This window comes from Vidua macroura, chromosome 6 (assembly GCF_024509145.1).
Source record: "Vidua macroura isolate BioBank_ID:100142 chromosome 6, ASM2450914v1, whole genome shotgun sequence".
Lineage (NCBI taxonomy): Eukaryota > Metazoa > Chordata > Aves > Passeriformes > Viduidae > Vidua > Vidua macroura.
Window position 1 is genome coordinate 17,793,785 of NC_071576.1, and position 72,089 is coordinate 17,865,873.

The 72,089-nt window shown below is 39.0% G+C and overlaps 1 protein-coding gene across 1 annotated transcript; it reads left to right on the forward strand.

Moving 5' to 3' along the window:
• Positions 1-1,633: 1,633 nt before the first annotated feature.
• KCNK10 (potassium two pore domain channel subfamily K member 10) lies at positions 1,634-31,313 on the forward strand. The gene is made up of 7 exons (XM_053979746.1): positions 1,634-1,688; positions 2,669-2,997; positions 8,708-8,825; positions 11,819-11,979; positions 23,900-24,086; positions 27,178-27,320; positions 29,262-31,313. The coding sequence occupies exons 1-7, from the start codon at positions 1,634-1,636 to the stop codon at positions 29,871-29,873; spliced, it is 1,605 nt and encodes a 534-aa protein (XP_053835721.1). The 3' UTR covers positions 29,874-31,313.
• Positions 31,314-72,089: the final 40,776 nt, after the last annotated feature.

Genomic DNA, 72,089 nt, shown 5'->3' on the forward strand with positions numbered 1-72,089 from the left:
CCATTTCTGTTACACATCAGTTCCTTAATTAGCTGCTTTAGTATAGTCTTCCTGTGAATTTATTTATATAATATAAAATACTTTAGGATCAACACTTCTACATTCACTTAAGATAGCTATTACTAATAGAAGAAAATGAAAAACTAAGACAGTTCTCTTCTATTTAGAGATAAGCAAGCTGAGCACAGTAATCCACTAAGCTGTTTAAGTGACAAAATATTTATAAGAACGTTTTATGTTCTTTACTGTGAACTTCCCATTTTGTTCTTAAATTAGTACAACACATTTTCCTTAGAAGACAGAATCAAACAGGCCATGATTTTACTGTAAGGCTGTTACTAACACTTCGCCAGAAACATTATTTGAATAAGAAAAACCATTTTTACTAGCAGACAGGAAAAGAAAACTCACTAACGCTGATTTAATTATACCAGCTCTTGACTTCCATCTTCTTGACTTATTTGTGTCGTATCAAAAGCAGGCATTGCTTTCCACTGAGAGGCTCACCCAGTCTATACTGGATTATGCCAGGTGTGGTATGAAACAGGTGAATCACATGAATTCTGCTTTCTTCTTACCATGTGAGCCTTGGATCCTGATGCTGAGTACTCTGAAGAGTGAAAAATCAGCCCTCAGGCTCGCAGATTTTGTGTTGGTTTACAATATACACAGTAGTTATGGGCTCTAACTAACTCAAATTGTATGAATTTTTGGAATCTGTGGAAGCTATGTTACACTGAGTTACATCAGATGAGCCACTTCTGTGAGTACTCAAATTTAGTTCAGTAAGGAGATGTTGTGACTCAGGTTTAAGATACTTGCCTATAGAGAAAGGGAAGTTCTAACTGTTTCATACAACCTCAATATTTTATGTTTCTTCTGCATACTTTTCTGGTGTATCCTGCTGAAATTCACTGTATTTATTACAATAATACTTTCAGGAGACTTAGAGAATAAATATACTGACATCTCACAAAAAGTGTGACTTTTTTCTAACACTGTCACTCTTCTTCCTATTGTCACATAAAAGTTCTTAATAGTCACATGAAGTATATCTGGAGGTAAGAGAAAATATCCTTTTAAGTTTGATATCACCCCATCCTGGTTAATAAGTGTTGGGAATCATAAGGATCTTTTGATGTCAAACTGAACGGCTGTGCCACAGGCTGTTGCAAAACAAACAAAAAAGAAATCAACCACAATACCAGATATTTGTTATCTGGAATCTCTAAATCATATATAAAATGAAATATTAGCTGTAAGTGTAAAGCAGCTATAGATTTCTGTAGTTTATTGATTATCAAGTAAGCTGGAAGATCTGTCCTCCATGCAGTGCTTCAGAGTTTTATTGCTTGTGGGAAAACATGACTGTAGTAAATGCCTGAGTTCTGAAATTATTCAGCATCATAAAATGGTTTCTGTTGGGAAAGAGTCGTGGCCCACTTCAGAATCAAGGTATAATCATGTTGTATGTTTAAATTTTAGAGAATGGGGTTACAATGCCACTCTGATGGGATGTTGTAAATCTTTCTGCTTTAATTTCTAAGTGAAGCAGCACAGACACATTGTGAATAAGTTCAGAGCATGCGCCTAAAGTAGCTGTGTTTTAACTGTAATCTGATTTAGGTCTGATATGCAAAAAATTAATCTGGTTTCAAAGAAATTACAGGCCAGTGGCCTCTACCATGGTAAGATCACACAGGAATTTGGTTTAAAATGAATCCAGCATCTTCAAATCCTACATGTAGTACCATTATATCAGTGGATGCTGAAGAACATGGCTTCTTGCCACTGGTAACACTAGCAACAGAGAGCGGGGAAGTGTGATGTTGGAACACCTGAAGCATTTGGAGGTGACCCAGCTTTGATTTACATGACTTGGTAGCTTGACACAGTGGTCGGGCTATTAAGTCCAGCTGGATGTCAGGATTGTTAGCTCTGATGTACTGTAAAGGTCATGTGGGCTATACAGTGTAGCAGTCCCCAGGTGAGAGGTCCACAGTTGTGTGTGGCATGTAACTTTGACCTCAGACAACTCATATACTCTGGCTGACACGTGATTTATGCTAAACTTTGTGAGGCTTCCAGACTTTAAGGACATTTTCATGAGTGATGGTTTTGTGATCCAGGTAAATAGTATGGGCCAGTTTATGTTAGTGAGCCAAATAGCACTGTGGTTTGCAAAGCATTTTCTGTTTTTGTTAATACCAGATCAGGTAGTGATCAGTGTTCATTAGCAGTTCAATTTCTTAGCACTATTATACTGTTAGCATTATGATTTAAGGACGTAAATCATTGCCAGGGTCCTTCACCAAACACCACCATGTATAATTTATGTGCTAGCTGGTCAGAATTTTCATGTTCATTTTGCATAAGTGGTTTTCTGCATATTTCTGAACTTTCTGCACATGTAACTGGCCTGTCCAGTTCTAGAGGTAATGGGTGAAGTTCTAGAGGTAATGGGCAAAGCAAACCCTTTAGGTGTCCATTGAGTATGGATGGACAAAGAAGACCTGGAACTTTCCAGATGAGAAGAACCATATCTATGTGAAGAACATGATTTATGTAAAAGTCTTGAAAATGTTATTTAAGAATTTTTTTTAATGTAAATCAAGGTCATACCCTAAGAGATTTGATTTTGAATGAGGTTTTTTGCTTTGTGTTTCAGTGGCTGTTCCCTCACCAGTGCCAGCTTGTGAGCCTGAGCCCAAAACTAACGGGCACTACCCATCTCCACAATTCTCTGTTTCCTCCCGAGCCACTGTTGTTGCTGCCATGGAAGCCCCTTCTCAAGGCCGGCAGAAGGTCATGGATTGGAGAGCAGTGGTGGCCATCTTTATCGTGGTGGTAGTTTACCTGGTGGCGGGAGGACTTGTCTTCCGTGCTCTGGAGCAGCCCTTTGAAAGCAGGCAGAAGAACACAATCGCGTCAGAGAAGGCTGACTTTCTTCGGGAGCACGTTTGTGTCACCGAGCTAGAGCTGGAGACACTGATTCAGGTAGGCTGTGTGAAAAAGATGGTACTTCTTGGAAGTTAGGAGAAACAGCTCAGTGGTTTATTGACCAGCTGAGTTGGTGGGGAACGAAATTGTTCACAGAGGCCTTGGAATGGGCAGTGTGAAGAGCAGGCTCTTTCCCAGTCATTTTAAGGTCTGAGAAGCAGAAACTATGTTTCCAAAATATTGTAAATATAGAACCATAGAATGATAGAATAAGCTTGCGTTGGAAGGGACCCATCAGGATCATTAAGTCCATCTCCTGACCCCATGCAGGACATCCTGAGTCACACTATGTGCCTGAGAGCATTATCTAAATGCTTCTTGGACTCTGTCAGGCTTGGGGCTGTGACCACTTCTCTGGAGATGCTGTTCCAGTGCCCAGCCACCCTCTGGATGAAAAGCTTTCTCCTGATATCCAGCCTAGATCTCTCTCGACTCAGATTCAGGTAATTTCCTTGAGTCCTGTCACTGGACATAAGAATGAAGAGATTAGTACTTGTGTTTGCTAGAATAATAAAAGATGTGTGCAAAGAAAAGCAGAGCCTAGTATCTGGAAGAAGTTTTTGAGAGAGGTGACGGATGTGCAAGACTTATGCCCTCATCTCTACAAATTTTCAAGTGGTCTTAAGTTCTTAATTCTTTCTTCAAAATTAAACACAGCAACTAGGAGGGCATTATGTTAGTAAGAATTCATATTTTGGATAGGTACTGTGTTCTGAACCAGTTCTGAAGGTGAGAAAGGGAACATCCTGTAGAGATGTTTCATTTTGCTGCTGCTTACTTGGTTCATTAGTGTCATAAGCCAGCTTTTCTTTCCAGGCTGTTTCCATGTAAAAGAAAAAGAATTTTCATGGCTAGAAGAAAACTCTAGATAGAGCAGGCAAAAAAATAGAACTTTGAATTAACTATGGAGAAGACTTACAGGTTGCTGAAGACAAGAAAAGATTGTTTGAATTGTGAAGAAAAAAAGTGGTAAGTATCTGATTATTGAAGCTTCTACCTGTGCCTCTGGAGGTTATCTTGTCCCAGCTTCCCTTCTGCCCTATCTTTATTTTACCCAATTTCTCCTAAAAGGATAGGAAAAAAGGATTCAGATGTCTTGGGTCCTGTCCTTGTTGGTGCAGGCAGCCTGGTTTGTAACATCAATCCAGAGCTACTCCAGCTGTGTAGGATGAGCCTAAGATGCTTCACAAGTCTGCAGCTGTCCTGTAGCTATGCTGCTTCCAGAACTTAGCTGACATCTTTAGCAGGGACATAAACCTTTTGGACTTAGTTCCCTGTGCACATCCCTTGTTAAATACTGTAGGTCAACCCTCAGACACAGTGCATGCATGACTATCAAATCACTCTTAAGTGCAGGTAGATCACTCTTAGGCTGATTGATTCTTAAAGTCCTTTGTAGAAATATTTAAGGAATGGGCTTTAAAAGTTGTTACTTTTGATTAAACCAGAAAAAAAAAAATTGCTGGCCTTGATCCTTAGGAAATGCTGTTGTGGAAAAGTGAATAAATGTGAATTTATAATGAGGGTCCCTAATCACTGTATAAGGGGTGGTGAGAATAAGTAGAGAGGGAGTATATTAAAAAGTTATTAAAGAAATAGTTATTAAAAGCTGTTTGCTAATGAGAAGCATCCTAATAATCCTAATTGAGAAATATCAGAGCATGAAAGGCAATTGAAGCAACACTTTGTATGCTTGATAGGAATCTGCCTGGAAAAAGAATTGTAGAGGGAGATAATAATTATGGTGCTGGAATGATCTGTGAAGAGGAATTAATAGAGCTAGGCAAAAAAAAAAAAAAAAAAAAAAAAAAAAAAGAATTTTCCTTTCCTATCAAATTCCTATCCTTGAAAACACATAGGGTAGGTACATCTTTGACTGTCTGATCCCTTGAGAGGGATATTACACTGGTCCTTGAAAAAGATTTGTCTTCTTCATACTTGGGATCTTATTGGAGAAATTACAGAAACATGAACAAATGAACCAGATAAAAACCTTTCTCCATGGAGAAACCAGAAACAGTCTGTTTTGCTCCTCTCTCCTCATCAGCTGCACTGGCTTCCAGCTATCTTGTTGCTATGTAAGTGGAATTGATGAAGTGTACTTCAGACTGAGATGCAGTTTGGTTTCACTCTCTTTGGGAATACAGGATTCAATTGTCCCAGTATCACCACAAATGCTGGACTTCTGCTCTGGGATTTGCCTTTGGTCCCATGCAGACCATGTCACCAGACCATGTCTTTTTTCTTACAGGAGGACTGTACTGTGTTGATACCAAAGGGGCCGAGAGTAAAATACTCATCTACGCAATGATAGGGAACAAAACAGAAAGTTGTGATCAAAAAGACATGTTTTTAAAAACAAATAATATCAAGTACTTTTATTTACTTCTGTTTTGTCATTCTCTTCATCCCTACCTGCCTGTTTGCTTTAGCATACATCCGTTACTTGAACATCCAGAAAGACAATTTCAGCCCTTTGGGGTATTTCAGATTATTGCCTTCCCTGAAATGGGTGGCATTTCAAAAGAAAAAATTACCATAGGTTGGTAGTTATTCAGTAAAGAAGATTGCTCTTTCAATTAATAAACTATACTGAAAAAATACGGTGTAGTTGTATACTGTGTTTGTAGCTCCTCTGGAGAAGGAAAAAGAGATCAGGAAAGGAGCAAATGGGAAACAGTTTTGGGCACTTTCATGAACTGTTACTGTCAATGATACTTCAACTATAAAAATAGCTGAAACTACTAGTTTAAAACATCTTAAATATATGAGGCTTGTTAACATAGTGTTTAGCACCCTGGAAACTAGCTTTTTTATCCTACTTTGAGATGACCTGAGGATGAGGCTCTTCAGGTCTGCTGCAAAGCCTATCTGAAGTTTCAGATGGGAAACTTGCAAAATTTCATGGTCTGTGTGAACTGGGAGAGTCTTGCCAGTAATAGTTTTGTTTAAATTTTCTGTCAGTTTCCATCTAGCAGGATAGCTCTGTGTAGGTGGACTTGTGGTGGTAGTAGTAAGGCATCTTTTTCTCATGCATGAGCTGAAATTGGTTGTTTAAGTGCTGTTAGCTGCAGGCTGCTGGCTGCTTTTGTTTTGGTGCTCTCTTTTTGTCCTCCATCGCTGTATGCACAATACTATGTATTAAAAGACAGCATTGGAATAGTTGGATATTTATAAATGAATGATGTCAGTGAAGCTTTAAAGAAAAAATGAATTTTTTCTGGATGAGAAGGGAGCCTGAGAATCTCAAAGCTGTCTAAGGCAACAGGATACTCCTTCACTTCAGGGGTTAGTGCTTGGCCCTGAAAGACTTGCTAAACTGTGTAATCTCAAGTGTGATTTAAGTGTAATTAGCTTGCTGACATTTACACACTTAAGGGGAGGGCAGACAGCATTCCTTGGCAGAAGTAACCAGGGTAGCTGACAGTGTGTCATGGACTATTTAAACGGGCAACCTGTCTGTTATGCTGATTTATGCTGTTCTGCATAAACCAGCAAATGATCTCTGCTTTCACACCACCTGCAGTATGCCAGCAACTGGTACAGAAGCCCTTCCAAAGGGTTTGGTCTGAAACACATCCTTTCTCTGTATCCCTATTTCTTGAGGTATAGATATGTGCTGAGGAGCCCTGGCTTTCTGCCCACATGAAATGAAACCAGTCCAGCCTGGAGCTTGCTCATGCTATAGTTTCACTATCAGCTTAGCCTGGCAGGTAGTAGCTCTACTTTTAAAAAAGGCTGTCCCATACTGATCTCTTTAGATGTAGCTGTCTCTGTTCTTGCCCATATGCCTCTCCTCCCACTCCTTTCCCTTTTGTGAGACAATGTGATGAATAACTAAAAGCTGGGAAGCAGATTAGCTGAAATTTGCCCAGTCTAAAAAAGCAGTAGAGGAACATTGATGTCCATGAAGTCAGTTGGAAATATAAGCAAAAAAATGAGTGAGAAAAATGGAAGTGGAAGAAAGAATGAGGTAAATAAACCATTGGTGGAAAGAGATTAATGTGGAGGAAAGTGCATCATGAAGGCTAGGGAGAGAAGCGGTGTTAAATGGATGTGTTTAAAAGTCAGTGCTAAACCCATAAGAGAATGTGAGGTTTTAGAGAAGATCAAGAGAGAAGATCATAGACATGATCAGGTAAGACGAGGGGCAATGGTAAAATGGAATGGCTAACCTTGCTTTGCACATAGACTGTATAGGAAAAGGTGAAATAGAAAACCACCATGACAATTCATAGATCATAAATCACAGGGAAAAGAGAATGCAAGAAATTAAAGAAAGAAAGAATTAAAGAAATGCAGTAAGAAAAATCAAACCTGTGTTGATAGGTGAGAATTCCATGTTGAACAAAGCCAAAGAGGATGCAAGAGGTAGCACTTTGCTTCACTTGTTGATCCCAGCAATAAGATCACTGAAACTACCAAGGCTAAAGATTGGTGGCAATATTTAGGAGGAGGAGCAAATAACAGAAAGAGAAGGAGAAGGTCTGGCACTAGTGTCAGGAGCTGATGACAGCAACATGAAGCGAGGTTGGAGCAGAATGGGAGAAAAGCAAAGAGCTGGAAATGTTAGGAAGTAGAAAAAGAGAAGTTTGGTTCCTCTGCAGTGGTTTTATGGAAATCAGACTCAATTGGGAACATTTGAAAGGGAGAAAGGCAGTCATTTCTGCTGCTGTTCAAGAGTAAGGTCTGAATTTCTCTATGATGAAGAATAGCTTGTATGAGATCTTAAAGCAACTTGAAAATACATGACCAAGGGCATCTCAAAAGTCAGCTTAGAGCAATTCAGGTGAGTATACTGGATGCTGATGAGAGATTTATTTCTGTGCTTTGTAGGCTGATGTATTCAGCTCTGTCTTCCTTTGGAGTGTGAGGCTACAAGGAAAAGTGAATGTGTATGTCCCCATGATCCAATACTGTGCATTTTTAGAAATTCCTAACAAACATTCAGGAGGCTGACATGTCTGCCTGGCTTGATTCAGTATTATGTGGGACACAGGACAGTGACCAGGAAGAAGTATAGCTACCTCAGCTTCTATCCAGAATATACTTCATTCAAGCACTGTCTGGAAGTCTTTGTATCATGCTGTATTTGTGGACATGAGATCATGTGTAGTGTGGCAACTGGGAAGTTTGACCTGATCACAAAGTTTATTTATGATGTGTCCATAGATATCTTATTTGTTAATTTCAAACAGGATATATATATATATATATATATATATATATATGCCCTATTTTTTCTTTTGTTAGCATAAAATATAAATTACTTAAACAATTACTGATTGTCTTGGAATTTAAATCCTTGGCTGACTAGCTTCAGTTGATTTCACAAACATTATTTGTATTTACCACCCTTCTAGCTGCTTCTGTCATGAGCTGTTCCCAATGAGGAATTTTTTCTTTGGTAGTAGTCACTACAAGAGTGATAATTATGGGTGAATTTGTGGTGTTGGTTCTTTACTTCTCAATTGCTTTGTATCTTTTGTCATTTGTTTATGCATTGTTTCTTTCTTCCAACTTAATGGATATTCATTTCAGTCGTATATTCAATTTATGTGTACTATATTATGAGCATATATTAAAAAACTTAAACTGAAGCTGTTTCCATGAATTTCCCTTTGGAGCCTATACCAACTAGCATAGGATACAGCAAGGCATGCATAATGCTGATTCTTTGCATTTTTTTTTTTTTTTTTTTTTGCAGCATGCTGTTGATGCTGATAACGTAGGCGTCAGTCCTGTTGGAAACTCCTCTAACAACAGCAGTCATTGGGACCTTGGAGGTGCCTTTTTCTTTGCTGGAACAGTCATCACTACTATAGGTATGTTTACTGTTTATTTTTTAAAAAGACTCAGTCACACTGAGACATAGATAATGAAATAAATTTGAGGAAGGTAGGCAACAAAGAAATAAAGTAGCTGAAGTGTATTTCTCTGTTAGAAGAAGACGTGACTCCAGCATGTGTTAAGGGCACTGAGTCTTTGGGTAAGTGTCAGAAGCTGTCTACTTAATTAGACAGAATTATATCTACATAATTAGGGTAGAATAGCAATGCTGAGCTGAAAACAGGTAACACTCCTGCAGGCTTTATTACCCTGTTCTTGATGAAGATTGAAGCAATCTACAAGCAATTGCTTGAGAAGAAGCATTTTTTCTCATACCCTCCTCCTTTCCATAACTGGAAATGTATTCTTATAACTATTACACCCTTTTTAAAATTCTTAATTGCTTTCATGCTAACAGTTGGAAGGAATTACACAAAGGATACATTGTGTAAAAAAACCCCTTTTTTTTTTCTTTCTAGAATTCATGACCTTGATTATTACACATTTCTCTGTATTAAATGAAGAGTATACTGAACAGCTCAATCACTTTTCTTGAACCACTAATTTTAATAAGATAATTATTCAGGCCCTTATCATCTCTCTCCCCATGCCTTGTGTCCAATATATTTAGTATTTGATCTCTGAATGTTGGCCTTAGATATGCTAAGGGTTTTAATCTCTCCTCTATAAGATAGTTCCTCTATTGAAGAATATTCAACAAGCTTGGATTTCAGAAGATGGTCTGAAGGAAAAAGAAAATAAACAAACAGCATTGTTGATACAGTTAATCTGCAGAAAATTATACAGTAGTTTTATAATTTTAAGCTTGATTTCCATGCTATCATAATAATCAGATCAAGAGATCTAATTATTTGGAAATCACTGGCAAATTGTTGATTTTTATTTTCATTTTCTATGAGTATTATTCTGCTTTAAATATTGTGCAAAGTGCTTCTCCACATTACAGCTGTGCTGCATGCACTTGATAATCACATAACCCTTCCATAAAGTGTGAGAATCTGACTAAATTCTGTAGGCTTTTTATGCAGGTAATACAATAACAACAACAAAAAAAATCTTGTGGCAGTTAAAGACTTGCTGTGGTGATCATCTCTAACAGTAGAGTCTGTGCCATTGGCTCTGCCTTTTCTTTGCTGTCAGAGGGAGGGGGAAAGAGTGAAATGTATAGAGTGTGCAATCTGTGTTCCTCTATATTAAGCTACATTACCATGTATTTTTGATGGTAGCATAAAACCAGAGGGTGGCAAGAAAGAAAACATTTCTGATTCATACGTAAGAAAAGCCCCCACCCCCCCCTTAATATTTGTTTACTCAATAGACCCAAGTGACAAGCTTTTAAATTACTCATTAAATAAGTGCCACTATGTAGGCATAGTTCATGCAGGCATATTCATTGACATCTGCTATTTAAATAACTTTTTGAAAAGACTGTGTATTTTTGCCCATATTTGTTGTAAATTCTCCATGAATGAGATTTTTATAGGCTGCATAAAGTCTGTACAGTGTGTCAGGGCATGAAAATGGTTTTAGTTTATCCACCAGAGGCCTGTTAGGGTTCCTCTCATGCAGAAACTCAGGAGATTAGCTGGTCAACCTCAGTCCAGTGGCCCATGAAGCCTGGACTTTCTTGGAATTTTAGGAGACGTCTGGGATGATGGATGCAGCTGTGAAAAGGACAGTAGGTTATGGGACATGCATTATTGTGTGTCAGCATAGTTCTTTCATCGATGATCCCATGACAGAGAGATATATCCGGTGCCAGTGATGCCAACCCAACAGGAATAGGGCCTGACACTTTCGTAGATTTCCTCCTCTCTGGATGCTTTATTCATGCCTTAAGTTTTAGCTTTCATATTTTCCGAGTTCTGTACTGCATTAGTATGTAACTCTGAACTTCATATAAAGTGCTAGCAAGTTCTCACAGTTCAGTTAGACAAAACAATCCTTTTCCAGCCCAAGAACCAAGGATACCATTGCAACTTCAGGTCCAAAAGGTATAAACAATGGGAAATTGAAGAGAGCAGTCTGGGAGGATGGGACTTCATAACCTGAAGCAGTAACTGGACAATTAACCCCAATATCTAAATGGACCCAAACTTATAAAAGTGTGAAAACTCATGACTCATCATCCATCTTGGGTGTAGCCTCAGCTGGGCTCTTGTACTGCCCAAAGTGTGTCCTTTGAAGGCCTTTTAATAAATACCTACTTTATTCCTTTAACACTGTCTAGCCTCTGTTCGAGGTAGCCTCTCAAGGCATCATTATTGCATCAGTGATTTGTGATCATGTGGTAATTTTTAATATTTAAGTAATTCTGTATAGTTAAAATCTCTATGACATTTCAATTAAAATAGCTGATCTTAAATAAAAAGGTGTAAATATTACTGTCACAATTCTTGGGGTTTTTTCTCTTTAACATTTTAACAGAAATACCATGTCTACTGGAGTCATAATGCTTTACTGAAAAAAGAGTTCAAGGGTAAATTTGCATGGTGTGGGTACAGTTTGGAGGCTGCAGTGTAACTAGTCAGTATGATTAAGGGGTTGAGAAAAGTATGAGCTAACCACTGAAAATGAGCCTTGTCCACTGAAAATGAACCTTGTCAGATGAATCACACTCCTATCAGGAAACCATTGGCACAGACCAAGAGGAGCAAAGGCATGCAGGTGCCAGGCCAGCAGGGAGGGATTTTTGTGCCATGGCATCAGCTAGATCAATTAAGCAAACAGCAATTTTAGATAGACAGAATCTACAGAAAATATGAGTAACTGAGGCTTCAAGAAAAATGGAATAACAGAGGGTGGCTTACCCAAGAAATGACATCATGCCATTGAAAGTCTATAAATAGGAATTATAGGTGGAACAAAGGAATGCCTGCAGGAAGAGCAATTTTTAAAAACTGATTAGTTTGTTTTCTAAAAAGCTGTGTATAAGTTCTGAGAGACTGACAATTGTTTGTCTCCTCAGGGTATGGGAAGATTGCCCCAAGCACTGTTGGTGGCAAGGTTTTCTGCATCTTGTATGCCCTATTTGGGATTCCACTGTTTGGCTTCCTGCTGGCTGGGATTGGAGACCAACTTGGAACCATCTTTGGGAAGAGTATTGCAAGGGTGGAAAAAGTTTTCAGAGTAAGTTCACTGACAGTTTTTTGCTTGTGTTGTATAGCCTGCTTTTAATTTTGTTGCTATTACCTGTGGCATTTTTAACATGTTGGACACCATGAAACATTTACATGTTGAGATGATAGTTAATGTCTGTAAGGATCTCTGTAGTGAGTGGAGAGAAACAGACTTCTCTAGATGATGATGCAGGGGTTATAGGTTAGACTTTGAATTTCCTTATTGAGGGTATTTCTGGGGAATATGTCTCCTATGTTAGTTTCCTTACAAGGAATTGTAAAACAGTCTTCAAAACACCTCAAGTTGCTTTAGATATGTACATCTATTCACTGAAAATGGAGAGAAGGTAATGGTTCCCCGAAGGAATAGGGATGTGGAGTAGGTCCTGACTGTGTTACTGATACAGCCTGAAAGAAAAGCAGAAAAGCAGGAAAGCAGGGTTGCTCTTGTGAATGTGAACCTGGGAAAAGACATGGTTGAGTGATACGCCTTCAGTGCAGGGTGACAGATGTGTTGGTGTAGATCTGCAGCTCTACTACAAAAACTGCTGTAATGCCACTGGCTGAAAGCATGATCATTCTCTGCCCTGCCTACTAGGAAGACATCCTACCCTACATTTTTGTGTAGACCTCCTCATGTGTAATTTCCCTTTATGTTGCCAGTACCCTCTGTTTTTGAGTCTGAATTGCTGTAAGCAGTTCTTTCGCAAGCAGTGCCACAGACCTGGCAAATGCTGTTTTGCTAACTTGCTAATGGTTCACTTCAGGGATTCTCTCTTTGAGGCAGAAGTTCTAGAGGTGACCTGTGTGATACTTCCCTTGGAAGTGGCATAACTGAAGGTAAGTCTTTCCAGGGATGGAGTGGATGAGAAGCTGCCCAAGCCGGTTAGTTTAATAGACATCTATTTCTAAAACATTCCCACAGATTCAAAATTGGTTGTAACTGTTTTTGGAAGGAAGTAATTAAGTATTAGACTTGAATGAGCACTTTCCATTTTGATTAAATGACTTTTAGGTGTCCCAGACCAGACATAAATACTATATCAGAATAAATGTAGAAAAGTGACTAGTGATTATGTGTGAGTAAGCATGTACCTGCCTGTCTGGAGAGCACTTCAAAGGCTTATATTTTCATTTAATGAAAACAAACTTATTGAAAAGTGTCTCAGTTCAATTTGGTGAAAACATGACTAAGATCCCTAATTTATTTTTTGTCTACCTTTTTATTACACCTTCTTCACTTCAGTGGAATCTCTGAACATTCCAGACTGCTTCTGCTCAAGAAAAATTACAATCTTGAAGTCATGATATGGATTGAGAGTCAGAAAATTTTTGATTAATTGTCAGCTGAGTGTTGTATTTCTGAGTGACATGGGCAAGACCATTAAACTGCTGGTAGAATAGTTTATGATTAAAATAATCAGAGAATCACAGAGTAACCGGGGCTGGAAGGGATGTCTTGAGATCATCTAGTCCAGCCTTCCTGCTAAAGCATAATACATACCTGAAGTATTTTAAGATTCACAGATGAATGCTGATACTAATGTTTCATACAGAATATAGCCATTTGGCACATAATGTGAGTTCTTTTGGTATTCAAAGTATTCCTTCATTTTCTTGAGTCAATGTTGTTGCTTATTGCTTATAGCCATCCAAAGTATTTGTTTTCCTCCTTGGTATTTTGTGAGCTTCCAAAGGAATTTAGAGATTGTGGTCCTCTTGTTTAGCCAAGATGTGTGTTTATTCCTTTTATTTTGATTGTCAGAAATCCATTACATTCCATTACATCTATTATTTTGTGATTTGGTGAACAGGGTTATATATAATTTCCTTCGTTATTCTTACTAATGAGTTTCAGTTATTTGAAATATTTCTGATAGAGTTTAGAATTTACAAGCATCTTAGTAAATAGTCTTAATACCAGTGGTTTCACTTTAGGTGACTATTTAACATTTGGCATATGCAGAATATAATAATCATTGTAATTTTGCTAACTGTGTAATTTATTATCACATTATATTTACAATGTTAGGCTTCATAAATGTTTGTACCTAATCAGATGAAGCCTCGAGTAACAGTTCTTGATTTAATGCTGAGCACTGAGCAAATTTTAATTCAATGTGTAACTTTTGTTTCTTATTCTGTAACCATCTCTGTAATGAACTGAAATTCAGCATGTTTGTGGGTGTAAAACAACCTGTTACCACCTGTAAAGAGAGGACATAAAAATTAGGAGAGTAGTTACCAAGAAACTAAAAGGAACAAACATAGGCTAAAAAGACACTGAAAAACATAATAAAATGGGTGGTGTGCCTGACAAATCTTCTGGAGGTAGCTGAGAAGTCACTGGGTGCATCAGTGCTCTAGAGAGAGTACAAACTAGCTACCTGTATTATTTGTCCTCACAGGCAATTTGGGACAGTCCAGCATCTTGTGGAAAGAAAGGGAAGAAACTTAGCACATGTATAATGCATCAAATTTCCATGTTCATATGCCTCAGCACTCTGCTTCTGTATGTATCCAGTTGCCTCTGTTTATGCCCTTCACTCTTAGGAATGTTGCAGGGCTGGTGTCAGGGCAAGCCAGAGTTCTGGAAATCCTTGCAACTTTGTCATTGCCTGTACAGGTCAAAGGGACTTGAGGGCAACTTGATCTTGCACTGTGGCTAGGATCATTTTGGAAGCTAGGCAAGATGTGATATGCACACATCGGCATGTGGGAAGGAGAGGAAGAATTTTCTGTTGTCACTGCAGTCCTTTCACCCAAAGCATTTCCCTAACAGGTTTCTTGCTCCATCTGTGAGCATGGAGCCCATGCTACACTAGGGACAACTTGCCTCTGGCATTCCTCAGCATATCTGGAAAGATGAAAGGAGGATTCCTCCCAGAGGACTTGTGCTAGTGCACTTCTGCTGCCTCTGACATGACCTAAGCAGAGTCCCACCAACCCTACCTTAATTAACACCACAAATTAGACCCTAGGAATCCCACATTTAGCTACTGCAGTAATTAGCCCATGCATTCTGTGGGAATTTTAAGAACAATTTGAACTACATAAAGTGAGAAAGAGATCTGCTCTTATCACGTACACACTACCCAACAGTATTGACAGAATATTTCAGCAGAGGAGCTGGGCACATGCCACCACTCATCTTCTAATCCAAAATGTTACCATTATTTCAATGTGTAACTCGCCAGGAAAACAGCTACTCATTTATGAGTAGGTAGGGCTGGAGGTATTTCATTGCAAAACAATGCTTTGTAAAAAATAGAAATACTCATGTGCCATTTTAGGAAGCGGAGGCACTGGCAGGATAATGCTATCCCAAACACCATGCATTGAATAGTTTATGCCATCTGTCCTATTGGAATGATTATATTTGGTACAAGTAAATAAGCATCAACCAGGTCAGAGATGTAAACTAAAGCTTCCCCCACAAAAGCCCTGTCTTCTCAGCTCCTGGTTATTCCTGTATGTTCCATGTTCAATAGTCTAGGGCAGAACCTGGGTCCCAATCTGTTTTTACATGCATACAAGTATGATTCCCCAGAAAATGAATATGTACAAGGCCAGACACAACAGAAATGAAACATGCATTTTAAGGTGACATAATGCCATAAAAGTAGTATTTTTATCTTTCACAGGTTATTCATAAGTTCCCTCATGTATGTATGTTTCTATAATAAACAGTAGAACAAAGCCCCATTCTCTTGGCATGCTCTGTACAAATAGTGTCTGCAAGCATCTAAAGATAGAAGGCACTCCATAGGCAGAGTACACTGTTACAGAACACAGCAGCTGCCATTATCATGAGTTAAATATAGGCTAATTCAGACAGTCTTTTTTCAAACCTTGAACGAGTGTTTAGATTCTCACCAGAAGTAGATGGGTTTAGCATTACCTGGATGATCTTCCCTTATCTTGCAGTTTAGTACAGATGCAGGAATTCAGCCTGGGCACAATGAGTTTCTGAGAGCACTCCAGGATTTTCTGGCTTTTGAGGTGAGGCCACTGTGAGCAGTTCCTGAGATTGGTTGCTGCTTTCACTCTGGTTTCCAGCAGGACACAGAGGACAGGTCTGGCAGCACAGCTGGTAGACTGTGAATTGCAATACTGGGATGTCAGCAAGCAGCCAGAGACATGAGTGGTGGCAAGGCTGCACCACTGAAAATACACTGCTTTGTGCAGAAAGGCAATGCCTCTGTAGGCAACTTGTGCTTCACTGAGCCAGGGACCCGTTGGAACAGACACATCTGCTACTTGACTTTCAGGTTTTCAGCTCAGGGAACATGTTTTGCTCTAGTTTTCAGAGACATGCTATGAAAGTGATCTACAATTAATATTTTTCTGAAAGATAACAGTACACATCACCACACCTTGGAACTGTCCTAGGAAAAGTAGTTTTTAATTGGCAGATGGGGTGGGGCTGGCAAAGCAGTAAGGGTAGTCCCATTGAGCTGGTGGAAAGATTTCTTTTAGCACCTGTCAAAGCTCTACCTTTCCTAAACTTTATTGTTTAGGAAAGGTATTCTAAACTGTATTCTTTCTGAATACATCTGATCAACTCTAGCTACTCTTTCACTTAAAGATTCAAGTTCTCTTTAAAGATTTTTGGCTTCTTTGATCTCTTACTGCAAAAGTGACAGGAATTGTTTGTACAAATTCCTTCCCTGAAAGTGAATGGAAAACAGAATCTGGGAAAGAAACTTAATATAAGACAGTAACTGTGTATAGGAGGAGCACTTAAAAATGCAGTCTTTTTTCATAGTCTCCCCTCTGTTCATGGATTTGCTCTATTCAAGACAATCTCTTTTATTTTGTTTAATCACATTGCATTACTAGGCAGCATCAGTGTGTTATTACATCAGCTACTAAAAACCCACTGAGCATATTAATACTTTATATTTTCTTTTTTTTTTTAATATAGTGTTATTCACTGCAATTTTCTGTAAAGAAAAAGGTAAAATTAAAAAAAAATTATATTCACATAAGTTCCACAGAGTAACTGTCTGATGCAGTGATCTATCTGCCATCTGCTGGCATCCTGTCTCTGAACAGAGCTGTCAGGACAGGGTGTGAAATTCAACCTACTGTTGCACATTCACAGTATTATTCCAAAATTATACAAGGTTTATGACATGCAAGTTCAGGGTTCAGATCTCAGCCCAACAATTGGCTGAGTCATTTCCACCAAAAAAAAAAAAAAAAAAAAAAAAAAAAGAAGCAAAGAAATATAAAAAATCAGTGATTAGAAAGGTGATTTACAAACCCAGAACAAATGCATGTTAACAATCTCGGCTCATGATCTGTCCTTTTGCCTGTTATACCTTAAAGGTCCTTCTAAGAGTCACATTTCCCTGAGCAGGGTTAAAATAGGGGTGCTTGTAGGCTTGATGGTGAGGGTTGTGACTTCATTACAGGTGGTGACTCCTCATCAACCAGAGCCAAATTTGTCTCTGAATCCTGTTTTAGGTTAAACCACTGTCTTGAATCTGCTGGGTTTATTCTTTGGATCGTTTATCCCCTCCATTATACCTGAGCTGCAGAAAAGTACCTTTTTCTGCACAGACCTAAGATAGTAAGCTAGTACTAAAAATCAATTAGAAAATCTATGGATCCCAGATTTTGACATTTTAGGCCCTCTAATTGGGTATTTAATTTAGTTAGTGAAGCTTACAGCTATTCCACTTGAAGTAAAGCATCTTAAGTGTAGCAGACATTTTGCTAATTTTGTTCTTATCCTCTGGTCTTTGATGGTTAGTATGTTATACCAGGAATGGCAAGATCAGATCCATTCAGGTACAGGGAAGCTATGTGGAACAATCTTTATTAACCCATTTTTGCACTCTCTGGGTGGAGGAGTATAGGTGTAACTCAGATGTCAGTTGAAGGAGGGAAGGGAGAAGAAACACATTACAAATTTGGCCTCTAAAATTGCTGAAGTCAATGCCATCAACCTCTGTTGTTCTGCTCCAGTGTTTGAAAAAAGCATATGTATACATGTATTGCTCTTATTCAATTTGGTTTTTTTGCTTCTTTTTTTTTTTCCCCTTGGGCTGGATAGAGCTCAGCATAACAGAGCTTTAGGATTGTAATTTTTATTTTTGTAATAAGCAACATGCAGAAATTAGTGGGTCCATATCACAAATCCCTCTATGTGCTTTCTAGTGAGAGGAAGATTGGAAAAGGGTATATCAAGCCTAGAAAATGTCTGAGACAGTGTTTCTGTATTTTCATGACACAGTGTTCATATTATGACTGCAGCAAGATCCATGCACAGAGATTTACAAAAATGACATTAGAGAAAGCTGCTGCTCTGTGAGAAGCTTGTTTCATATTCCATCTGGGTCTAGACAAACACCCCACAGAAATGTGGTTTTATGGGGAAAAATGATGTTAAAAATAAAATAAATCCTTCTTTACTCTGACCTGTGTCTGATAAGAGTTCAGGATTGTGCCTCCCAAGCTTAGTAATAAATGTGACTGCTTACAGCTTTTAATATCTGTCTCTCCTCTGCTGCTGACTACAGTTAAAAAGCAGAGGATGGATTCTGCACCTTCTTGTGCAGCCATAGCATCATTCTTTATAAAACATGAGAACTAAAATAACACTGAGGCACTGAAGTTAGAGCGTAGAGGAAGCCCATATCTAGTAGAATGGTTCAACCCCTTTTTCATAACCCATGGAGTGTCTGAAATGTCATCTATATTTTAATATATATTATAATTCTGATGCTTGTTTTCAAGGAGTGTTGTCTTCTTCACTGATGTGGTGAGCAGGTCCTGGCTGGCAGCAAACACTCACATAGCCGTTTGCTTACTCACCTACAATGATGGAGAGAACATGGGAAGAACAATAGAATGTTCTCTAAATAACCTCATGGGTCAAAATAAAGACAGCAAAATCACTTACCATGTACTCTTACAGGCAAAACAAACTTGACTGGTGAACTTTAAAGTAATTTATTGACAATTAGCATAAAAAATTAATTACTGAGTTGAGTGTTTGGAAACAAAATCCCCACAAACACTCAAAATGTGTTTCTTCCCCATTTTTCAAGCTCAACTTCACTCCAGACACCTCTCCTCCATCCATGTTGTTACTGTGGGTCACCCTCAGTCCCCCTGGTGCAGCTGCAAATGGCACAGGGGTTGAGTCAGAACACAGTGGTTTCTCTGCTGTTCTTAACTCTTTTCTTCTGTTCCTTTGCTGGTCCTCTATGGGCTGCAGACCCTGCAGTACTTGTGTTTCCACAGAGAAGCTTCCACTCACCTGACATTGTTATTCCCTTGTTCTTTCCTCTATTCCCTTGTCTTCTGCCTGTCCAGCATTCCTGCCCTTTCTTGAACACACTTTCCCATGGTGCCACCATGTCATCTCAGTGGCTCAGCAGTGCCCTGAGGTGGGTTTGTTAGAGCTGACAGGATCCAGCTGTGTCAGAGAACAGAGAAGAACAAAATATTGTTATATTTTTCTTAGGTGTTATGTCCAAGTCAGTGATATTTAAAATACATTTAGTTTCAGTCTCATTTTGAACGTGAAGGAGCTCAGACAAGTTACAATGAAATCCACAGTGACTGTTACAGGCAGCAAAGAGGTTGATGTGACCAAATCATGATGACCAAACCAGTGCTGTGCCAGTCTTTCCATACAGCCTGTTGAGAAGGGCATCACACCTTACTGAGTGTGCCAGGCTCTGGACCAGGACTGGCTTGCATTTGGCTGAGCTGAAAGACAAGCAGTGTGAACTATGACTGCCTGCACCATCCACACTAGCTTTGCAAACATATTTTGGTAAGGACATATCAAATGTTCATGAGCTGATATATGTGATATTCTGGTTTATGGCTTTGGTACAAAGACTGTCATTCCTAGTGTTAAAATATTTTGGTCTAGAGAAAGTGATTTAGAAGACAAGCTGTTTAATTAATGCATGGGCAGAGACAATCTGTTCTGAGAATAGTTGGCAGCATGGGGAAGGGCACAAAGTTAAGAGTAAGTGAAGGGAACAAACGAAATACTAAAGAAGTGTGTTTTGTTTGAAATGTGTTTTCTCTGCTCCAAAATACAGAGCCTTTTGGAGACATGAGGAGAATTTTCCATACAGGTATATTACATTATCTCTACAAATATGCCATTGGTCATCTAACAAAAAAAGGTAGCCAGCTTGCCTGGAGCCTTGGGGAGATTTGTCAGGAATTCAGAAAAGAAGTTTGGAAGATGGAAAAAACATCTGAGCTCACTGTGAAGCAGCAAGTGTTCCAGTGCTATTTTTGGTTTAGTAGTACTGTATACTGGGGGAGCTTTCTATGAAATGAGAGGTGACACTACAGAATCTTGGAACAAGCTTATGTGAAATATGCTGCTCATGGAAATATACATGTTCCATATATTAGCATTTAGTCTAGTCTGATAAATGACTGTAGCTTCTTTTGATCCCCTACTTAATGACTCCTGCTCCTCTTTCATAGAAATATATATCAACTGTGTAGTCTCAGTTTGCAAACTTAAAATCATTGTTAGATGCTTTTAGTGCCAACCATCAGGTCAGAAAAAATGTACCTCAGTTGATTCACCTGAAGAAAGCAGAAAACATAAAATAATCCACTACAGTGGCTTTGAGCTATTGGGCCAGAGAGAGAAAAAAGAAAGTAAATACCTCAAGGATTATTTTAACTCCTGAAATTATTAGGTAAGACCAAAACTACTAAAACCCTTGTATATATAATACAAAATTAGGAAAAAGCGAAGCTGCAGTTATTGATAGAAAAGATGGATAAGAACTAAATTCCACTGATGAGGGTATTTTCATTGCTCTGTCTGTCCTTATTCCTCTTGGCACTAGAGCAGATGGACAGTAGGTTATTTGAATTCATGTAAGCAAGTTAACATCAGTAATGTTGCCAGTTTAGCACCTAGCCACCTCAAGAATAAAATCAGCACTGTCAGTGGAAAATGAGAATGACCCTGATGGGTGCCCAGAAAACTCTCAGTTCTTAGATTCTTAGATTACTTTTTTGATGTTTTCCAGATTAGTTCTAGGTGGATTTAATTGGTCTCATTAGCCAGCACTAATTTATTTATATTTGAAGAATGTCTTACAAAGTATCTGCTTCGTCACTGTGGAAAGAACTTGTTGGTAAACAAACTTAAAAAAAAGAGTGGAAAACGTCTCTTTTAAAGGCTTTTTAATTTTACTTAAACAGCTATAGAATTAGCTACGTTTTCTGGAGGAAGAGGTTTGCTATTATTTCTTTTTGACACCCGTAGAAAATTCTGTATTCATGCCACAAAATGGGTTCAGATGATTTCGTAGCCTGACAGAAGTTGCTCAGCTATTTGACAATGTTTGTCTCCACGCTGAAAATACTGTTTAAAAAAGAAATTTGTATGAATTTATTCAGACTTCTCAACCTTTAGTGTAATATAATGTGATCATTTATTTATTTATTTATTTATTTATTATAATAATGACTTGGTGACTTGGTGTAACACTGCAGTGGATTACATTTTTGTAGTATGTCATTATTACAATGTACATATTCCATTAATAAGTACAATTATGCCTTAGCATTTTTTTCATCCGTAGCAGTTAGACCCTACTCTGAATTTCCTCTGAGTGGATGCCTAACTGTAAAAAGACCCTCCTTTTCATGTCAGTACTGCATTTCATGTGTTATTGTTCATTAAGTAATTCTTTTTCTGAGTCCTGCTTTTGTGCTCTTTTCAGCAGCTCTAAAAATGCTGTGCCTGATTCACTATTGCTTTCTGCCTTCATTTGTACCCTCAGCTGCTCTGCTTTTGTGTGAGTGACAAAGCTGCACAATAACCATGAGTCAGGCCTTTTACAGATCCTTTCATTAACATTGTTACCATTTTTACTTAAAAAAAACCCAAAAACCTTTGGCTGAGTTTATCGCTCATGGACAAGGGGATGTCCTGAATATTTGTTACTGATTTGAAGGGCATTCTTTTCGACCCTGTCTCTCTCATGAGACAATTCTGACACATACTGAAATGCATTTTAATTTTTTCTGTGTGGGGACTGGAGGAAGAATTACTGTATATAACTTTGATGCAGCTCCAAATTGCTTTTTGTTCAAGGATGCCCAAGAGGCACTTGTCTCCTAACTTCCATAAGGCAAGATTTCTGACATTTCATTTTTATATACAAGGAAACTGAAGCATTTAGTAGAAGTAAAGAAGTTGCCTTGGTCAAACTAAAAATTAAACATCAATTCGGTTAAATTCTTATTCTCATTGAAAAAAGGCAGGGGTGCCAATGTAGGACACTATGTAACATCCATGTGATCTGTTCTTTTCCTTTCACTACTCATTGAAAAAGTCTGAAATCCTGCCATTGTGAATGTGTGTCCATACCTCTTAAAGAAGATAGATTGTCCTTTGTTATTTTAGCAAAATACTCAGAATGGCTCTTTGGAAAAAGAGGCAATAAGGAATGAATTCAGATTTTGTGTTGAATTCAGATATTTTTGTGTTGCTTTTCCCCTTGGTACTTGGCAGTTTCTTCCATGTCTTATATTTGGCATTATATTACTAATCTTATTGAACTATTTCTATTCATCCAGACACAGAAAATAAACACACACGCAAATAAAATATTAAGTGTAGGGATCATCTTAAACAGTTTTAGAACTAAAAGAATCTGCAAAATATGACATATTTATGCTACCTGGTTCTGAATGCATCCCAGATCAGAGACCCTTAACGAGGGCCTGGCACTGCATCTCTAAAAGAAATGCTTCTGTTTTAGGGGAAGCACAGTATTGCTCACAAGCTGGTTATATATTAACCAGTTCAGGCAATATCCCTTCTATATATTACAAAGATAACTTCTGAGATCTTATTTCCTGTCTAAGGCAATTCCTTAATCTGAAATGAGATCTCATTCTTGGGTTGAGATGCTTGATTTGGAAAACTAATTTGGAAATATGACTTACAGTGACCTCCACATTGCTCTTCCAGGATAAACAGAGAATTTACACGGCCACTGAAATTAATCCACAGTAAGGTTTCTAGTCATATACAGGTTTCTCATGAAACTTTATTGGGTGCTGAGTTTATTCACAGCAGGGAAAATCTGAAATAAATCTGCCAGAATCAATTGTGTTAATCCAGTCTTTCATCAATATTAATAGAAACAAAATCTAAGTATATATTAAATAAATTGAGAGTTTATATGATTTGGGAGTGTAAAATATTACAGTTACACTGACTATATTTGAATTCAGTTTACAGAAGCCAGTAACACATACTCTTTGTTGAAGAGCTTTCCATTGCGGATTTACATAGGTAATTTTATCCCAGGCTGTTTGGTATTTGACATAAATCCTTTCTTTCTGGAGTAAACCAATAATACAGCTTTCTATTTTAGAAAAGGAGATTTAACCTTCATATTTGTGAATGAAAGCTGGAAATCCTGAGTCTAGAAAACCCAAAGCATGAGTTATTTCTACATAAAATTGCATCTTTTCAGTGAGGGAAAAGGGGTTTATTTCCATTTTAATCTTGGTCCTGTTTGTTGAATGCTTGGTGCCGTTGAGGCAATGTGGGTGTACACGTACTTGTATGGAGGTGTGAATGTGCACTTTTTCTTACACATTGAACCTGATATGGAGCATATTGATGCCTTCCTGAAGCTCAGGAATATTTTTCCAGGTGGTGGCTGTGGTAGATTAGTCACTTCCTAGTGCATAGAAAATGGGAATCATGATAAAGTGGGGCCACACATGGACACCTGGACAGGACTCTCACTAACAGGGAGAGAGGGTTGTATTCCATCCAACAAGCTCACAAAAGGTAGAAAGAGACATACCAGGTGACACCAGCATAATCAGTCGTCATTCACAAAGAATACAGTTCCAGAAATCCACTCAAACATTTTTTCCCTGTTATTTCTTTTTTCTAGAATAAACAAGTGAGTCAAACAAAGATCCGGGTGATCTCCACCATCGTTTTCATCCTGGCAGGCTGCATCGTCTTTGTCACCATTCCTGCATTTATCTTCAAGTACATCGAGGGATGGACAGCCTTGGAGTCCATTTACTTTGTAGTTGTCACTTTGACCACTGTTGGCTTCGGTGACTTTGTAGCAGGTGAGCAGCTTTGAGCCAAGATACTGTGCACAAGGGCCTTGGCTCTTAGAATTTGTTTTCTGGTATAGAGAGGAGGCTCTTCACAATGTGTTATATTCCAATTAAATTATGCCAGGTGTTTCTGTTGGGATTACTGTGCAGTATAACACCAGGCTGATTTGAGGTCCAGGCGCCTTGCCATTTGTAGATTGTGAGTCTTCAGCAATGTAGATAACAGGAGCCTGGAAAGTCCTGATTATCCTTTATCATGCAATGAATTATGCAAAAGTAAAATTACTTTCCCATTGAATTAAAGATCTGTATTAGTCCATTAGGGCTCAGTCTGAGGCTGACTGCAGAAGCAAGTAGCCCAAATGATGAATGAAGGACGCTTTTACAAAGGACAACTGGGCCATAGGTCTTTAGAATTCTCTGGTCAGATGCAGTTGTGGGCTGCTACTACAGGAGTTGCAGCATTTCAAAACCTGCATTCTGTTTGCTAACCTTGGCAGAAATTTTGACATTGCAGTTGCCCTGTTAAGGAAAACTCTTGTAGGAAAGAAGGACTAATGGGGTATGTATCTCAGTGCTTGGGGGAGACTCTCCAAGATTAATACAGTATGAGCAGGAACTATAAATATCTACCCATATACAATTTCCAAAGAGGGAATTGAGATAGTTGGCTGGAGAGATGAAAGAGACTTTTTATTTTTGACACAACTGCTCTGCTAACAAAAAGGTGGTCAAAATAAATGAATTTTTCCCCATCAGTGCATGACCTCTACTTCTCATTCCTGTTAGTGGTCCTAATTAAGGGTATTAAGTTGCCTGTGTTAAAAACACTGACATTGTGCTTCTTAGTCTCTATAAACAGAATGAGTTAAAAACATCAAATAAAACTACAAAATTTTCTTTGCTGAAGAACAGTAGACAAGTCTTTTTTGTAGAGAATACTCTAATCCTCCTTTTTATGACATACTGGCATAGAAGACATGAATTATTGAGAAAAAAAAAAGTCACTGAACAAAGAAAGACCCAGATATAAAAAAGAAAGTTTTAGGACCATTCAGTTACAGAAGTGATTGTGTGAGCTTTGTCCATTTTAACCACTTAGAGGAATTCACTGATATTCTTTGAGGTACCACAGTGTGAAATAAAAATAATTTACAATATTTTTCTTAATAATACAACATTTCAGTATTGTTTAATAATGTGATAATAAAAAAGCTCTGAATATTAAATTGTTCTACATGCACATGATTAGGAGAATATAATCCACAGCTGGGTGGCTACTAACAAGCAGGTTTTTTCAAAAATCATATGGAAGACTCTGAATAAGAAAACTTCAGAGGCATTTTCATGATAAGAGTTTAAGGCAGGTGATCACCAGGAGATTTGGGGTTTATTGCTGGTTTTGAGAGAGATTTTCTGCCCCTTTTATTTTCTGCCACACTAATCTCTCAGTATCTCTGTTCCTTCAACAGCAAATCAAAAATACTACATCTTAATGGTTAAAACAGCATCAGTGAAGCTATGCTGGTTTATTCCACCTAGAACAAATCCCAGTTCTTGGGAAACTGGGAGGTTTTTGTACTACAGTTGGAAATAAAATTGTGCATGGAGCCTGAAAAAACACAGTATCTGATAGGCTGAAAAAAGTGGTCTCATACTTTCTCAGTCACCTGATTACTGTGCAAGATAGATCCAGACAATCCATTTCCTAGTGAGCTTCCTCAGGGACATGTATGATCAGAAGAGGCTTCTTGTACCATAGCAACAGCAGTCCCTACCTCCCATTGTTTCAGACTCTTAAAGACTGGAAAAAAGGAGTGTGATTCAAGCAGTCTATGGGGAGAGATTAACATCAAAACCAGTGTCTGGGTCCCTGCCAAGTCTCAAATGTCTGACCTTCCATGGGGGTGTTCAAACACTGTAACTACACTCATACTGAATCTTGATAAAATTAAAGAGTCATAGAAATGTCTCAGATTGTGAAAGCAAAAGGGAAAATGCTGAACTGTGTCGTCTGGTGATTTTAACAGGGAAACACCCAAAATCTCTCTGCAGCTGTACAGAGGAATAGGTGTCTAGCTCTTTCTAACCAAGGCTGGAGTCCAGGAAATGTGCAGATCTCTGCCTGAGTCTTCTGGTAGGCTTGCTCTTCGGGCAGGGATTTGCACAGGCACCACCAAGGTGATGTTCACTTGCACTGAGGGATGGGGTGGTGCCCATGGGGCTCTGCAGACTCTTTCCTGCTCACTCCCACTCAGGGCTGTGCCTGCCTCTCACTGGCTCATTCTTGCAGTGCACTTCTTGAAACTGTGGTTGCTTTCTTTTGCAAAATTTTCTGTATTTTACTCTGTAATAGGCAGCAACCTGGCTGCTACCACACTTATTTGGGGGTCTTCATAGTCCATCAGGTTTGCCAAATATCTCACTTCTTGTTTTGCAAGCTCATCTAGAGACTTACATGAAGAGCAGTGTAGTATATTTGTTGCTTGGTTTGATCCATATCTCCTATGAAGTCACTGGCTAAAGAATGCATCCCTCTGAATGACACCCAAGATTGTACAGCCTTATTTTCAGGGCTACTGCATGGTTGGCTTCCTGTCAGATACCCTGATTTGGAAGACAAAGCTACATTTCTTTTTTCTGCACACAGATCTCTCAGTCCTGGAGCTAAACCCAAAAAGTCTTGAAACTCTATAACTTAAAGGGGTTGATCTATAAATTTTCTTAACAATGAGGCTGCAGACAGTTCAGAATAAGGAAGACTAGCTGTATTAAACTTTTTTCTTGGACAGGTGTTTGTGCTGTTGCAAGTACTATCAATGTAGAATTTCAGAGCTGCTTCAGTGTATGAGTAGTACAAAGGAAGGTATTTACTGAGTGCTCTGGCAGGTCATAGCAGTAGAACAATAGGTAATTTTGAAGACTTAAATTAAAACAGACTGGGTTCCTCCCATCTGACAGGCTTTTTGTCTTATTATCAGAACTACAGTGCTGTTGACAAGAGTTAGGAAATACTTTTAGGCATTTTTCAGAATTGCAGATATTTTGTAATGATTTTGGCACCTCATGATTTGTAAGCATAATTATATGCTTATTTCAGGAGGAAATGCTGACATCAAATACATGGAGTGGTATAAACCCTTAGTGTGGTTCTGGATTCTTGTTGGCCTTGCCTACTTTGCTGCTGTTCTGAGTATGATTGGAGACTGGTTAAGAGTCCTGTCCAAGAAGACACAAGAAGAGGTATGATCAGTAATTTCTCAGTGGTGAGAGAGATTTAAGTGCCTGATTCCTGCTTGTCTAAATAAGGATGCTGCTCTGTATGACCATTGCTCAATATGCCCTGTGGTTTACTTCACTGTCTGCCCTTGGTATACAGTTAGCTCTGATCTTAGGTCCTTCACAAAGGAGGAGAAAAAGCAACAGAAGCAAACAAGGTTGTTACATCTCTATCACTACTCAAAAATACACAGAACACATCAGTAGGGTTGCAATTATGGAATGAGATGCAAGCCTTTACTCTGAAACTAGCTATGAAATTGTACTAAAAATGTCAGTGTCTTCTCCTTAAAAATTAGGAGAATTTCCTGTCTTTTCCTATGCCAGACAATATGGTTCTGAATAGAAGTTTAGATTTAGGCTCCTTACTGTGTACTCTGTTTTTAAATGTTGAAGAAATTGAGTAGTCAGCATCAAGGACAGCATGACTAAATTCACTCAGAACATGTCCTCCCTGATTCAAAAAGGATACTTCTCTATTTCTTAGTTTTCTATTTTGCTCTTTCTATTTTCCATACTTATTTCAGTGGGGATATTTTCCACACTCAAATAAGTGTGGAAAATAGAAAGGCAATTGCCAAGACTCTAGAGCTGAAGCCTGTGGTGGAGGATGTTAGTAATATCATTTCAAATTTTAAGGAAACTGTGTTTTACTAGCAAAGTTTACCTGGCAGGGTTAACCAAATAGCAGGCAAAATTTGGCAGGGGTGTAGTGCTGTTTCTAATTTTTGAAGGCATCTGCATCACCCAAGGCCTGGTGCATCCCTCATGCATCTCCATTAATAAAGGGGACTGCAGAGAGTGTGGCTGTTCCATTGATCATCAGGCATCTACAGCGAGGAATCTGGTCTCCCACAGAGATGCAAGATACCTTCTGCCACAGTGCTAAATGGACACCTGTACATCTGGCCTGCAGAAAAAAAAGATGACTCCTTGTGGGTTATTGGGTGCAAAAACCTGAGTTCAGGCTGCAGCAGCAAAAGCAAACCATTGACCATGGTGGGCTCCTGCAGACGCTGTACTCCTGAATCTGTGTAGCTGAACTTTGAGAAAGGCCTGTTTTAACTGAAATATTGCTTGGTCATTTATCTTGATTTTTCTCATTTTGGAAGGCATATTTGTTGAATACAGCCATCACTTAGTGTTTTATTCTTAGCATTATTCCAGCCTCCAGTGCAAAGGAGTAAAACAGACAAAGACAGTAGGACATTCAAGGATATGCTTATAGTGCCCATACAGAATGTGTGTTGAAAACTCCTCCAGATGGCTTGACAGTCTGGTATTTGGACAATTGTGCAGTGGAAATCTCCATTAAAGACAGCTACATTTGTCCCTGAAAATGAACCCTAGACTGGAGAAGTCAGAGGGCCACTTGAAATTAGCTAATGGGAATTAAACATTAACTGCTCTGTGACTCTGTGACTCTGTGGCTCTGAACAGAACCTTCAGTGGGATTAAACATCTGCATCCATGAGCAATACAGGAAAACACATTCCTGCACTGCTGCACTGGTTGTGCTGTTCTGAAGTGTAGTGGTTTAACTATATGTGATTAACTTTGCCCACTCTTGACCATCTACTGCTGACGTTATGAATCAGGAATTTTGTTCTTAATCAAGGATGGATTAGCATGAACATGTCCCACCAGGTAACACAGCTATAAAATGTGTGGAGTGGCAAAGTGACACATGCAGATGAGTTCTATGTCACAAAAGCCATCAGTTGGTATGTTTAGAGTTTGCCCAGCGTAAGCCCTTTGCTACTGAAGTTTGGGTCCAGATGGATGCAGTGGAGATAGGACCTCTCCCCAGTTTCATGCCACAGAAGAAAGTGCTTGTGTTACTGTTCTACAGGAAAGATTTGTATTTTTTTTTTTTTTAAATTAATTTCTCTTCATGTTGTGAAGGTTGGAGAAATAAAAGCCCACGCAGCAGAGTGGAAAGCAAACGTGACGGCTGAGTTCAGAGAGACACGGAGGCGGCTCAGCGTGGAGATCCATGACAAGCTTCAACGGGCAGCCACCATCCGGAGCATGGAGCGCAGGCGCCTGGGCCTGGAGCAGCGAGCCCACTCCTTGGACATGCTCTCTCCAGAGAAGCGCTCTGTCTTTGCTACCTTGGAAACAGGACGCTTCAAAGCCTCCTCTCAGGAAAGCATCAACAACAGGCCTAACAACCTGCGCCTTAAAGGGTCAGATAAGCTCAACAAGCATGGGCAGGGGGCATCTGAGGACAACATCATTAACAAATTTGGATCGTCTGCTAAGATGACCAAAAGGAAAAACAAAGACCTCAAAAAGACCATGCCTGAGGATATGCATAAAATTTATGAGACCTTCAGAAACTATTCCTTGGATGAAGAAAAAAAGGAAGAGGAGACAGAGAAGATGTGTAATTCCAAGAACACTTCTAGCACTGCAGTTCTGACCAACTGTATTCAGCAGCACTCAGACCTGGAAAATGGAGTGATTCCCAGTGAAGCCAAAGAAAGGAAGCATAAAAACAAAGTGTTACTTTAAGACAGAAGTTAAATGTAAAAGATGCTTGACTTGAATTAACAATGTTGGTGTTTTTATATACATATATATTGAGACACGTGCCTTATACAGACTCCTTATTCAGTCTGAATTATATAGCATCCAAGAATATTTCACTGTGCCATAAAGACTCAAGCTTGCTCTGCCAAAACAAATCAGGAACACAGCACTGCAGAATGGCAAAAGAGAGCTACGCACATGGAAATTTCAGCCTGTATAAGATTACCAGGGCAAGACACAAAGGAAGGGAATGGACCACAGCAGTATCACCAGAGGGCTCCTACCATGGTGTGATATTAGACAAAGGGCAGCTATGCAAGCAGGGCCTCTGAAAGGGATGAAACACAGTGTATCTTTGTAATGGAGTATGCATCCATAAAGCCTTCCCCTGGTGATTAAAAAGAGGAGAAATGATTGGAGTGAACTAGAAACTTTCAGTAAGGCTTAGTTTACATTTTGGCACGTGATCCAAGCTAGATTTTTTTTCCCCCTATACTGGAGTCAGATGCATTACCTTTCTAAATGCCAAAAGAATGTCCGTGGACACAGCTAGCAGCTGGGTGCTGGTTGGAAAATCAACATTGACATAAGTAAGGGTTGGATTGCTCTTTTCATTAAAAAAGCAAAAAAAAAAGAAAAAGAAAAAAATAAACCAAAAAAACTCTGTGGGTATTTATCTTAAGCAATGAAAAAAAAAAAAAACCAACAAAAAAAAGAAAAGAAACAAATGGATTTTTTTTCTCATGTAGGAAAATTCAGTGTAAAGTCACAGCAAGAGAGTGCATATGAAGAAAATTCGTCTCATGTTATGTTGTTTAAAAGAAGAGAAACATCAATTTAATGATATTTGGCTAAAAGTATAAAACAGTGGGCCAACTTTTTTTTTTTTAAATTTCTTATTCACACTTTCCACCACTGAAAAAGCCCCTTCTATTTTAATGCTGTAAGACTATAAGGACAGAAGGGAAGCTGTAGCTTTTGCATGTCAGCAAACTGCTGTTCTCTAGCTGAATCTGAATTTTTAAAAATAGTCATAAAAGCATATACGTGATTCAAATGAGGGCCAGGGCTACCATAGAATCTCAGGGCTCTCTGCTCCCTTTTACTGGGTTTGGTTTAGACATAAGCTGCTGTCATAGACTCAGAAAAAAAAACAGAAAAAAAGAAAAAAAAAGAAATTTAGGAAAAAAATATTGTGGTAATCTTTTAAGTGCTTATAGCTATAAGTGCCATTAATGCTGTCATATTTTGTAACTTTTTAAACAAGTATTTTGAATTATTTTGTTCATTTCCTTTCAAGTATGATCTTTGTTGGAAATTTGCTATCCCTTTTATTGATAAAAACTAAACATGAGCTCGCTGCATTTCTAGACTAAAGTGAAATGTAACTAAACTGTGGGCATTTTTAAAAATCCTTTGTGCTGTCTGGGCATATGGATATGAAAAATAGAATTGTGTTTTCAAAGAAAATGCTGCAAAATAATTAATGGGAATTGCAAAACATACTACATTTTTTATAGTGTTTGCCTGTGGGCTACTGGGTGGGCCATTGCAGATAGAAGATTTTGCATGCTGGAAATGAGATACACATGATTATACCAGCAGTGCTTTCCCTGAGCTTTCACAAAATCCTAAATATTCTTGCAATTCAAACTGTAGGCTTATAGGTAAGGTAAGCATGGATGTTGATTGCAGAGACTCTTGCAAGCTAGTCAAACATGCAGACATCCACAGGTCATGCAGACACAGACTTTTGGGATTGCATGCTGATGTCTACATACACAAAAGTGCATGTATCATTCTCTGATACTTTCTGAGATTTTATGCACAATAAGACAACTCAAAATCAAACTGGCCACCAGAATTCAAGATTGCCATGGCTATGAATGGAAGGATGGCACTGTGTATGCAAATTTTGAGTATATATATTTGCATATGTAATGACTCGTGAGCCAAATTCCACTAGTGCAGAGGAAGAAAGAAGTTTTTAGTTTGTCCTGTCTGCTGGTTCACTTCTTTTGAAATGTCTTATCATGTTTCTAATTTCATTATCTGTCTGAAAATCAAGGAAGAAAAAGCAACATTTGAAAAATTTCAGGTCATTTGGGATTGCTCTAACTCGATAAGATCCAAGAGAAAATGAATTCTGCTTACTTCACCAGTGAATCTCTTAAGGTGCAGGGCTGCACTCTGGCTTCCCCTTACCAGAGACAGGGCAGTAAGCCCAGACCCTCAGAAGGTTCCACTTAACTCAAGAGCTGCTGTGGCTTCTAGAGACTCTTGTGCCAGACAGCCCTGTGCTTGGCTTCACAAACACTCTGGCTGGTGGCCATCCTAGGATCCCATTCTCCTCAAGCCCCAGGCAAACACCAGCAAGGTGCTGGTCTCCTCAAGCTCTGGAGCTCTTTAGCCTACCTGTTATTGTTGGTTTTGGGCAAGCCTTGAGTTCCACATATGAGCAAATGTTCTGAAATCTCTTCCATGAGCATCACTAATTCTGTAGTGTCAGGATGGATGAAGCATATCTGGATGTACCAAGGCTGTTCAGATCTGGTGTTTTATTGGTAGGAGGTTAGGAGTGAAAGCTACAGTTTAGATTTGCGTTTGAATTCCAGCAAAGGTTCAGAAGTGCTGAGATGTACAATTTGGGTCTGAGAATTGCAATAATTCCTTGTTACATCATCCTGCGCTTTGCATCTGTGAAGGATCTGGCACCCAAAAACATCTCATCTGACTCTGAAAGCATGCAATACATTCAGTTTTGCAGATAATTCTCTTTGGTTACCAGATGCCAAGATCAACATCATGCATGTAGTGTTGTTATCTGTTGTTCAGATGAGCTCTTCTCACAAGAAACGCTTGCCTGCAATAGAAAAGTTCTGCATAGTCACACAGACATCTGTAAGGATATGGGAGATGCATTTTCTATATATGAAATATAAACTTTAGCCATTGCCAGGGCATTTCTTCTGATTAGGGTCAGGGAAAGTAGTCTGTCTTGTAGGAATTGTCTGTGTGAGCAGGGAGTTGGACAACAGGCAAATCACAGAAAACAAGTCAACATGGAAAAGTGAGGAGGCAAAATTTGTTGGGCAAACTCAGAACTGTTTGCTCTGATGCAACAGAAGGACAATGACATCTTGGCATAGTTTTAATTGTAACTTTCTGAGTTATCAGTCTGTCCCCTGTCCAGATTCTAGGTGATGGTGTGTGTGTGTCATTCTAGTTTCTGTTTGGCCATGCCATGCAGGAGCCCCTGGCTGACATTTTATCAGCTGTTTCTTCAGCATCCCCTGGTTTGGGATATAATAGTTCAGGGACAAAAGGTGATGCTCAATAAACTCTCGGTGAGATACTGAGCAGGGCATTTCATGACCTTTTATATGAAAGCAAAATGCTCTCTTTCATTCCTCTCCATTTCTGTGTCTGCAAAACTTGCTGAGAAAGTTGCAAGGCTATGACAGAAGTAAATATTTTCTGCTAGATGATTGCCTATTAAATACCTCAATATACATAATTTTTATTATAATATGGGAAGTGTAAATGGTGTATTTCATAGGGAGCCAGATAGAAACATCTTGACACCTAAATTGACATTTTAATGAGCTAAATTGCTTTTCCCCTTTTAAATGGCATCCCTTGGTTTTAATTGTCTCAGCAGCTTGAGAGAGAATCTCAGTTCAAACATCGAGTGTTTTTATGGCTAAAATTCTCATCTTCTGGCATTTAGTAACACCTATAAAAAACTTGTCATGTTATTTCTAGTGAGGCTATTTCACCATTATAGAAAAGTTTTAGCAAAAGTAGTCTAAACCACATCCAAAACTTCTTTCTTTAAATTAGGCCCTTTCCCAGCAGCCTGAAAATAAGAAGTCAAACAAAAGGGTGGGTTACTGACTTTAACTCTCTGATCCTGCCCTGAGCATAACATGACTTGGCATGGGAATTGGGACCTGAAAAAATAAGGAAACATGGATTGTATGTAGCTGCAGCCCTCACACACAGAGGATGACTCAGCTGCTGTATCCCTATAGCTTTCAGCTCTGCAGTCCCACTTTCCTCTGCCTTGTGCAGGAGAATTCTGTTATGCCACTTTGGGGATCCTTCTGAACCATTAACCATCATAAGCATCACTGAACTTGTGCAGATATTGGTTTTCAAAAGATTTGTAATTTCTTTACCACTTAATAGGGAACATTATTTCTAATAAATGCTAGAAATAATAGTAAATAAAATACAATAATCCTTCCCCCCCCCCCCCCCCAATGATTTATATTCATGGCATCTGATTTGGATTGTGGCCATGAAATTATAAATCACCTGAGCTTCTGCCTGGCTTTAGGATGTCGCTAGTACCAGTCTGCTTCCTCCAAAGCCATTAAAGGGCTATGCCAGAGACACTCTGCAAAAATCTCTAACCCATAATAAATGAAATTATGTCTGAGTTCAGGTTATTAAAACCTTGTCCTTAAAAGCCCTTCACTGAAGTATTTGTATTTATGCTGTACATGGGCTGTTTGTTTGCCAGCTTTGGTTTTCTCAGGGGTTTATTTGTGTTGTCAAGGTTGCATGATGTCTGCTACTCTCACTTTTCCCATCGTCCACTAGAAATAAATTACAGGTAAAGACCAAGCATCATGTTATGTTATGTACTAACCAAGAGCAGGAAGTCTCCTACTAAACAGATATGAATTTGAAAGGTGACTGGGACTTTTTCAGTCCTCCCTGTACATTTACTTGTTCTGAACTACATTTTGTCTAATCTAGGCCAAAATCTGCCCCTCTAAGTCTCTGCAGTAAAGTGAAGCTGCCTTGTTATTTTTAAGCTTTTTATAACAAAGGCCTGCTGTTATAACTCATCTCTACTGTGCAATTTATACTTACTAGAATGACATTATATCAATACTTAACACAAATGAGCTCAGCTTCAGAAACAGTTCCCTAGGCATTTAATTATCAATGAAAAACAAGGCAAATCAACACAAATCTGCAGAACTCAAATAAAGGTTTGTAGATTAATGTATGAAACTGGTTGGCTGAAATGTATCACCAAAAAAATGTAGATCTGAAAATCCATTTGGGTTGCTGAAATTTCCCCAAGGTTCCCATCTCCTTTACTATCAGTAACAGTTACTCTTCTTAATACCATTGCTAAACTAGATTGTAGTTTTTCTTCCAGCCACTGCAGCTGCAGTTCATAACATTGTTGTCTCTGTTGACTTGTGCTGTTGAAATCATGGAGGAAGCTGTTGCAAAAGCTAATTTGGAGTTGTCACGATGTAGCCTGTGCATAATCTGTGAGCTAGATCATGCTGTGATGGGAAGGTCACCCTAAAGGCAAGCCTTATCCACCACACTGGTGAGTTCTTAGGAACCAGATGAAGAATGCTAACACCCGTCATGTGTCACACATAACTGGCTCTTGTGCACAGAATTTCTGGTGATGCCTCCTTGCTCCATGCAGGTAGATGCAAACTTCTTCTTCCCTCCTCTCTGGTTACAGGTCATATCTGAGCTAAGTCTTATCACCAGGAAATGACAGGGCTGCTGCTTTTGGGAAAGTGGACATTTCTATAGCATTTAGCCTTTTGAGGCAAAGAGGATCTGCTTTCCCTCACTGATCTTCAGAGCAAAGCAAAGGCAGGTGACACTTGGCATATGAGAATACTTTTGTCTCCCAAATACATTCTATCCCCAAAGTCCTTTTTATTGTGAGAGCTGGATGCTCTCAAGAGAAAAGCTTATGGTGCCTGTTGTGAGATATAAACTGAACATGCCAGCTTTCAGTCTACCACTTAGCAGTTTCTCAGATCCTGGATTCATACAGTAGCTTTAATTAGAAAAAAAAGCAGAGTTTGTGTTTAGATCATATCTTCCCAACAATTTAAATTTATTCAGGGCAGTGTATCAATGTAGTTTTAGAGTGATTTTTTTCCAAATTTTAATAGAACTTGATCTAGATCTTGGACAGTACTGAGAAACCAGTATTAGTAATTTTCAGCTTTGTGTTTAAAAAAGAATTTTCTTAAAATTTGGGGAAACATTTTTTTGGGATGCTGTTCTAAAATTTTTTCCTGATCAACTTCAAATTATACTATAAACAATCAGTAAAACCACTTGCAATGGTATTCTATGTACTTTCTTGTCTCTGTCCCTCTTTCACTCTTTCTGTAAGATTCAATGGTGCTTTAGAAAGGCATTCTCAGAAAAATGTAAATTTCAGAAATGTCATTACCAGAGTGCAGAGCAAAATGTGCTTGTACTGACTTGATAAGTTTTGCTGCTATTGTCTTTATTTTATGATGTAATGTTTTGAAAGATTAAAAAAAAATTGCAACAAAGACCATCCAGATGAAAACATTTTCCTTGTTTTTTTTTTTTTTCAATGGGAGAGGACCTGTAATGAACCTCCTCTTTTGTGTATCTCTAGAAAACAGTGCATGCTGGTAATATAATTTTTCCTGGACCTTTGAGCATTTTTTTGCCCCTTCTACCTTTTCTTGGTTGATGATCCAGACTCCCATATTTCCTGGGTGTATAATTTGGGAAAGCCATGGTGCTGGGCTGGTTTCAAAAGAGAGACAGAAATTTCCAGCCATATTTCTATTCATGCTTAGCCATTTCTGCATTTAATGACCAGTCAATAGGGAAGCATGAATCAAAACTTTGAGGAGGCTCTGTCTCTCTTTCCTAGTTTCTTTACATAGAAATTATTTGCTGGAATGACTGGAAGAATTTACAGATGGAGAGATGAGGTGAAGCTTTTTGACCTTGAGAAGCACAGACATGGTTGGGGTTGTCTTTTACTGTGAGTTCTTTTGTGTTTTTGTGGCTTTTTTGATGTTTCTGTGTTGACTACTTTCTATGTTGGGCCTCAGATTCCCTCACGTCTTGTTTTTCCTTTAGCTTGGGACATTGCAACACACGCCAGTCCACTCAGAGGGTGCAAACTCTTGAGCTATGGTTCCTTTTGTCAGCAAATGGGGGTGATAAAAAAATTCCAGTAATCGTGGTTCATAGTTCTGCATAGTGTGTATAGAGATCCCTCATGGCTGAGCCTTTGCTTGACTTTGAGAAAAAAAAACAACAAACCTTCTCTGGACTGAGCAAAACAATCTCCCCTGTATTTGTGCTACTTTTTATATGCTATTTGTTCTACTCAGTCCATACTGATTCTTGCTGCTTGTTGTGTATTAACTGGGCAAGTCAATACATATTTCTCCTAAGCCCACCTCCATCTCCAAAATTCTCTCTCTCTTCCCTTATGAGTCTCTTAATTGGACCTACTTTAGCTACCCTGTATCATTCTTATTTTTAATAAGAAAACGATTCTTTGCATTTTCAAGTTCATGCACATTGTGCCTGTTGATTTCCAGCTCCAGACTTTATCAAGCGACAGCTGTTTGCTCTGATTTTGTGAGCAATTGCCTGGGATATAGAGATGGTACTTAAGTTTCTGGAGTCCTCCAGCAAACTGACCTATTTAGCAAACTGACCCACGTCACTGTTCCAAGAGGTGATTGAGAAAGACAAAGAAAAGAAGAAGAAACTCCCAACAAGCCAGCAAAAACCAAAGGGTGGATGTGTGACAAATTGTGAAATACCTTTTTATTTCTCCAAAATCTGTATGCAGGATGCTGAGGGTTGCACTAAGATTCTTCCTGAAAAACTATTTTCTCAGTAGTCTGCTGTTTTGCATAATAATAACTATTTTTGAAACAAATTGTTACATGGTAGAAAACCAATTAAAGTTGATTTAAAAACAATAAATTAGTATATAATAATAAAGTCACATAGTAAAAGTGAATAGTTCAGGAAGGAGTATCTCACAGAGGTTTCACAGCACATTTTTTGGCTTGGCAGTTGTCACTGCTTTCTAGCAAAGCTTTTGATCATTTCCATGGGGCATCCTGGAGACTTTCCCCACTGTAGGAGACTGTCTCTGGGTCATCCCTTCCTTTCATTCTGACACAAGGTGCTGATGTTTTTCTTGGTGGAGAACTCTTTTGACAGTGTAAATATCATTAGTGAACCTAATTTAAACAGGATGGATGGACACCATTGGTTTGACTTGAAGCAATTTGCTAAATGGACCTGTGCCACTCCTTCCCTCTAAGTACAATTATCTGACTGGGAAGAATAAAGCTGTAAATTAAGATTGTATTACATTCCAAAGCATGTGGTGACTGTGAATCTTGGTTGTGCATATGAAGAGCTTGCTTCCTCCTTGCATGAATATCTGGGCAGAAAAAGACACAAAAAATTCCACAATGGACAGTGGTTGGGCCTGCATATCTCTTCTTCTTACAAGGGTTTATGGGAAAAAAAACACCCAGTGTGTTCCAGGGCACAAGCTGGGAGCACTGATTGAAAAAGAAACAAAACAGCCCATAAACTGAGGCTGTTTTGCAAAGAGTCATTAAATACAAAGAAACTCATAAGATCATTTTTATGATGTCAAATTACAGACCAGAGAGCGACTTTTAAGATGTAGCAGCAGGAAAAACAAGAGCCCTGGCAATCATTGTCACATCTGTTGAAGTGTGGAGAGGCTGGAGCAGGGCTAATCAATAACTCCTCCACAGTGAATAGAGCAGCAGGTGTTTGAGGGATTAAGCACAAATGAATGATGACTGTGTGTTTTGTAACAAGGGAAATAATAGGCACTATCTGAGTAACAACAAGATTTCAGGTGTGTCTTAGGTGCCAAAAGATACAAGTTGTGCTGTCGGATTTACATCAAAATGTTTAATCCTCCAAACATGGGTGTCTGTAAAACAACAGCCTACTCAAGTGTTTAGCCCAGACTCTATCCTAGAGCAGGTCCATCTTGTGAGGAATTCATGCTGTGCTGTGAAGCCAGTTATATTCTTTCATTTCCATTTCTTAGTCTGATGCAGCTCAATTTGACAAATGAAACATATTTTGTCAAGCCAAGAAAGAAAAAAACCCAACTAAATACAAAATAGCAGCAAATATCCCCTTAAAGGCTGCAATTGTCACTTTTTACCCCTTGGATTCCTTCAGCACAGCTGCCTGCTGAGAATGATTTATAACAGCATTTATCATGTTGTTTAGAAACAGCAAGTCTTGCTGTTTGAAGAAAAGTATATGACTGCATTTCTTATGAGAAGGAAAAGAGGAGGAATCTCTGAAATCTGGGCTTGTCTTAAACTGCCCAGAAATAAAATTATTTTAAGGAAAATAAAATTTTTACTACACATCCTGCAACTATGATTTCCTTTTTAGCAGGAAGTTATTTTATATTTCACAGCTTAACAAGAGCTTTAAATGAATAATTTCATTCCTGCTCTTGATTGCTTAAGTTTCCTGCCTTGCTAAACCTTCACTAATCTATGAAAACAGGTGGCTTCCTCTCTGTAGAATGGACCTCCCTCCCTCAGGCTGAGTACTAATAAATTAGCCCTGCCCACTTGCAGTCCTGTATGAAGCAATCCGAGCTCATTAGGTTCTTATTTGGCAGTTCCCAAATAAGGCAACTTAATGCAACAGCAAAGCGGTTCAGGCTGTGCTTGGCAATTTCTCTTGCCCATCATTAGTCACACATCCCTCCCTGGGTTTCTGATTCCTGCCTGTCTGCTCCTCACTAACACCCGTGGCAAGGGACTTGCCTGCAGTCATTTTAATCCGAGTTCTCTGTAAGGGGGTTGCTGATGTATGTTTTTTTTTCATGTGTAAGGCCAAGATAATGGAGGTACTTTCTATAAATATGATAGTGACCGTCATATTTGTGGTCCTCAGGCTCTTTGTCTTAAGCAATGACCATCTCTGGTGTGTGGATCTCTGTATATTGGTCTAGGCACACTTATCTGCTATTAACATGTACAGTACAGTTCCATTAAGCATACAGATGATGGGGAAATGAGTACACTGGGGTTGCTCTCAGGTGCTGAAAGAATTCCAAAGGAATAAAGTATTATATGTCACACCTTGTAGCTCAATAAGAGGAAATAGTTAAGTCTTTTCCTCTCTGTGTCTGGTGGTATTGCTTAGTTATTCAATCAGTTTGTTGGTCAGTCTGTACAAAGAATTTAAAAAAAGACCCAGAGGTGCTTATGGGACCCAGAAAAGGGACTTTGTTTTACAGTGCTGTGTGGTTTGGAAAGAAAAATTGTCTTAGAGGGAGAAAGTGAAGACTCTTTGGAGGTGTCCATTAATGTAATCATGTCCATAATTTCTCATGTCCATTAATGCAATCATCAGTAACTTGCATTGCAATCAATGTGTATCTGGAGTGCAGAAATCAGAAAATGTTGGCTGAAATGTCAGCCTGTCAAGCCACAAATCCAGATATGTCAGGGCCAGGCAAAGACGTGAATGTGTCGCTGGCTGTGGGGACACTGCAGGGCCAGCTTTAAATGAGGAGTAGTGCAGAGTAGGCAGAAGTGGGCTTTCTTCTACTGTGATCTGAGCCCTTTGGCATCTCTGATCCATTTAGAGACAGAAGTACTCACTTTGTTTCTGAGTATTTTAACAACCATAACAGAAAAGTCTTACCTTTTCTTTTAATTGTAACAAAAATTTTGTTGTATCATGACGGGTACTAGGAGTAGTTTTCCAGAGAAGCAAACTCTAAGATTTGTTTTTTAAAATTTATTTTAGAAAAGTAAAATAGGAATGGATTGGATTAAGGGTGCTATATTTGGGTTAGACTTGAATTAGGGATTTGATCAAACATTAGAGGCAAAATTGCACAAGGCTAGCAAAACACCATGACAAACCTGGGCTAAAGACAGACTGAAAAAGAGATGAAATCTTGCTAAACTGAAGCTCAGAAGTGGTGATCTTTCAGTTCAAAGATAACCTCTGCAAGACAAAAAAAAAAGCACCATTTGTGGGTCAAACCAAATTGAAGTAATATCTTTTCAGTGAAATACAAAAACAGTAAAAAAACTCCAGTCAAATTCAATTGGAATTAATTATCTTTTCAATCTGAAAACAAATGTCACATTTTCATTTAAAATGAACTTTTCCCTGAAAGTTAGAGTAGCCATATATTACTTCAAAGGGGGAAAAAAAAAAGGCTTATGAAGGAAAAAAAGCTTTGTCTTTTTTTTCCCTTTTTTTTTTTTTTCCATTTCAGATGAATAACCAATATATAATTCAATTGAATTTGGTTTGTCAACCCAAGTGAGAAGTCAGATGGTTTAGCCAGCAGGAGGCATATATGGCTCAACTAGGAGCAGGCTGGTTCTTTCCTGTTCTACACTAAATCTCTGGGCAGCTCTGAAGCCTGCACTCACCAGTGTGCATTGAACACAGTGACTAAATCACTAAAAAAAATAAGCTTATGTTTTGGAAACATAGATTTTCCCATTAGGAGTTTAATGTAAGGAACCAATTTTCAATTGAGTAGCCAATGCTAAGGTTTGGGCATGTATGAACTCTTGATAATTTAAATTATTTTGGTAGCATAGTAAGTGCTATCTGTGGATTAATTTAAATTCTAGACAGAGGATGTTTTCTTCCTTGAGGCTCTTGTTTCAGCTTCATATTTAATGTACTGTGTTGTGTTTTTAAAGTCACAGGATTTACATGAAGCATTAGGAAGACAGGAGAATGTGAAGTGCAGAAAAAATTGTAGTGTTGTTAGTGATGTGATGATTAATATATACTTATATTTTTTTCCCAGAGGAACACTTCCTTGCCAGATCTCATTTTCTAGGAAATAGCAATTAATTGTTGTTAAAATACTTAGGAAATATCCTTATTCCTACTTCATAGCATAGGAAATGAATTAGATAATTCAAGTTGCACAGAAACCTGTGTCCAAGCAAGGGTTTTAATTCTAACTTGTTACTATGTGCTCTATGGCTGACCAGCCATGCTTCCTTGACTATACAATGGCTCAGGTACAGCTTTTCCTATAAATAAACTGCTGGATTAAGCTTTGAGAGTATTCCATGTACTTTTTTTTTTTTTTTAATTAATTGCTAAATTGTAGTCAGGCTTTCACAAAACTGCTAGATAATTGAGATCGTCTATGCACCTTAGTTCCTCTTATATCTCCTTTACAGGACAATCTTTGATTTACATCACCTCATACTTGTCATGGGTTTTCTGTCTCATGCCATGAGTTCTGATCAGTTATGGAGTACTTCATCTGTTCCTTCATGTTCACCACATCAACCCTGGCCTTATTTACTGAAAGCTCTTCCACCCACACTGTGGATTGATCTTTTCTCATGTGCTTTGCAGTAGTGTTAATCATGAGTGCATCAGGAATGATTCACCAGCACTGACTACCCTTGAGGGGTGCTGCAGGGATGTAAGGCAGTGCTATTCCTCCACTCAGAGGGCAGAATGAAGGACAAAAATTGCCTTTCCATTAGCACCATGGTTCAGTCTGAGGAGTTTGGAACCTGAGATTTTAATAAAATAGTACGTAGCACCTCGGGATATAACAGCTCCAGGGATAAATGTCCAGAAAATGAGGATGAAACAGATTCTGATCATAAAAAATCTTGGTTATATGGCTTGTTCAGCATTTCCAAGGAGAGAAAGAATGCAGTTTTCTGTCGTGGCATTTAATTTCCTAAACCAAGAGACCTCTTCTAGTTTCTGTATCTGAGTTTTTGAAGACATACCACATCCTGGAAGGATACAAGTGTTTTCATAAAAGTCTAAGCAAATGCTTGAGGAATGACACTTGAGACTTACTCTTTTCTTCATTCAACACAGAAGCTAGTATTAGGTAAGGCAACAAGACAAGAATGTTTGCTATTACAGCATCAACCTTTTAGATGTGAAAGAGGTTATTGGATTTGTCCTGAAGTTCTTTCCAAGTTCTGAAAAGATCATCAGATAAAAAGTCTTGCATATCTTAACCCAATTTGGAGCAATGGCAAAAGAGGAATATCAGTGCTTGAAGATACTAATCCATCTGTAAAAAGGAAATACAGCATAGAGAGTTAAAGAAAAACAGTAGCATAATGCAAATATTTCCCTGGTAAGAAAGTGAAGTTTTGGTGATGTATTATGAATAGCCAGCTTTTCTGTGCCCTGGGTGTATTGCATACTGCTGCTTTGTTTTCGAGCTGTGGAGAAAAGTGAAAGGTACATAGATAAGACCATGGATGTTTCAGAAAATATTTCATGTGTGCAGTTCAATTTAAATCCTGGTATAAATCTTAAATTTGTAGAAGTTGGTACATGAAATAAAAAATCTCCACAAACCTATACTATTTTATAGTTAATCAAAAGCTCAATATAAGAAAAGGGCAATTTTCCTGTTAAGTATTCCAGAAAGTCATGGGGTTCCAGGTTTCTAAAAGGGCATTAAAGGGAACACCCACATGTATCTGTGGCAATTAGGATCAGAAATAGCACAGTTTGCACTCCTCTTGCTTCAGGCAGAATTTTTATTTTGGCTTTGCAACTACAGGACACCATACTTTGGGGTTTTTGTTCACCTTAAATATTTCAAAAGTCGCTCATGGATTTTGAGTAGCTCTTTGATCAAAGATGGAACAATGGCTCAGTTTTGGAACTGCCTGTTAAGCTGCCTTCCACATGGGCAATGCACTGAGACCACACATTTCTTAGCATTCTGCCCCCACTTCCATCAGTTAATGGGAAACAAGAGAGTAGTCAGTGAGGGAGATCCTGAAATAGGACCCTTCTCCAGAGAGTCCTACTACACTAGAATCCAGTCTCCTTTTTTCCAACACTGTTTTTTTCTTGCCAAGTGCAATATTTTTTGCTGTACCCCTTTTTTCCCTCTCCCAAGTCTTGTGAGCATCAGATGTTACCAATGCAGATGTTACCAGTGCTTTCAACTGTGCCATCTGGTGAAGCTGATACTTAGAAGATGAGGGGTCTCTTGGGTTTGATATGGCCAGTTGTCCTGGCAAGGGGAAAAGAACAGGAGCTTCAGGGAGAAGAGAGAATAACAGGAGAGATGAGGAATGTCCTCCTGAGTCAGTCTGGCCTGTGGAGCTAGGGAATGGGCTCTTCAGTGCACCCCAGTGCCTCTTCTGCTGCTTATGGAACAGTCTTGCAGGAAGTGGGGGCTCTCATGTTTGTCTCCCATGCTATCCTTCTGTTCTGTGTAGTACATTTTCCTCTAAGCTTGACACTTACAGCTGTCCTGGAAGCCACTTGTATGTACTAGACCTGTCCATATCCAACTTGACCCATCCCAGAGAAATCCTCTATGAGCAGATACCCTTATGGAAGCAGGAATTTCCTTTTCTTTTTCTCCTTTTGTTGTAGTTAGTTATAAGCTCAGGTAGACTTAACCCTATACATTTTCTTCTTTCTCATTCTACAAAGAAAGAAAAGAATTGTGTCAAAGTTCCAGGAAAAGTATCTTTCTTTTCCCAAATCGATCCCCATCACAGATTTTAGTAGGAACTGAATTTGGTTTGCACTTTTGGAATCTGAATTAAAAACTTAAAATAGTGCAGCACATTTTGCTTTGAAACTGGGAATCTGTTGCTTGACCTCACTTGTTTGTACTTCACTGTATTTCCTTCAAGTTGTACATAATTATCTCTAAATAGAGTGGCAATCTGTGCTTTTTCTTTAGTGCATCTATTCTTCTACAGCCTGTGATTAGTTATACTTTTGTTATATGATTATTTGATTTTTTGCTTTCTTGTTTTAAATGGCCTTAATAATGCCCCAGTTCATCCTCTGGCAACTTTATAAAAAATGCTACTTTTTAATTGCTCTGGCAGACTGAGGTCTTGAAGTCTTTGGTCTGGAATGTCACAGAGTCACTTCCTAATTTCAATATCTTCTTGAAGGTCTGCTTATTAGAGGTCTATCAGCCTTAATAGGTTGTTTCCAGCTGAACTTCCTGTCATGGCTGAGCCACTCCATTATCTCAGTGAGACCCTAGTAAAATGCAGAAAAGCCTTAGTGCTTTCTCAGGTTCTCAGGTTCCTTCTCTCTCGGTTGCATTAATTGTGCTGGGCTAACAGGGGTAAGAAGTAGAAAGTATTTAGTCTTGGCACTGCTTTGCTATGGCTTGGAATACACACCACAACATGGACAGGTTCAGTTACCAGCTTTATATAGCAAATTGTCAGAGTAGAACCACACTATCAGCCTAATATTTGCAAGCTGTTTTAGAGACTGAGTCACTTTTGCACCAACTTAGTCCTTTCTAGGGCAAAAATTTCATTCCCTAAAATACAGGGCAGAACATTTAAGGCTCATCCTGTAATTTTTCAAGGTCTATAACTGAAGGATTTGGAATGAAAAAAATAATTGCCTTTTTGCCCAGCTCCAAAAGACTACATTTTGAAAACCTTTCTTTCTGAATTCAGTAGCCTGTTAATCGTGGAACACAAAGCTTTTCAAAGAGTCCCAGTTGTTGTTCCATAGATTTCTATACAGTAAATGTTTAGTTCCATTTCAAATTGAGGAAGTGGCTTTGACATAATATTATCAAAGGACATTTCAATCCTTTATGAAAAATGTGGAGGGAGCAGGGGAGTAAATTTGGAATTTTACTTCTTATATAAGTCATTTAAATTTAACGTAAACATTTGTGAACCTTTGTGAGCAGAGAGGAATGGAGACACCATTCACCCTTCAACCCCATGAGGAAATATTTACAGTCATAAATTGCAAAGACATTGAAACAGCATTTTCAAAGACCTGTTTATGCACTGCATTTTCATGTTTAGCTGATGACTGAGCATGGCAGAGACAGTGTGACACTTGTCAGGGATGGGGACTGGTCTTGAGTACAATGGGGACTTCTTTACAATATGGCAATATATCTCAGAGGACCCTTGCTAATGGTGATAGATAAATAGGGCTGTGCATGTCCAGTATCATAAATACATGTTATCATGCCATGCCACTTCAATGAGTTTATCTGTTTATATATGCATCAAAGGGAGCAAAAAATGTTTAACTTGCTTCAGTGAGCTGTAAGCAGAAAGAGAATAGATGAGAGCTGAAGGGTTTGGAGCACACTGAATTGTATCTCATTCAGGAAATCTTCTGAATTATTGATGTCTTCCTTTCATTTTTTCATTTTTTGAGTCACCACATTTGTGTTAGCCAGCCATAGTCTTCTGAGGTTATTGCACTAATTTACAAGTGGCTTCTAACCATCATGCTAATTCAAAGTGGGGTGTGCCCTTTTTGCCTGAGATGGTCAGCAGCCAGTGTGGAGTGATTAATGTGGATTCCTGCCTGTGCATAATGGCTTAACAGCAATGCCTCCTTTCTGCTGTCTCCTAAGCAGGTACAAAGGCAACAAAGACCTTTGCTTAATGAATCAAATTCACATATGTCATTTAGAGGTATTCACATCTGCCTCTCTCAAACAGACCCAAGAGGCTTCCTGTCTCCTTCCCCTTCTTAGGACTTCATACATTTTTACTGAAGATTAACTTCAAAAAGGCCTTGTGCTATTTCATTCAGAGGGTTGTACTGTCACTGTGCCTGGCAGGTGCTGATTTTCTGTCATGGGGACCAAAGCATCCAGAAAGTGAGGTCTGAAGTCAGTAACAAGCCAGGAGAGGGGATGACCTCTCCAGCTGAATGTGGACCTGGCACAGGACTGGGACCTGCTGTCCCTTGTGGCAATGCTATTGTGCATTCCAGATGCTTTGTGGTAAAGTGGTTTTAGGCAAACAAGGAGATGACAGGAGATGTTCTGCCCTCCATTACTTAGTGTAGGATGTGGCTTCTGGTACCCCTTTCAGTCCTCAGTGCTGATGAGCTGTGGCTCTGAAGTGTGAGATTGCCCAATACTGATGAAATAAATGCTGGGCTTCCTTCTAAGCTCAAGGGATCCACAGGAGAGAGAAGGAATTATCTCCATGCAAGTGTCACGGGCTCTGTGAGGTCTTAGTGTTCACCTAGACAGCTGAGTGATTCCTGATGAGCCTGCAGATGATTCAAAGGACTCTGGAACCCATATGGCTTGGTCTTCTACTTACTTGTTCAAATTAATTTCAGTCTTCACTGTGCAGTAAATATAGAACAAGCAGATGGTAGGAAAACAGAATCAATTCCCGAGGTGAGATGGTAATTTTTGCATGAATATGCCTTTCCATGTGCTGGGGTGGTTCTGAGCTTTATTGCTAACCCTTGGTGAGAGCTGTCCTGGGTGGCTACTGGGTGTGCCTCCTCTGACCCACCTTGGGGTGGCAGCTCCTCCCCACCACAGGCTGTCCCACCTGCCCTTCCCATGCTGTGTCTTCATGGCTCCCACAATAAGGACAGAGAAGATAACAGATGCTCTTACAGTCACTTGAAAAATGCCTCTTCTTTCAGTGTGGGGAAAACCCCAGCCACTGTCTGAACTCAACAGAAGCACAACAGTGAAGTTATTGTTCCTTGAGCCATATCTTTGAGAGTATTTATTTACCTCCTTTTAACATAGCTTTTCAACTATTCTGTTATCAAAATCTCTAGTCAACACAGGTCAGGTTGTGTTGCTTTTTATACACAAATCTTTGATACTATTTCATGTTGTTTATGATCAATATCTTTTAAAAGAAGCCCCTGGTAACTTCCTATTATCTCCCTTTATTGTTTTCTTCCTCAGATAAAAAACAGAGAAAAATTGTGTCTCTTATACTCTGAATACTTTCTAGAGCCCAGCACCAGTTATTTAAGAATTTCTGTTACTCAGCCCACCAGCTGATGGACAAAAGCCTTTTGCCTCAGGCTCCCAAACCATCTCTGCATACATAGTATGTTCTGCTCCTTGCTTCTAATTACATCACAGCTAATTGCAGTGCCTGGTGCTGCATAAAGTGCAGCTGGGGAGAGCTGCCACCTGATCCTGGGGAAGGTCACTGAGCACCCAGTTGGTGCCTGGACAGAGATCTGCTGGGGTTAGAAGGAGAGGGAGCATTGCCAGGATGTGTTTGTGGGCATCGTCCTGGGTAAAACCCATTGTGCTGCTGACAGTCACCACCTGTTTAATTCAGGGAGAGCCTCAGTATCACAAGCCAATATTGCCAATACTCCTATTGCAGGAGAGGAAAGAAGTGAGAGCCTTTCTCAGGCATTTGGTGGAGTCCTTCAGAGAGCAGACAAACTTGTAATTGATGAGACTCTATAAATTATTTGCCCTAGCCCTTAAAGGGCCTAGTGCAGTTTGAGCTGTCCCATCAAAGAAGATAACATACTGGGAGAGCAGGATTGGCACGTCAAATCAAGTCATGTGCTTTGTCTGCTAAAAACTATGAAGACTGAATTAATAAAAACTCTAGTCTGGGAAATCCAACCCTCAGTGTTCAGCTGAGGAGATTTACCTACTACCAAGTGTCTCAGACCCCCTGCAGCAGCACAGAGCATCCATGCCAGCTGTGGGTGTGCTGCTGTACTTGCTCTCCCCAAAGTTGCTGTGCCTGGATCAGCTTGGATGGTCCACCTGATAGACTCCAGGCTGGTCGAGGTGCTCCTCCTTCAGTTTAGAGAGGAAGGGGGGAATGGCCAAGAGGAGAATCTCCCCATGCTCTGGGTTAGGAGAGCTGTGTGCTAGGGAATTGAACAAGTCAGGGGAAGGAACTGAGGATGAGAGATAGCTCTGACTGTGGGTGGTAAAAGACTCAAGTGCCCGGGGCACTGTTTTCAGCACAGCTATTTATAACATTGATGTTACTGGTAGCAACAAAACCAATGCATCTCAACAAGAGAACAGAGACTTTTTCACAACTCAGTGAATAAATTCTAATTAACCTCTTTACTGTATTTCACCCAGTACACTGCTAGTCTTGCACCAAAATTCTGTACCAGAACTCTTGGAACATAGGTTGAAAATCCTGGTGGTCTCACATTGTTCTGTGTTTGAGCTACCAGGGCTACATGCACTGGGAAGCAAAGCTGTGCCTTTACCTACTGCTCAGGATGAGTGCATGGAAATCACCCAAGCCACTGCTGCTCCAGCCAGCACACAGGACTTCATCCACAACACTACAGAAATGTCTCCACTTGAGAAAATCACCATTAATTGCTGTCATATTCCCTGGGGAAACCATGTGGATGAAAATGACTGAGAACTGGAGAACAACCAGATGGTAAAATTACTAAGTTCTCTGGGGATGGGAGCAGCTTCTCTGCCTGAGCATCCTGCCATGTTGGACTCCTCTTTTGCTAATCTTCACTGTCTGGTGTTTTTTGGACTGTTCCCTCACTGCGATTAAGACAGAGCTACATCATTCACCCCAAAGTGGAGTGAATGTAGTTGGATATGGGAGGGAGAGCTGCTGTTCTCTGCTCTGTGTTATCTCCCCCACCTGCCATTCAGCACAGAGATTGCAATCAGGAGAAACCAGGGAACTCCTTTGCACATTGCACAGACCAAGGCCACCATCCCCAGGGGAGAAGATCTCTTACCTATTCAGACCCTTGCCTGAGCATTGCCATAAACCCAAACACTTGAAATAAGCTTGGCAATACCTAAGTGGTTTGTAACAGTGTGTGGTCCTCAGAGCTTCAATCCAGGACAAATAAAGAACACTACCCAAGAAGCTAGTTGTCTGTTTGGGAATCACAGCATTTAGAGCATTTTAGAAATGTGCTTCAGCTGTCCAAACCAAGTAAGAATATTGCTGGGCTAGACCAAGTGTCTCTCTTGGCTTCATGTCTCACTAAATTCTCTGTAATGTTTTACATGACAGTACCATGGGATACAGAGGTAGAAGTGGAACATGCATCAAATCCTTCTCCTCCTGCTTTCTGCTTCTCCTCTGCCTCCTTGTTTGAACTGCCAGATAATATAACTCCGTGTTTTTCCTTCCCCACTGAGACCTCCTGCTGATTATTACCATTAGCAAAGCACCCTGATTACACTTTTCTCCTCCTTGCTGCATTTTAGCAAAGGTCACCAGTGTTAATAATTGAAGCAATCATTTATATTAACACTTATGATCCAGATGGCTCAAGGCAGTAGAGTAAAAAAACAATGGAAAATAATTCAAATTTTTACTCTGATCCTGCAAGTAGCAGGAGCTGGAACTTTGGAAGATAACACAGTGAGAGTGAACCTTTTAGTGTTAGAAATCTATGTCAGAAGCAATGCCAGGAGAGCTAGGCAACCCAGCAGCAGCTTTATAATACCCAGGACAGGTAAATAGGAGCAGACCTAGAAAATGAGGGTGAGGGCTCTGTTACAGGTACAGAAGACTCCAGTGCGTACACCAGCTAGTGCCAAGGAAACACTCCAGCCCTGGAAACCTGAAATGTGCTTGGCTTGCAAAGCTGTGTGGGAGTGCATGTGTCTGCACTGCCCTGTACCTGCTCTTGCCTGTGATGCCAGGAGAGAGCAGCAGGACACGTATCCCTGCTGCCATGAACGGGCACTCGTGTGCCTGGACGTGCTCAGGCACAACCAAATCTACGTCTCACACAAGCTTGTGAAGATACATTCCCTTATTCTTCATTTAAATCACATATGGGGCTAATTTTAATGTTTCCTATTCCTCAGCCAGAATTTTATCAGGGATAGATGCATCTGGTTCCTTGGGAAGTGAAACAAATGGTGAGGAGATAAATGTGCTGCTCTGTGGAAATTGACTTCCCTGTGGGAAGCTGTCTCTGATTACAATGATCCTATCTGAAGCCAGATAATGTCAAAAACACAAAATGCACTTGAAATCTCAGCCTTCATCACTCTGGAATGCCACAAATATCTAAAAATTATGGCTTTATTCTTTATGTTAGTTCTTTCACAGACACTGAAGGACCTGCCTGTTCTTCAAACTCCAACCTGAAAAGCCTACAGTGGCCAAATGAGAGTCCTCAGAGCTGTGCATCGACCATGGCATTAGGTAAATCTGTGTGCAATTCCTTGCCTTGCCACAACTTTGTTTGCTTTGCTTTTTAATAGCAAAAAAATAATAAGTCTCAAAAATTCATAATTCTCAAAAATTCTAATTCTCAAAAATTCTGTCATGGGTAGGTGATTTCTGCTTGAATATGATCATTAAAAGGAAGGAAATATTATTTTTATTTGGTTTTAGTTTAAACCACTCGAGGAAAAAAACTTTCATGCTCAAAGTTATCTACATATCACTGATTTTGTTCAGGTAACCTGCTCAAAGGAATTTATGGGCCTACAGTTTCAGATTTGTGTTCGTAGCTGTGATGTTCAGGGGTTTCTTTGTCTCATGGCTGCTAAACAGCTTATTTGAAGACCTTGACTTCATTTTTTTCTCCTTAATCCCAAGGCAGTTATTAATCCAGTTACAAGCTTCTTCTGTTTGTCAAAGTTGAAATATTGTGCTGATCCCAGACATGAGCTGGGGACACAAAAGGAAAGGAATCAATGTGCCTTTTCCTCCTAAGAATCCCACAGAACTGATTTTATGTCAAATTTATGGGAAAATGTTAATATCTGAAAGCAGTGAATTGAAATACTGTAACCCAAATATTGCACCAAAAAAATGCTGGAGGTAGAATTGTGCACACACTTAGCACATGAAGACAAGCATCTTCACGCTGCAACCCTTATAAACTTTGCAATATTGAAAAGTACTAATATATGTCTAGACCTCCAGTGCCAAGCCTCAGCCAAGCTGCTGGGCTTGCAGAGTTCAGAGGTAGCCAGGGCAGGAGCCTCAGCATGACTGACCACGAGTCCAAGGCCACAGGGGTGCTGTGCCTGGGTACAGCCCATTGCTGCTACCTGACCACTTTCATCATTGCACATATCAGAGGGTGCAGCTGAGTGTTCATAAGCAAACTAATCCTAATCTTCAGCCTTACTTTTGACTGTATGGTTGCCTAAGCAAGTCAGATCTCATTCTGGGATCCTCTCTAATGCATAGGTGAAAACCTTACCTCTAGTGCTTCCTCTGGCTTGAGAACATTTCCCTTTGTCTCAGCTCTAAAGGAGGTGATAGAGTCTTATTAAGGCTTTAGTTTATAAAGCAGCCCCAAAAAAGGAGACTTTAGGAAGTCTGCCAGTGCTAGCTACTCTGTAGCATTTCCTATTTGATATTTCTATTGGCAGCAGAATTCTGCTGGGTAAGAGCTGCATGAAGCATCAGCTTGTGACCTGGGCTCCTCATTTCTGCCAAAGGCACAGAGCAGATGGACAATAAGGGCAGACCCCAGAGCTTTATTTCTGCTAATACTGTGCAGGACATCTCTTCATAGTACAGGCAGAGTCTGTTTAGACAAGAAGGTATCTGACCTATAAGAAGTTTGGTCTATGCTGGGAAACATAACTTTCAAAAGTTGTGGGAATTTAAATCTATGTAATGATGCAGGAAAATCAAACAGACTGCCAGAAGCCTTCAATAACAATTTTTTCAATACACTTGAAGTCTTCTGCAATTACTCAAGGCAGACAGGACAATTTGGTTTTTTTTCCTTCATGTTTTGATAATGAGGCCTCCCAGTATAAGGATATTTTTTCCTACCACCTAAAAATTATCAAATTGAGATTTGGTAATAAACTAAAAGTTTAACTGAGAGTTACAAAATATCTTTTTTTTTTTTTTTTTTTTTAAGGACTAATGGAGTATCTGTGCAGATGAAATTCATCCAGCTTCAGTCTCAACTATGGAGCATCAAATACTATTTCATAATGCATGCAAACTGCCAGCCTACTGAAACCAAAGAACAAGAAAAAGTACTAAATTTGCAATAAAACAGGTGACTAACGTCTTTTAGCCAAAGTGTATGGAGAGGAAGGTTTGATTCATGTTAGGCTGTATTAAAATACAACAGCATTAGATATATGTGCAGAACTAATGTTTCATACGTATGTAATAAATTACTTTAAAACAAATATATTATTTTTTTTATTAATCTGTATATAGGAATGTCCAAAATCAGGCCTTGGTATCATTTGCCCCTTATTTTCAACAACTGCTTGATTAAAAAGACAATTATTGCAAAACTAACAAAAGTTTTGACCAAATTCTTATGAAACGTGTTTGAAAGGCCAGTCAAAATCCAAAAAAACCCTCTTGCTCCCCAAGGCTTTCCTGAATGGTGATTAATTGCAATATTTACTTTGATGAATTCTGCAGATGTATTCTGTTTTCAGTAATGACCAGGAAAAGGAGATTTTGGGGGGAATGAATTATTTTGTGGAGACAATAATTTGTCCATTCATCTAAGTTGGTAATTGATTCACAGGAAGTGTATCCGTAGTATTTAAGCAGTAGTCATATAAATTTAAATTAAAATTACTTTGGGAAACCTACTTCAACATGAGTGACTGTGGGAATATGCTACCCTTAGCTCAAGTCCGGCTGAGCTGCATTCCAAGGATTCATTTGCAAAGTCCTGTTATGGGCACGTGCTCCCAGCATACCTGCAAAGCCACAGATTTGTTATTGTGGCTGACATTTTCACAAATTTACAAACTTGGGGAAAACAGGCCCAGCCAGTTCTGGAATGATGTAAGAGCTCACATACAGGTTATGTTTGCCTGAGTGAAGCAACAGGAACTGTGCTGTGCAGACACTTCTGTGATGACCTTGCTAATGCTCCTCTGTGTCATGCATAGCTTTTTAGCTGTATCAAAAGCACCACATCAGATTTGTATTTTAAGGTGATATGGTAAAGGGATCTTTGTCCTAAGTGGTAGTTGTTCTACAGAATTTCTTGAAAACTTCCTCTGAAATGTGTGTAGTTTCTATGGATATATCTTTCCCCCCCCCCCGCCTCAAGAAGCCTTTTTCTCTTCTTTAAGAGAAAACTTTCTAGAAGTTGGATGCTTATTCTGTCTTCTCTCTTCAAAAAGTTTGTTCTTTGTTGCTTGTACAGTTTCTTCTTTTTCCCTCCCAAAATAGAAGCATAGTTCCTAACCCATTTTTCTTTATATAATCTCTTTTCTCCTCTCTTCATGATATGATCTTAAGTTGTTCAAAACCCAGACAAAAAGTAGCTTGTGCCTCCACTCCAGCAGAACAGAGTGATATTGTTGCAGAATGGAGTAAAAGTTAATCCCATTTCAGTTCTGGACCACCAGTGTGCTGACACAAGTTTGATTCAGAAGGGCACTGCAAGAGCTAAAGATATTTCAGTCTGCAGAGGAAAAGGAGCTACTGAAAAACTACAGAGGGTGGTGAAAACCCTGCTAGTATTGGCTTGCTTGGGTCACAAGTGGCTCTGTTTCTGAGAACAGGGTCTGTTGCTTCTAAGCAACAGAAAGAAATTTTGCATTTAGCTGCAGGGAAGAATAGGCTGTCCAGCACAGCCACTCCACCAGCTGAAGGAGCAGGTTGCTTATGCTCTTTCTCCACCCACCATCAGTTGCTGGCTTTCTCTCATCAAGGTTCCAAACATGTATCAGGCAAGGTTGTCCAAACAGATTTGAGTGAGGCTTTTTAACAAGCCCTGCTAAGTTTTATCCTTTAGAAACTATTTCAAATGTATTCTAAGTCAACATTGAAAGAGCCTAAAAAATCCCCCTAAAGATCAATAAGGAATGCTACTGTCTTATGGTAAATATTTTAAAATCCCATTAAAACAAAAGCAAATTCAGGGTAAATTTTGCTCAAGTTCAGGTTTTCTGCCATAGAATTCAGTTGGTCGAATTTTAAACAGTGTTCTTGAGTAGCCTTTTTCATCTGGACTGGAAAAAGAAACTCAGAAGTGTGTCTCAAAGTGAGACAAACCTGAGCTCTGTATTTTGTAGCACAGCAGCGATTGCAAATGTCCTCTAAGGCCAGGCATTTTTGAATCTCATTTTTATAAGTGCCATTTTTGCATGCAATCTTCTCTGTGCTTAGCTTTTCAGTGAAGGCTTCTTGCATTTTCTCCTACATTTCACCTTTTCTCACTTGTTCTGACTCTGTCCAAAGATGGCTATTTCAGCTGGCCCCAGTCCTGACGTGGCAGACGTGCTGAGCATGGCTATTCCCCAGCTCACCCTTCAGAGCTCTGCCTGGACAGCACCAGGCAAGCCTGATTTCCAAGGTTTGCTCTTGGTTTGAGTGTATGCAAATACTTCTACAAGGGCCAGACTGCAGAGGATTTGGGTACAGTGACAGCAAGTTTAGAGATGCTTGGGTTTCTGGTTTTCTACAGTGATGTTCAAACCTCAAAAGCTCCCCATTTACACATCAAAAATGAATACATACTGTGTGATGGGCCAATTTTCTTGTGAATAATAATCATTGTTGCACAAGCCATGCTGTTCTTGTTTGAAGGATTTAATTCTGTGACAAGCAGAAGGAAAATAAGGAAAGACAGGAAAATATTAAATATCTATAGCTAGCAGAAAAAGATAAAAGATCAAGGAGATTTCAGTGAAGTTTCATATTTAAATAGCTTATGAAATCCAATACATTGCTTGTTGGAAAGTGTCACTAAGATTTAGAAGTACCAGCTGATGTGGACAGATTCTTAAACAAAGACTGAACACAGGAAAAATATAGTAGTAAAATTTAAATTTAAATTCAATATTGAAGATTTTTCCATGATACAGAAAGCAGGGAAATGGGAAGTGTCCCAAAGTCACTCTTACAGTTTTGGGATGAAAGATCATTGAGAAATGATCAGTGTTTCAGAGGCTACCTCAGGTACATGATGTGTTCTGCTCTGGCTGGCTGTGCGTTACAGCAATACTCAGACATTATTTTAATGACAATTCTGCAGAAAATAATGTTCATTTTTGGTTGTCTGTCGAGGACTTTCCTCTTCAGTAACAAAACTGGTTTATATTGGAAGAGTGTATTTGCTTTCTCAGTAAGGAGGGTGTGTGGCTTTCTGCTGGAGAACTCGTGTAGTGGAAAACAACTTTCAACAGTACTGAAGAATAAGTACTGAATTTCTGAACAGAGGGGTTTTCACATCTTTACCAACTTTAAATGTAAGTATACATTCTCAATATTTTGCAGAGTTAAGCACTACATCAACTTTTTCTCTCCAGAATATAAAGTTATGCTTACCTATATCATATGCTACTCTGTACTTACAGCACAGCATCTCTTATAAGTGTAAGGAAATATTTAAGGGGAAATCCTGACTTTCTGATGGAAAACACTGCAAATGGAATAGTTATTTCATGAAGTTATTCTGCAGAGTAAAATATTTGATGATCTTCACTTCTCTGCTCATAATGAACTGGTGGATTTCATTATGGTATAAATTCCCATGCCTCCCTGCAATCTGTCAAAATCATATTCCAAGTCTCCCAGCAGAAACTATGTGAAAGTGAATATGATTTTGTCTTGCCAGCTTGGAGTGCTAGTACAGAACTCTAATAAATATATGATTATTTTCATTATTTAAACATCATTCAGCTGGTCAGGAATTTGCATTCTGAGGTCCTCCTTAATGCCATTTGATTGCAGTAGTCTTCCAGGTAAATTAAAACAAATGAAAAAGCTCCAAAGGTATCTCATTAAGGCAAATCATAAGTCCCTCTGGATCATGTAAATGAGTTAATATACTACTTCATGCTTCCAAATGTATTTATTAGCAGTTTACTTTCAATATGTTCTTCAGTGAGATGTTTTCTTTGCTAGCCAGCTGTTTAATTATATATTTTCTGCATGTCAGCAAATGATATCTTCTGTCACTCAAAATGTTAATGAATAACACAGGACTGATACATCTGTTTGAATTGGCATGAAGGTAGGAAAAAATCCCATAATGTGCTGGTAAGTTACTTCACATGCCTGTTTCCCCTTCTTTAGTGCAAAGATACTGCACTAATTTAAAAGATTTGCTATTATAACAGTTTATCTAGATGAATCATAAAATTGCAGCTTTGAAAAACTGTAATGGCATAGTAAAATAAAATTTACTTAGAATAAAAGTCATTTGGGTTGGGTACTCTTTGAAGTCTAGATGATATTGGAATCTGTATCTACACTGCCTTGGGAAATGCTGCCTTGTGCCTGTTTGCCTTGGGTTTGCAAGCCGTGCACAAGTGTGGTTCCAGCACCCATTCTAGAGCTGCCCATCCCACTGAACCTTGCATTTCTAATGGTGTGCTCTTCTTGGGATTGGTTGTGCCTCATTTGCCTGCTTGGAATGGAGCTGGTTTTGTCTGTCTGTCCCCAAGAGGCCTGATAAAACAGGCTGTCAGCCACGTCAGTCCCAGGTCACGTCCCTGCTGCGCTGCAGCCCCGGCTGGCACGTGGGTACAGCCTCACACAGGGATGGACTGGCCCATCCCAGGGGTCCGTGTGAACCAGGAGGCCCCATAGTGTGCAACTCCTCAGCTTCTAGCCCACCTTTCCTTCCAGGAGGTAGGACAGATTTCTTCCTGGGAAGCAATTTCTTTCATCTTCCAGAAGCTGCCTGGACTTTTACTTAGTCCAGATTCTCCTTTAGAAAGTTTTGGTTTTGGAGACAGTGTGTCAATATCCACTGAAAGGAGCCTCTTTTCTAGTTGAGTATGCAGTGACAGACAGCAAAAGCCTGGATGAGGTAGGTCATGCTCAATGCCAGGTACTTGTCCTGCAGATAGAGCATTTTGCATGTCTGGAACAATTGTCCCAGCTGTGGGTTCAAAAAGAATTAATCCAAAACCATTGATAGGAGTGACAACCAAACTCCAAAAAATACACTTGACTATTTAGAGCACACTTCCACAGCTGGGTTCAGTCTGAAAATGGTGCAAGGCCAGCCAGACAGTGAGAAGAGGATATCTTTGCAGCTGTATATCTTCTTTACATTGCTGTCAAAGGGAAATGAAATGAGCAACAGAAGTCATCAATCTAAACTCGTTCCATGACTAAAGCAGTTGGGTCATGACTAAGGCTGTTGTGAGACTCCACATACCAAACTGCCAACAATTAGTAGAAGGCTGAACTGTGTTCCTAACAAATACTAAACCCACAAATGGGCAGCTACCAAATATGGCTAGCTTGCAAAGTTCATTCTGTTTTATTCTAGCTGTTTTGTCCCCATCCTGCCCACTCACATCCTCTGCAGTCAGTAACCCGTCTGTTGTCTAGAACGATGACGGTTCTGCATGACTTCTGAGATAACAGAATCTTGATTAATAGGAAGATTATTGTGAGGGTTTATTCTATAGAGGATGGTTGTGGAAATAGCCCATACTTGCCTGCTTCTTCCAGATTGAAAGTAGTCACTTGAGAACCTCCTGGGTGCTGGGCAAAAAGAGAACTGGAGAATTGATCCCAGGGAAACTTAGAATGTTTTTGATCTACAAATGGGCATCTTGAAAAAGCACTTTTGGTCTTGCTCATTTCACCAAACCTTAGTTCTGACTTTCATAATTTCATTTTTTCCTCAGTGAGAGTTTAAGATGCTTTTGTTTTTTTCCCTTTCTGTATAGTACTTAGCAGATTTGGTGCTCTCTTGGTGTTCAGAGACTGAACTGTGGACAGAATGGTTCAGATGAAAAATCCTAATGGCATGGTCCATGAGGCAGAGCAGAATTCTGATGAAAATTAATAAAGAAAATTAAATCTAGTTAAAGAACAGTAAGCATGCAGGAAATCGTTTTTCTGGTGTCTGCTGCACAAGTGGATATAGACAGGAATCGTGTGGAGACCAAGACCAAAACTAAGACTCCAATATCTTGAAATCATGAAGCAAACATACCTGAAGTCAGAAGGCAGTGAAATGAAAGATATGTTTATTTTATGCTTATTTACATTAATTTTAAAACTGTGTTTATTTCAACTTGAGTTTGGTGCAGCAAGCAGGAGTTCACCTGCTGTTCTCAAAGAAAGTGTCACACAACATTTGTGTATAGACAAGATGTACTGGATTCAGATAATGAAAAACCCAAAAGACAGTCCACATGAATGTGTTGATTTATGAATGAAGCATGCAATATGTTTCAACATTACATTAATCACAAATATCCTGTGACAGACACATGAAATTGTTAATGCGTGTTCTTACCAGAGAAAGCAAAAAAAAAAAAAAAAGCATAACCCGTGCTTAGGTGATGCTGTAAAAGTTTTCTTTTCAGTTATAGATATTTTCATTAAATATCTTTTCTCAATGGAAGAGACTAATGGATAAAGAATGACTTAAGAGAATTCCTATTTACAAAGATTAGGCACCTAAATATTTAGTATGTGCTGTTTTTCTCAGTTTTGACTCTCATCTACCCCTCCCACTGTCACATCCAGACTATTCTTGCACAGTCTTAGAGCAAAACATTGTTAGGGAAGAAAAGCTTTCCCTGCAGACATTTGAAGAATGGCTTGCAGAGGTGCCTAGTGAATGGGTACAGAAGAATCTGTGTAAGGAATAAAAATGGCTACTGCTCCATAAAAGCTGTGTGACACTAAAAAATTCCTGTTTGCAATGGAGGAAACAGGAGTTTCATTAAATAATAATTTGAAGATTTCTACTTCTCCTGACTTGTTGACTGTCACATTGCAAAGCTTTGGATCTGTTAATTATTAGATTTGTGATTTTCCTTACTGAGTAATTTTCAGGATGCAACTTCTGTGTAATGCAATAAATAAGCAGCTGAGTGAGTTTAGTTATGGGAGGTCATGTTGTTTCCTTACATTCATAGCACGAGCCTTATAGTATATCTTGCCACTGAGTGCCAGTCAAGACCACAGCCTGCCCAAAAGAGGGTTTGTCTTCAAAAAGTCTTTGGGAATGGTGGGTATACTTAAACCAGCAAATTGCAACAGCTGGATTATTTGATGCAAACTCTTAAGCATGATCTTTTGTCTTCCTTTCTCTCATCCTAACTACAGTAGAGTGTGGAAATGTTCTGCCTCAGTGAATGCAAGAAAATCATTACAGTGAACACAGCTGCATTGTGCAGGCTATAAGAATAGAAATGTGTGAAGGATGAGGGCCAGATCCTCTTAGACTCTCAAAGACCCCCTGAAATCAGCACCTCTTTATCTCTCAGATGGATGAATATTATTTCTTGCCACCCTCACTTTTGGAGTCTGTGAAGGTCATGACAGAAATCAAGCTTGATGGTTCTTTCACGAATGTAACAGCAGGTGATGCTGTGAAATGTGGTCTCTCAAAACCCTGCAAATGAGTTTCCTTCTGGACCCATGCTCAGATTTTTTTTGCAGTTATGAGGAAGAGCCACATGGCCTAACACCAGGCAGGCTGTGAGCAAGGAAACAACTGTTTTTTGACTGCAAGGGTGAATCTGAGCAATTATGAGGTCATTTGAGTGGGAGCTTGCTCCAGGCATTGAGCTTGTTATTCCATCTTATGCAATGTACAGCACGTCCACAGCTACACCCATGTTTCTGTGAAAAATGCAAGAGATATTAGGTAAAAAAAACTTTGCCCAAAACCAAGGCCCTCTTACCTCAGTATCACCTTATACCCATCACCACCAGAGCTTCACAAACCTCAGATTTGAAATCCTGCACAGTGTGGTCATGACACACAGGCTAGTACCTAATCATGTCATGCCAAGACATCTGAGCACACCATGTCCCACAATACCCTTATCAGCCAAAAGACTTTGGAGACATCTTTAGCTAGAAGTGACTTCTTACTGACCCAGTGTGTACGAGAGCCCACAGCAGCACAGTTTATCACCTTCGGCTGCATTGGCTGTAACAGCTGTGACATCTTAAATGACCTAGCTCCAGCTTTAACTTAATTTTTATCCCATCACTCTTGCACCATACTAAGGCATTTGTTTGGTGGTGTTTTAGAGGGAAGCTGCTGACATCTGACTCACCATTTCCTGCAGCATGTAGGTGTTTCTTGGAGCTCCATCAAACAGGGCCCATCCCGATGTTGCTCACCTTGAGAGTTGGCTCTGAATCACGGCCACAGCATCACAGTACTGCTTAAAGCTGAGCATCCAGGCTACTTGTACAGAGTAACAAAAGCACTTTATAGTAGCTAAATGCATCTCCTGTATGTCTCCTGCTTTGTAATGTCTTTGCTTTTGTTTTACACTTTGAAAACAAAGGATAAATTATAATTTCCGGTAGAATCAGAGTTGTTGCAGTGGAGATGGGCTAAAATGGAAATGGCCCCAAAAATTTGATTCACTCTCTACAGAACAGAATAGCAAAAGGATTAAATAATTGTAGAATGCAAATGAAGCTTTTCCTACCCATCATTAAAAGTGAAAATCATTGCAATAAGTAACATGGTTGTCATGGTGATCAAGTGCTTGTTTATGATAAAATATATCAGGCAAAGCTAAAATGTTTTTAATTTAAAAATCAGATGATGGGAAACTGAGTAATGTAAGCAAGAGCAGAAATATATTTTGATAGGAACATGCAATTAATTATTTTTCCTATGAAAAATTGTGTCACTTCTCTGAGTTTTTTCCTGCCCCTTTCTTATCTTTACTCAAGGTCTGAATATGTTTGTCTTCCAACAGTTCAATGAGCCATCAAGACAGGTTTCAAGGAAAATGGAAATGAACACTACTCACAGGCACATTCCTGGTAGTAAACAGACAATAGGCCCTCTTGTATTAACGTTTCAGAGAAGAACAATTCTTCAATCTGAGTGCTGCACTGTACATTCTGTGGTCCTGGTACCTGCAAATACGTAAGCACTCAGCTAAATAATCTGCAGCATTGCATTAGTTCATCATTTCTTTCTCCTGAAATTGTCATATGATTCAATTGTCTGAGCACCAGAGACTAAAATTCAGTTTTCTTTGCCTAAAAATAGCATTCATTAAAGAAAAAAAAAAAAAGTAATGAAATCTTAAATTTCCTTCTACTTAAAATGAGGGGAAAATCCTGTTAAGGGAGGAAGTGTCTGACAGACTAGAAGATAGCTTGCCACATGATTACAAATTAGTTGCATGTAATTACTCTTAAGCTGCAATAGGCCCTAGTACTACAAGGAACTTTGTGAAAACATTGGGGCAAGGCTGACTACTTAAATTTGATGGCAAATTTCCCAGAGACTTCAGCACCTCTGGGCTCAGCTGAAGACAGTTGAAAAACAGCATCCTCACCTACAGCTGTGCAATTCCAGATGGTATTTCATAGCCATGTCAGAATCTAATGGACTGTAATAGGAGATTTCTATGGGGTCTGTGACACAGAGCTCAGGTATGGTAGTGTAGGAAGCAGGGATTTTGCAGAGAGCCTAAAGAACATCACAGACATCACCTTGTCTCTCCTTCTCTCCCCCTCTCCCCCTCTCTCTGATTAAAGACAATGAATGTGATAAACAGAGATAAGTATCTGAATGAATTGGCTCACAGGGGAGACTTTGGTGGTAAAAGTAGGAAAATAGAGTTTCTTTTGCATTTAATGATATTTTTTTTCAACATGACACTTTATGCTTTATAATTTTAAATGAACTGGTGAAAAATAAGCTAGTAACAATCATTACAGATTAATGGTCAGAGATAAATCTCATTGAATTCAGTAGTAAGTAAGGCATATTAATTTTTACAGGCTTGAGATCAAGACTTTCCATGATACAAGCTAGGTACCTTTTGAAGATGTGACTTCAGAGTAAAAGAGGAAAAATGTTAAAAGTTCTCATCCTATCAAAGAAGAAAATATGTGGTTTTCAGTTGAAAAACCTATCAGATGACTTTGCTAAATAAGTTCATTTTTTAGCTAATTAGGTTTGCAGATATATTCCTATAAATCATAGGAATTGTTTTCATAGCATCATTAGTAACCACAGTATTATTATTATCATCATGAAAATAGCTTTTGGATGAAATTTCCATCTCTTAATGCTTCATCAAGGCAGTATCAATTTCACATTTATTGAAAAACAGTCCTTGGGCATGGATGAAAGTGAAGGTAAAATTTATTATTTGGCCCAAGCAGATCTATTAAATCAGTGTAGCTCAAATTATTTCAATAGTTCTATATTTCTTGCAAGCTAAAGTGTGTGCCTTTTAAAAGAGCTGAAAGTCCCTCAAGGTCTCAATTTTGCACAGTGCAATGTCTTTGAGATGCAAAACTAGAAAGTAATATGTAATTAGATTAAGGCTAAAATTAATCCAAATAGAAATACTTGGCTGGTGAAAGTTAGGTTTTGGTAAGAGCTGCAAGTATGCAGCCCTCGGGCAGTGAGACAGGAGACCTGTGTGACCATTTTAATCTGGAAAATGTTAAGCTGGCTTTCTCAGGAGGTGGTACACAAGTCAGACCTGAGAATTAATATTAGTCCTCCTGGCTACTCACAGGCCAGGCAGGACAAGTAAAGTTGGTAAACAGCACAGACATCCGCTTTCTGCCATTGGCCTTACCTTTGAAGCAGAATAAATGTTTACAGTAATAAAAAGTTTGTACTTTCATCTTGGTTTTAATGGTACTGAATGATGCCATGGGCTTTGTCATGAGGACATCTGCTAGAAGGTGGATAGAGGTCTCCTTACCCTTCTCTCATCATCCATAAAACCTTCTATTGCACTAAGCAGGTGTTGCCTGCAAATTTTTTTTGAGCACTGCAGTCCATTGTTTTTCCCCATCTCTTACAGATTTCCCCTCATGTTCACCACTGTAATATCTGATCATATTATCCACATCCCAGTCAGGCGCCAGTGGTAGCTTTGTGGAGAAAAGGAATGGTCGAATAAACATAATTTTCTTTGTGTTTTGCTGTGTTTGAGGCTGCTCTTTTGTTATAACCATTTAATTTCATTATTCAATTCAGAGCTGAAACAGTAGCCTGAGAGTTTCCACTGTGTGTGCTAAAAGGGTATCTGATTTCCCTTCTGTTTCCCCTGCCTGCTTTATAATTTTCCCATAGAAATAGATAAGGATACATATTTTCAGCAAAGTGGCAAGGAGAAAGCTAAAACTCCTAACGTGCCAAGGCTTCTTTGCTAATGTGAAATCAGGCAAGTTCCTGCCTGTCAGCACGGGCTGGGGTCTGGGGCAGCTGCCAGCCTGCTCAGCCCCAGCCCCCACAGGCACCCACCTGCACAGCCAGCGCTGACATGGGATGGAAGGGGCACAGGAGAAACAGGAGACCCTTTCTTCCTAATCCAGGGTAAATTACCTTTCCAATGAAATATGGGCACAACCTTCAGAGGGTCAGAGCTTAGCTGCAAAGGTTAGGTCATTCAGAAATGACAAAAGCAGTGACACACAGCTCATTGAAATATGCAATTGTTTTCTAAGAAGGATGAATACGGCACCTCTTTGGAGCCCAGATGGAGTCCTGGGCACTCCTGGAAATCAGGATTTTTATGCTGAAAGATCAATCACAAACCAAACACAGGAACATTAAGCAAAAATGCCACTTTGTAAAGAAATTTAAAAATAGGCTCAAATTTCAACAACTCATGGATTATTTTTTTGTTTTGATAGAGTCCTGGTCTTCAGCATTTTTTCTTACTGGCCTTCTGCCTCAGACCTAAAGTAAGGGAGTCTGTATTTAAACTTAACTAGATGTCTTTGTTTACTCTTTAAAAAGGCAAATAAGATGCCTAAAAAGTGGTAGCACACTACAAAACAAAATTATAAACACTAAAAAGGCCAGATAGCCTTTGTTCAAACTCTACTTTTTTTTTTTTTTTTTTTAATGAGCTTTTGGTGTGTTGATAAATGATTGTTTAGCCTTTTTATTCTGAAGAATACTAGAAAGACATTGTATTTCTCAATAATTTCAGAATGTTTGAGCTCCTCAGAATATTTAACATATTCTTTTGGCAGCAGGCAACATGTAGGCAAGTCCCATTGTCTTATTTATTGAAGTATTATACAGTTTTGAATAATCCCTTCATAATACTAAAGGTTACAGCACAGGGAGTTTCACAATCTTGTGTGGGGTGTTTATCTGTACCTAGACAGTCCCAGACCATCTGCCAGGATTGTTTTTCCTTGATTATGGATCAGAAAAATTATAGTGACAATGAATAATTATTTTCCATGATAAACCAAGAGGCAGATTAATCAAAAGACTAGTAATGCCTGGAAAACAAGTCTTTGTCTTCCACTTCACTGGTTCAAACACATTTTGATCCATAACAGACCAGAAATCAGGCCCAGATAATTTTTGGCATACCTAATGGAGTAAGCTTGGACATATTATTTTGACAGTTGTGGCACATCATGAGAAAGTGTGGAAGAACCTCAGGACAGGCTGACTCTATACTACAGTAACATTAAACATCTAACTCCATGGCAGCAATATGATGCATCAAGGAAAGGACCATGGAAAAATGGAAAATGTGCAGTGTTTGGGTGTCTCATGGACACATGAGAACTGGTGACCAGGCTGAGACTGCAACTGCTGAGGACCATCAGCAAACCACTGAAATATAGATGTAATAGAAGAGAAAGTGGGAAATCAGTCCTTGATAGTGGTTACAAAAATAGTAACTATTTATACATTTAATATATAAGCTGTCATCTGCAGGTCCCAAATTGTTTTATGGATGCTGATGAATTAAGTTTCAATACACCCTTATGAGATATTTTATTCCCATTTTGCTCTGATAATTAATGCATGAATAAATGCACGGGGACATGAGGTGATGTGGCACTAAGCCCACTGTAGCTTTATGTGATGTAGTATAAAAATTAAGCCTCATGGTTCCAGCTGTCCACACCACAGCCATTAGATATTTCAGTTTCCAAGGGCATCTGTTAATATAATAATAATAATAAGCTCAGGGCTTTTCAAACTGTTCAGCTGCCCTCTTCATAAAGATAGAAAGAAACAAGGGAAATTATTAGATTTTCTGTGCAACAATTAAAGATTATGTTCCTATTGATTAACTGAAGGCTAGCTAGGTTCATTTGTTTTCCTGGTCATTTAAAGTGATATTTCCCTATGTACAATGACCTCTCTTATCCCATTAAAAATAGAGGCAATGATACCACTCTGAAATTGTTTAAAAATACACAAAGGTTAGAGAAAATTATTGTATGCAATAACCAGCAATATCAACAGGGATTATGGAAAGAAAAGATTCAGAGATTTATACTGAACTCTTTTTTTTCTGAATTTGCACTGTCTCCAATGTATTTTAGGTTTTGGAATAGTTACAGAGAAAATGCATTATAGGATATACAAATAGGAAAGGTTCTTATTCTTTGAAAAAATTATTCTGTGTAAAACCAAAATCAGCTGTCTTCCTGTGATCAAAATCTCTTTCCCTTTTAATGATTGCTGTATGTATAAGGAAACTTGTATCTTCTGGTTTTGATTTTTGGTTCAAGGCTCTGCTTCACTTGCAGGTGCTGTCCTTTTGGATTGTTTTGTAGATGACACTTTTTTTTTTTTTTTTTGAATTGAAGTTTCAAAATATCTTTTTCACATTAGAGCAAGTTTAGAAAATTGGTAATTTTACAGAGAGAGAACTGTGCTTTGTCTGTGGTTTACTTTGTTCCTACTACTATTGTTGAAGGTTTTGTTCTTTCTCACCTCACATGCTGCAGTTCAGGGTTGCTGTCTCTTCTCAGAACAGCCCTTTGAAAGGCAGGTCTGATTGTCCATGCCATTATTCTTGCATTGACTTTCCTGCTGTTTACCTGATTCCAGGAGAGTATTCCCGATGTACATCGCTCTGGCAGGAGGAGTGGCTGGAAATCAGAGCAGTGGGTTAGATGGCATGATTGGCAGCTCAGGAGCCCTTAGCAACAGCTCTGCATCTCACTGACAGCTGTCACTTAATGCTTGATTCTGGACTTAGTCCTAAGCACTTAGAGCCTGGCTCGAGTGTGCAGGTAATTTACAACAAGCAGCACTGACTTAAGTTCAAGGGGGATGAAGCTCAGCCTTCTGCACAAGTACCTTTGGCTACAGTACACGAGGAGAATTTATGCGCAGTTTAGGTGAAAGCACTGGTTTCTCTCTTCTTCCTTCTAGTAAGGCAGGGATGATGTTAATAATTTTATTTTAAATTTCTTTCTCTTTAGTTACACTTTCAGATTATTAGCTGCCCTATGCCTCTAAAAGCTTGATCAAACCTAGAGAGAAACACATATCTACTTCTAGAAATGCCAAATGCCTTTTGGGGAAGTTTATCAAAGGCACAGAAAGGAAGCAGGAACACAAATTATTGGGCTTTTGAAACCTTTGACTCTTGTTTTAACCCTTTTTACCTATAGATCTGACAGTTTTAAACAAGGCAGTACTTTCATTTCAGTTTCTTCATAGCTTGGCAGGCTGGCCACTGAGAGAGCTGTCAGTCAGCTCTCAGAAGGCACAGATGGCAGACATGTTAGTGTGTTTGAAACAGAGACCCATCCCAGGCCTTTCCTATATTCATCTTTTTCCACTTCTTCAGCCACCCATGCCATTGAATACCTTCCTTGCCTTTCTTCTTCAGCTATGAGGGCCGCTGTCATGGGTGCAAGATTTGAAAAACAAGCTCTTAGCTGCTGTGTTAAAGGATGTATTAGTAAGCAGGATTTACTTGGTAAGATCAGTACATGTTTAACTGGAGAGAAAGCTTGCACTGGCCTCACATCGTTCTTTTTTGAACATCTCCTGTGCAGATCCCTCAGTTACCATGTCTGTATTTCTATCTGCTTCTCTGGGCTGAAATATTCTCCCATGACCAGTTGCATTATTCAATGGAGAAGCTTTCATTCAGGAGAAAATGGGGCATGCCCAGTGAAAAGATTTCAAAGTCAGCTTACCTTCACCACCTCAGCAAACTGGACTAGTTCTAAATGAAGGTAGCCCTGTTTGCCCTGTAGGGAAGCAGCACTGCAGCCTAGCTTGAACATACTCCTTCAGTCAAGAAAATTAGCCTGGGTCACATGTTTTCCACATATATACCAAGGGATTAAAGTTTTTTTCCAAAGGAGACTCCTTTTAAACTGTATATTAATAAAATAAACCTTCAATGACAGGAATACTGCAATTTAATACAGGAATTACTGTATCATTATACTGTAATGATACAGATATTCTGTATCATTACAGATACTGTAATGATAGAGTAGACTTTACATTGCCTGCAGGGTTAGACTTTATATGATGCATCACATATGCTGATTAAGTTTTTTATTAGTAAATTTCATGCACACAACTAGAAGTATAATGTGAACATGAAGAAGAAACTGATTTAAAAAATTCTTCTCATGATTGGAGCTTGGTAGCAAATTTTCTCCATCTCGTGGCAGTAACTGGCCAGTCTATGCTTCATGTCTTCATGGTTTTCTCTGTGGTTGTGTAGGATGGGGTTGTAGCTTTGGATCTCTTTTGTCAAACAGATTCCCTAATGGGAAAGAACCTGGAGCATTACTAATGTCTTTGAGTTCACCTGCTATCTCCATTTTTAAATTTTTATTTGTGCCTGTATGTATTTTATTAAAGGTTTAAGGTTGTTAGGGAGGTTTGGGAAAATGTTTTATGGTGTGTGGGAGTAAGGGGAAATCGATACTCCATGGATCTGGCTGTGCCTACCATTGTGCAGTCACATTTTTGAAGCTCATATGTTCACTTTTAATCTTACATTTCTACTGTCACACTATCTTTTTAATTGATCTGGAAAGGTTTTCACATCTTTATGTATCACAAAATCTTGTTTTGAAAGTAGATCCTTTAAAGAGGTTTCAAGGGTTTGAAAGGCAGAATACAAACTGAAAAGAGAATGTGATTGGTGAAATGTACTGCTGAGACAATTTTAGATGGCAAGCACAAACGTTTCTGAGATGCCATGGTATGGGGAATGCTGTGGTAAAAAAAAACTGCCCAGGGCAATAAAGAAAACAGCCATTTCTCAAGTAATTGTAGGAACTGGACTTAGGAAGTGAAATAATTGAACTGAGACACTATTAGCTAAGAGGGGAAGCATAAATCAGTAGCTGGAGGAAAATGAAATTACAAATGGAGACAGTGCTGGGGAATAGGCACTAGTACAGCTAAAATTACAACAATAACAAAAGATAAAATCTACAGCTGTTCTACAGAGCCAGTTTTGTGGGTAGAGAGAAACTAAATATCCTGGATTACATATTTTTATTAATTTAGATGGTTATTTTCTGCCTGCATGCTTGCTACCTTATTTTGATAGTGATTACTTACAGTTGTGGACAGATCATGGAGAACATATTTGGAAAGCCTCTTCTGATGTCAGCGGTTTCTTTGATTTGATGTGCAATGTGTATACCTACATAACCACCAGTATTTCTCATATATGTAATAATATCATTGTTTTGAAGAAGGTGGCTGTTTTGTAGTAGATTCAATTGCTGTATGCTCCAAACTTATATTTATTCTTCAAGCTGACACTCTCTCTCATGGAAACTGGACTCCAGACTTTTTAACTGTTTTTGATCTGAAATTATTTCAGTTTAGATTGCAAAATGCCTTTCATGAAAGGGGAATGTGAAAAAAACAGAAGGAAAACTTCTCCTTAAAGGCAATTCTTACCTACAGATTGCTGTACTGAAATTACAGAATGTAAATATGTAAGCCTGTCATACATGTTTCACCAAAAAAAAAAAAAAAAAAGACAAAGCAAAAAATCCAACCATATTCACACATTTAAAGGGTATTATTAAAATACTGATTAACAGACGCAGCTTAACATAATAAATGTTAAATACAGATTAATCTGACACAGTACAGCTCTTTCAACTAAAAGTTTTTTTCTATTACATGTTTTAAACACAATGTCACATAAAAGCAAAATCCTTTTATCTTCCTCACAGGAGGCTGTACAAAGCATTCAGCATCTACTTCAATATCCTTTACTGTGCAGAGCCTCCTGAATCTCAGGTGAATATCCCATTTCATTCACAGCCAGCAATCATGCTGGGGAAGCCAGCTCATCTATGCCTTGGACCTCTGACTCCTGCTGTAACTCTTCAATCTGTCTTTCTGTTTCTGTGTGTGACATTTTATGCCCTTTCATTCATTCCAAATAGGTTTTCTCTTTAACCTTGTGGTACCAAAACATTTCATTGTATTTGAAACTAATGGCATTTGGTAATTGGCTATGCACTAAGTGGCAAAGGGCACCTCCAGTAATTTACTTGAATGCTGTTTGAAACTGAAATAATTTGATTTTCAGAAAGGAGCTATAAGCATACTAACAGTGCCTTCTGAGCCATTAGCATAAACAGGCTGTCTTGGCTCTGCACTTTGACTGCTTTAAAATTAATAATCAGCACATATTGATGAGGAGGATAAGTAGTAAAGGCATAAGGGAGTTTGGAAGTATTTTTTATAGCTATTTTTGTTGTCTAGGTTATATAGTCACTTTACTGTAACTTTACATTTCAATATGTAATCAAAAATCCAAAATGTTTCTCATGTTGAAATTGTAGTTTTCTGGCCAATCCTAAGTGTTATCTGTATGCACACAAGGCACAGAAAGAAAATGAAGTATAAATATACATTTATGTGTGAACACAAAAGGGTATATGTACAACATTCACTGTGGATTAAAAGGCAGTGTGAGCCCTGGGGCTGTGTATAGGGCTCAGAGTTGAACATTAAACCTTATGATGCTTGAACAAAATGATTGAAAGGTATGATTGACCATATGAACTTTACATGGAGTGAACAGTGTGTCCTAACTTTCTCCTTCTTCAAAGTGGAAATGATTAATTCATTCTGTGGGGCATCTTGGAGCCTTTAAAAACATATTTCAGGCAAGCAGGACAGGCAGAACAGGGAGTCTTGATAGCTTCTATTATTTTCTTCTGTTTACATAAAAATGTACAGATTTGATTTGGCCAAGTCTATCGTATTTAAGCTAGTCTTGTTCATCTAAGTAGGCATTATTATCTAATAATTATCAAAACATATCTATTTTGCTACATTACAGTTGGGAATTCCTTCCCTAAGCAGAAAAAGAAGGGAATAAGGAGAGAGGCACATGGATGGCCACTAGCAGATTCACCTGAAGTGAGTTGCAAAAAGATCTGACTGACAACCACCACCAGAAATAGAACTTTCTAATATAGTTTAATACTTTGATATGTAGTGCAATTTTTTTCTGCCTCTTGTTTCTTAAACCATTTCATCTTCATTCAGAACCATTCTTATTCATTTACATGTCATTATACAATGCTGATGGTATGTTTAGTGACAAGAATCACATAAGCCTGCAGGTTCAGCAACAGTTCAACTAACAGATAGATGTTTGTTCCTTCTTAATGGCATTAATTTGGGTGACATTGGCTTTTAATGCACATTATTCATGCTCAATTATGGTGGAATAGATAAAGAATTGAAAGACACAATCATATCTGTGTTCCTGAATGAAGAGTCTTTGTGACATGCTTATAGAGATTGAAGTGTCATCCAAGTGAATTAATTATAACAATCTGTTTCCCAATGCAATCTGGCAATTATTTCCTTTTCAGAATAGCCAGCTTTGGTTTTGTTTACAGATTTTATACAAACTTTGCAACAGACCCATAACCATGTCACCAATTCATTGCTTTTATGAAGATCTAGGGAGACAGCTGTGCAGCTGCAGAGGTTACAGCAGAACTGAGCCTGGGGAGGGAGGGGGGTGGTCTCCACTCTCTGCCATTGCTGGAGAGCATTAGGGCAAGTCTGTCTATCTGAGCCGTGGATCGAATTTCTGAATATGGATCATGAATGAGGGACCCCAAATGACTCTGGTACTCAGTCTTTCCAGTTCTGAACTCTTAGTATGTCACTGAATCACAGAACCATGGGATAAGCTGAGCTGGAAGGGACCTACAAGATCATAGAGTCCAACACCTGGCCCTGCAAAACACCATCCCCAAGAGTCTCACATGTCTGCCAGTTGATGCTGTTGAGCAGGACGGGAACAGAGAACTCCAGATTAAAAGGCAAAGAAAATGAGCTGTCTTTTATTTCAAATGCACCACTCTATATATAGAGAACATTAAGCAGACTAATTTCATTGGTCTTAGAGTAAAAACATCCCACACCATTGGTGTGCAGTGAATGATGCACAGTGGCAGAGCATATCTATAAACAATGTGAATAACAAGATAGATTAGAGAATTATTTACATTCTTTCCCAACTGTTTCCCAGGCTCTCGCCTGGTTAGAAAACCTTTCTCTTTCTCTCTGACTAAGCTGAGAATACCCACAGCCAGTAGCACATAAGATTTGTGTAGTAAGTGATAGTCTGATTGTTTTTCATAGAGCATTTTGATCTGTTCATGTTGAAGTCTATAGGACAATAAAAGGCTGAACTTGGCTCATGTTTGTCAAGGTGGATGCACAGAAGTAGTAATGATTTTTTTTAGACTGAAGTTCCTTTTTAAACTCATAACAGTGAGTTGAGATTTGTCTTCAAACCACAACTGAATTTCACACGTGCTATCAGGGTGCTTTTACCACCAGCTCTCTTAGAACACACACTTTTGAGCTAATACTTTTCTGGACTCCAAACCACCATTTTAAACTGACTCCTTCTTATCTTTAGTCACTTTTCCTTTAGTGGGA

Bases quoted from the DNA above. Each gene is read 5' to 3' on its own strand.
- KCNK10 (XM_053979746.1), top strand. From the start codon at position 1,634: ATGCAAAAAATTAATCTGGTTTCAAAGAAATTACAGGCCAGTGGCCTC. The intron at 8,826-11,818 runs GTATGTTTACTG...TTGTCTCCTCAG, and splicing joins AACAGTCATCACTACTATAG to GGTATGGGAAGATTGCCCCA. The intron at 24,087-27,177 runs GTGAGCAGCTTT...TGCTTATTTCAG, and splicing joins CTTCGGTGACTTTGTAGCAG to GAGGAAATGCTGACATCAAA.